This window comes from Erpetoichthys calabaricus, chromosome 5 (assembly GCF_900747795.2).
Source record: "Erpetoichthys calabaricus chromosome 5, fErpCal1.3, whole genome shotgun sequence".
NCBI lineage: Eukaryota > Metazoa > Chordata > Cladistia > Polypteriformes > Polypteridae > Erpetoichthys > Erpetoichthys calabaricus.
In genome coordinates, this window is record NC_041398.2 from 34,765,813 (window position 1) to 34,837,901 (window position 72,089).

At 38.3% G+C, this 72,089-nt stretch overlaps 1 protein-coding gene across 1 annotated transcript; it reads left to right on the forward strand.

Annotated features, from left to right (window-relative positions):
• Positions 1-20,484: 20,484 nt before the first annotated feature.
• On the forward strand, positions 20,485-47,543 carry LOC127527992 (semaphorin-4G-like). Its single transcript, XM_051928527.1, has 3 exons — positions 20,485-20,593; positions 29,838-30,048; positions 47,326-47,543. The coding sequence occupies exons 1-3, from the start codon at positions 20,507-20,509 to the stop codon at positions 47,541-47,543; spliced, it is 516 nt and encodes a 171-aa protein (XP_051784487.1). The 5' UTR covers positions 20,485-20,506.
• The last annotated feature ends 24,546 nt before the right edge of the window (positions 47,544-72,089 follow it).

The following is a 72,089-nucleotide window of genomic DNA, read 5'->3' on the forward strand; positions in this document are numbered from 1 at the left end:
ATTATTTAGGGAAAAAAAAAAATCCAAACCTACATGGCCCTGTGTGAAAAAGTAATTGCCCCCTGAACCTAATAACTGGTTGGGCCACCCTTAGCAGCAATAACTGCAATCAAGTGTTTGCGATAACTTGCAATGAGTCTTTTACAGTGCTCTGGAGGAATTTTGGCCCACTCATCTTTGCAAAATTGTTGTAATTCAGCTTTATTTGAGGGTTTTCTAGCATGAACCGCCTTTTTAAGGTCATGCCATAGCATCTCAATTGGATTCAGGTCAGGACTTTGACTAGGCCACTCCAAAGTCTTCATTTTGTTTTTCTTCAGCCATTCAGAGGTGGATTTGCTGGTGTATTTTGGGTCATTGTCCTGTTGCAGCACCCAAGATCGCTTCAGCTTGAGTTGACGAACAGATGGCCGGACATTCTCCTTCAGGATTTTTTGGTAGACAGTAGAATTCATGGTTCCATATATCACAGCAAGCCTTCCAGGTCCTGAAGCAGCAAAACAACCCCAGACCATCACACTACCACCACCATATTTTACTGTTGGTATGATGTTCTTTTTCTGAAATGCTGTGTTCCTTTTACGCCAGATGTAACGGGACATTTGCCTTCCAAAAAGTTCAACTTTTGACTCATCAGTCCACAAGGTATTTTCCCAAAAGTCTTGGCAATCATTGAGATGTTTCTTAGCAAAATTGAGACGAGCCCTAATGTTCTTTTTGCTTAACAGTGGTTTGCGTCTTGGAAATCTGCCATGCAGGCCGTTTTTGCCCAGTCTCTTTCTTATGGTGGAGTCGTGAACACTGACCTTAATTGAGGCAAGTGAGGCCTGCAGTTCTTTAGACGTTGTCCTGGGATCTTTTGTGACCTCTCGGATGAGTCGTCTCTGCGCTCTTGGGGTAATTTTGGTTGGCCGGCCACTCCTGGGAAGGTTCACCACTGTTCCATGTTTTTGCCATTTGTGGATAATGGCTCTCACTGTGGTTCGCTGGAGTCCCAAAGCTTTAGAAATGGCTTTATAACCTTTACCAGACTGATAGATCTCAATTACTTCTGTTCTCATTTGTTCCTGAATTTCTTTGGATCTTGGCATGATGTCTAGCTTTTGAGGTGCTTTTGGTCTACTTCTCTGTGTCAGGCAGCTCCTATTTAAGTGATTTCTTGATTGAAACAGGTGTGGCAGTAATCAGGCCTGGGGGTGGCTACGGAAATTGAACTCAGGTGTGATACACCACAGTTAGGTTATTTTTTAACAAGGGGGCAATTACTTTTTCACACAGGGCCATGTAGGTTTGGATTTTTTTTCTCCCTAAATAATAAAAACCATCATTTAAAAACTGCATTTTGTGTTTAATTGTGTTATATTTGACTAATGGTTAAATGTGTTTGATGATCAGAAACATTTTGTGTAACAAACATGCAAAAGAATAAGAAATCAGGAAGGGGGCAAATAGTTTTTCACACCACTGTAAATGTATTGCATGATATGCTCCCATACTTGACATCATTCAAGACTTCTATAGACTAAATGACATATAAACAAACAATAAATTGCAACATCAAAAAATAAAAAATATAATTTTTCTTCAAAGTGTGCCACAGTGTTGCAATTGTATGTTGGTAATCTATAGTCCTGGTCATTATCTAAGTGCAGTTTGCAGGTTTTCCAGGTTTCCTCTCACATCACCAAAGATAATGAGTAATTTGAGACTCTAAATTGTCCCAGTGGTAATGTGAGTATGGGTGTGAGGATGAGCTGGCATTGAAATGGATTGGAGCCCCTTTTAAGGGTTGGTTCCTTACCTTGACATTAGTCCTGAACTGGATTAAATGGGTCTGAGAATAGTTAGAGTTATGTTAAACAATCTTACCTGCTTCTCTCCTGTGAGCACATTCACTGGAAAATATGCAGTATGTGTGTCAAAAAACAAATAACACATATATAAATATTTCTTATTAGAATTGAACTACAAGTTGCAAATTTTTGTTTGCAGAAATAAATAACACATTAATGTAATCGTCTTCATAAATATGGAAAACAATTTCCCCTTGGGGATTAATATAGTGAACCAAATTTTAAAGACATTTAACAAATAACTAGAAAAGAAATACACACAGAATTTGTACAGAAGAGTATGTTGACATCAAGCATACTGAAGAAAATGTTGACGTGTTCAGATTCTGAATGATAAAATAAACATATTGTAAGAACACTAACAGAAATGAAAGGAAACCTTACAGATATTAGTGAAAATGTAAGGATGTTTTGTGCTAAGATAGATCAAACTTAGGATGAGATACCAGCCCATCAAAGGACACATACTGTACATCTATTTTCACAGGCCCCAAGATAGCAACCCAATATAAAAGATTGTGGAAGGTTAAATAATTTTGTCAGTTGAAAAAGCAAACAAAAAAAAACTGTAAATGATTCTTTTTCAATTTCCTTACACTTCCAAAAACTTCTGATAGCTTCATGTAAAACCTCAATATGATAACTTGTATGGTATATTGTAAAGAATCTTAGCATTATTACTTTTAAGAAATTGATTTTTTTACCCTGTGCTACAGAGGCTTATTACTGTCTCTGTAACAATTTTAATTGCTTTTTCACACTTATGGTAAAAGGATAAGTACATCTTCACAATCATTCTATATATTAATTTGCAACATTACATTGCCTTCTAAAGTGAAGCGTTTTTTATAAATTTTAAAAATACTTTCTCTGTTCTTCCAGCTTAAAATGGCTCTCAAAAAAAAGGTCTTATAAAAAATCCATTGTTTAAGGCCAGAATTTTATTGGATATTAATCTGCATCTTCATATGTATCCATGTTGCTCTCAAAAAGGAATAAAAAATAAACAATTTGTGAGATTCGGCCATTTTAAAAGAAGACCAGCTCTGCACCTCTTCTTGCTGATTTTCTCACCCTCCTTGCAGCCTTTCAACCCTGTGGGCTATGGTTTCCTCTAGCACATTTTGTGAATGCTGGGAAAGCCATTTTCATTTTGAGAATCTTGCATTTTCTTTCAGAATTTAAAATAAGCTATTATTTTATATCAGTAATATGTCCGACTATGAAGGCAAGCATACTGCACAATTAGCATAATCACTGAACCATATTTGTATAAGCCAGAATGTACTGATGGGAAGCTCAAAAATGATTGAAGAAGAAAGAACAGAGGATTGTAGAATTGGAGATACAAAGAGTAAAATCTGCAGCTGGAAGGTACAACGTTGCAACAAACAGGCGATGATTGGTGGTGTTCATGTGGAATATGTGACGTGATGGTCACTGAGGAAGAGTACTTCTGTTTCAGGGAATGGAACACGCTGTTTCTGCCAGTGGAAAACTTAGACATATCGGGGGGTGAGCCCACTTTGTTATACAAGGCTAAGATGAATTTTCAGCAATTATCAGTCATGAAGTTCTGGAGACATTTTTCCACTTTCTAAAATTAAACTGAAAAAAAAACATTAAACCTGAACGACCAGTGTAAAATGCTTACGTAGCATTGATGCGTGAGTGATCTGAGTGACCATTTGGAGATTATCATTACTTACACAGACAATGACCAGGCAACAATTCAACCCCATAACGCTTAATCCATGTAGCAGCACCACTAATGATTGTTCTACCATGCCAACCTACATAAGAGCTACTCCTCTATACAAGATTTTGTTTGTTAGTAAACATTTCCATTGGTAATATTTTACTCCTCTGCATTTCAGCCTGGTTCATTTGTAGCTGCAGTGAAATAACCTGAATAATGTTTATAACATCATTGGCTTTAACACTAGAATCCCTGAAGCCTATGAAAAAACTCATAATCCTGGGCCACCTTAAATTCCTTCTCACCTCTTCATCAGCATCTTTTGTTTTGTAAATGCGTCGATCAGCACAACCAGCAAGCAGCCTGCTGTCTCATCCCCCAACCATTGTAACTCAATTCGGGAGGAAAAAGTTTTCCTAGCTCAAGCCTCTTTTATATCTGCATGTGAGGTACCTGGAGTTGTATAGGGTAAATAATATATCGTTATTTGGGACACATGCATTTCATGTGTGTTCCATGTCTACACTGATCTGTGTAAGTGTAACACATCATTATGCTGCTGCTGGAGAATGTGAATTTCCCATTGGGATTAATAAAGTATCTATCTATCTATCTATCTATCTATCTATCTATCTATCTATCTATCTATCTATCTATCTATCTATCTATCTATCACATACCTAAATCACAAACTTTTTTCATGTTATAGTACTAATGACAAAATTTTGACATTAAATGTCAAAGTGTGAAGACTGAAGTCCAGATATCAAATAAACACTTTCACAAAAGGTACAGGTATAACAAAACAGTGCGCTATTATTCAAGAATATAACCGAAGAAAAAGAAATCAGGTTAGGGTACAATGCTGACACGACCGCTTGGGTACAACTCCTGACTTACAATCAAGAGGTGGAGGGTTTGATGCTGGCCGCTTCCCAGATTTAATTTTTTGAGTAGTGAGCTGCTATTATTGTTACTATTACACAATGAAAACATTGATTTGAGTCTGTAACAGCCGGTGTAAATTTATGGTTAGTGTTTTTTTTTTTAATTCAGTTTTATTCTCTCAGTCACATTCACGCTCCCCCTGATCTGACATTTCTTTTGTCAAATAAAGACATGCTATAACAGAGGTGAACTTAGATGAGGATGAGAGTTCTACATCGGAGAAAGAGAACAGAAGCCCTCCCCGCAAAAAATGTCCACTCACACAAAAGAACAGTGCAGTTGCACCAGGCATAAAGGTGAAAGATGGCACTGTTTGGATGCAGCAAGAGGTCAGTGTCATCCTGCCAGTCAGTCTGTCCCACACGTGTCCTTCAATAAAACAGCAGGGCTTATAGAGCTCGCCAAGGTATCGTGCAAAGTTCAGTTTGAAATTATGATTCTTGATGGTCTTTATGTGAAAAACATTTAGCTGTTACTTATATAAACGCCACATCTTCCTACAGCATAAAATTACAAGTAGACTGCAGAGCTTCCTGTGTTTGATCGACACAGGAGAGGTGAGAAGGAATTTAAGGTGGCCTGGGATTACAAGTTTTTTCGTAGGCTTCGGGGATTCTAGTGTTAATAATGGATGATCAGGAACACATTTTCTTTTTCTCTTCAGCTGTAAGTAGTGCTGTAAGTAGTTGTCCACACAGAAATGAACACTATAAACTCACAGGTCTGCAACTGAAACCTTTGCTGCTTCAAACTGGACACTCTTGGTAGGTTTTAAGGCCATTTCTATCACCTATGGTACTCTTCAGGCCCATTGTAAATGGCAAGAATAGACATTAAAGTATTTCTAAATTTATAAAAAAAATCTTCACTTCAGAACACAGTTTATGTGGCAGATTACTATATACCGTGACTATAAAGAAACAGCTTTAACTTGCAAAATAACAAACTTATCATTTATGATTGCAAATGTGTTGCTTTAGTCCATGATTATATTATTATTTTCCAGCTTGTGCTTTATAGGGATAACCGGAAAAAGATGCAGCAAAGATGCTGTAACCAGTATTCAAACAGAAATGCATATATAAAAAATCAAATTTAGTTTCTAACTTGGTGGGGTTTTTTTTTTTACATGGGTTGTTTACTATAATTTATTGTGCATAATTGTGAATAGTTATATACTATAAATCTTCCAGGTCTGAGTCCTGCCCTGTACCTGAACTTGTAGACATAGGGCCTCATTTCTAACACCGTGCGTAGAATTTACACTAAAATATGGTGTTCGGACAAAACTGGAAATGTGCATACACACAAAAAAATCCAGATGCATAAAACTGTGCATATGCCAAGCTCCATGCACTTCCCTATTCATAAATCCCAATAAACATGAAATTTAATGCATGTACAGTGCATCCGGAAAGTATTCACAGTGTATCACTTTTCCCACATTTTGTTATGTTACAGCCTTATTCCAAAATGGATTAAATTCATTTTTTTCCTCAGAATTCTGCACACAACACCCCATAATGACAACGTGAAAAAAGTTTACTTGAGGTTTTTGGAAATTTATTAAAAATAAAAAAACTGAGAAATCACATGTACATAAGTATTCACAGCCTTTGCCATGAAGCTTGAAATTGAGCTCAGGTGCATCCTGTTTCCCCTGATCATCCTTGAGATGTTTCTACAGCTTAATTGGAGTAAAAATTGCCTATTTTTACATTGTACTAATTACATTCACACTTGTAATGCTGTCTGAATTGGCTAATTATTTGATGGGTCAGGGTCAAGTTCATCATACCGCATCTCTTCAGGTACAGGCAAGCCACAATTGTGTGCAACATTATACAGCTTGCAAAATGCAACACACTTTCTGTGCACTATAGAGCACCATATAAAGAGAGTGGAAATGCTTTCTACTTACATAGGCAAATTAATTCTCTGACAGCGCCTTTATCGTGAATCTTCGGCATCACAACGGATCAATTCTCTGATCTTTAAAGACTACTTGTATTTTGCCATACTAGTTAGATAAAGCGCCTCCGACTGCACAGAGCTGTCCATTTTTATAGGCTCTCTTGCTATAGATGATGTAATGCCAGCTTATTCTTTTGGTGAGTCATCCCTGGCTGATGAAACTTGTCCAGCATTGTAGTAATAGCAATGTGCATACAGCTGACCGCTTCCATTACATTTGGAAAACTGAACGTTGCTGTGAATTGTTCTTTAATGTTTGCCAGTTCAACCACAGTGTCAGGAAATTTTATATATCTGGATGACAAGCAGATAATATCATCCCATGCAGCTGGTATGACTGGACTCAGTGATGTTTGTGAAATATCTGATCGGTCAGCAAGTTGACGTTGAAAAGCTCCTGTGGCTAAAAACCAGAGAGTAGACGGTACTTGCAAAGGGACAGGTAGAACACAATTCCTCAAAGTCTACCTTTCTGAAGCTGGTGCCAGTTCAGCACATAGCTCTAGGAGGAAAGCTCTTGGAAATTGTAATCGACTTAGAAGCCAGACATCATCATCTATAATTCTTCCATTTGCAATGTCTTCTAACAATGCTAAAGCAGCCAAGGTAGTTGGTATAGTTTGACCATTCCTTGCACCATTATATTGTTACGGAATGAGTACAATCAAGTTTATTAAATTTGTAAATGATATGCAGTTAATTTCAATATACAGTACAGTATATTTGAAAAATCCAGCATAATTGATGTAAATCTGAAAAAAGGGAGACCACACAGAAATAGTAGCACTGCATTGATGCTGTGTGCCACCAGTTTGCAAAACCAAGCAGAAAACTGAATTTACAAGATGGGAGGCTGCTGTTAAAATGTTTGTGGCTTTACACCAGGTTTACTTCTTACACACCTCGAAGTGAGCTTGGAAACGGGTATACGCAACAATTTTGTGCATACACACTGTTTTGTTAAACAGTAGGCCCGTAGGACTTTTGCTCTATTGGATTAGGAATAGAGATGAGTAGAGGCATGCATGTAGCAGTAAAACACATGTAATCCAGAGTTAAAATGTTGATAAAACCTAAACTACATCAAAGGTTAGGGGAATGCTTTCGCCATCAAATATTGGTAACACAATTACGTTTTTAGTAAATTTCTTACAGTATTAACTTTTATATTGATATTTACTTGATATTCTAATTTATTGAGATACACCCTGTAGTCCTTTGTGCCAATGGCTTAGTGTTTCGGTTAGGCTCTTTGCAGTGCCTTGTCTAACATCTTTAGGAAAACCATGACTCGTCATGGCACAAGTGCAAAATTTACCTTCTTGAAGTAAGACTTCTCAGTCTTCGCCAACTGGACTTGACAGATAGTATAGAAGAGTGGATCTCATAGCTAGTGAACTCCACCAGACTGTTCAAAGCTATTTTAGAGTCCAGAAATCCAATGGGACTTTAGAGAGTATGTTTTAGGTCTAGAGAGAGAGTATGAACTTTCTTGAACCAAAGACAAGTCAATAGATCTGCTTACTTCAAAAAGTGGACGCAGCTTCCCGATGCAGAGAATGGACAGATGTATGCACCTAGTTTTCAGGGAAAGTATAGCTTATGCTACCTCTCCTGGTTGCAGATTCAAATTTGCTTAAAAGTACAATATTTTGTCTATCAATCTGAGTCAGAATTGTAACGTTAAAGACTGAAATTATTATCATTTTAAGCAACTTATTGTCTACTAAAGTCATTCAAAACATGTCCACTTATCTTTGATTATTACCTCTGATCACTAGAAATTATTGTGAATCAGTTCTTTATCCCAGGTGGTCAAGACCTGTGGTCGCAAGACTAGAAAAACCAGATACACTACCAAGAACCAGTCATTAACACATCTATCTTGGCAGCACATGGTGTAAGTCTACAGACAACCTGACAGAGCACCAAGAACCACTTATTTTCTTGGTTTTTGAAGACTTTTGCCTGATACAGTACTTGGAGGAATTGTCTTTCGCTGAATGTGGTGCAGCTACTGCCATGATTAGCCCACTCAAACACAATACAGTGAATCATAATATGCTGGAGCACAATGTGGGAGAGGGGCAGAAACAACCAGTTGGTTAAGAAAATCCAGTTTGATTAAAATTTTGAATCTGATTAGTTGATTATATCAATTAATTGTGGCAGCCCTAGTCTCAATATAGTTTATGTGTGGCATTTTCTTGCACTGTGGTGAAGGCATTAACTTGTACTGTAATATGGTTTATATATGTGTACTAGTTTGTGTTTTAGTGTCAGTTCTTGATGCCTAAAGTTTGCCATTTGATTGTATCCATGTCCATCTGTCTGTGTCAGTAGTTTACAACCTGATGTGATGTGCTACATTGTTTCTTGTTCTTCATGGCAGTCTGTGATGTTAACATCCTTAAGAAACTATTTTCCTATAGTTTCTCTTTGTTTCTAGCTTGATCATGTATGGCTTCCATAAACTCTTCTGTTTTGCCAAACAAATTGCCATGGTTTAGCTATCTGTTCGACACAATCTTAACCACTCAAGGTTGATCAAGTTCATGAGAGAGTGTTTTCTGTATTCATACTTGTGGTTTAGGTTGTGTGGTTATGTCCTTTGTGATGTTGCCTGTATGTAGGTTAAGTGGTTTGTAGTTTGTCTCTGCATTAAATATTGGTTTGTGTAGATTTGATGTGTGCTATTTTGTGTGGAAAAATGTTCAGGAGTTATTAATCTGTATGTTGTGTAAATTAATTATAAATATGAGACCCATTTGTCTTCTTGTGTTGTTTAATCTGTTTGGGTTGTGGATTGAGAATGAGACAGAACCAGAGACAGCTTAGTGAGTTTCACTGGAAGATCCCTTGTCTTATTTGTATTGAGTCAGTGTGTATTGATGTTTTGTAGAAATGTATGTGTAGTGTTGTTCTTCATTGTCACCATAGTGTTTGGCAGTGTAGGAGAACAGAGTGTATCTTGTATAAGTGTAACAAGTATAATGGCCATGTGTGTGACACACTGTCAAATGTTTTCTTGTACTCAATGAATCCTTTATGTAGGTTTCTGTGTTTTTGAATGACTGCTGGAGAGCCACATAGTACATTAAGAGCTCCTTAAAACCCATGTGCTGCCTTCAGCAATCTTTTTGTTTTTTTGCAAGTATATCTTTAGCTATAATGTGTGTACATTTTTTTTTATGCATGCATGTGAAAAATAATTTGTTTAAAAAGTGTAAAAGACCCCTGGAGGTTTCTTAACCCAAACTCAAGAACATATTCGTTCTACTCACCAGTGCACTATAGCTACTCAAGAATTGATTATTTTTTTATAGATAATAATTTCCTGCCTACAATTAAATCATGCAAATATGACACAATTGTTATCTCTGACCATGCCCCTCTATTCTTGGAGCTAAAATCAATAAGCCCCTCACACTCACCTCGCAGATGGCGTCTTAACCCTCTTTTATTGGCAGACGAGAACTGCACAGAATTTATATCCAAACAAATCAGCTTCTTCCTAGAGACAAACACGTCCACAGAGGTTTCTGCAGGAACACTCTGGGAAACTCTAAAGGCCTTCTTAAGAGGACAGATTATTTCATATCTTTCCCACAGAAATAAATTAGAAACCAAGAAAGTGTCAGAGCTAAGAAATTAAATTACTAGAATAGATGAAGAACAAGCCAGGCATCCAAATGAAGTTCTCCACAGGAAAAGGCAGGCCCTGCATACAGAACTTAACATCTTAACAACTAAAGAAACTGAACAACTTATTTATAAGTCTAGACAGCATTACTATGAACACGGAGAAAAAGCTAATAAGCTTTTAGCTCAACAAATTCACAAACAAGAAGTTCACAATGCAATACCAGTAATCACCAACAAGAATGGAGAAGAAATCATCGACCATAATAAAATAATGCACACATTTAGAGATTACTATAAGTCTTTATATTCCACTGAGCCCAAAGAAGACAACACACAATCTAATGCATTTCTGGATACTTCACAGATACCACAAATAGATGCTTTAAGTGCTGAGGAACTGGATAAACCTCTAACGCTAACAGAATTACTAGACGCTATAAAGTCACTACAAAGCGGGAAATCATCAGGCCCTGATGGTTACCCCGTAGAATTTTATAAGAAATTCTCCACTCAGCTAGCTCCCCTCTTATTGGCAACATTTACAGAAGCTAGAGACAACCAAATACTACCTCAAACATTTCGACAAGCATTAATCACCGTCTTTCCTAAACAAAATAAGGACTTGTTACAATGTGCATCATACAGACCAATTTCACTCCTGAATAATGATGTTAAGATACTCTCAAAAATCCAAGCTAGAAGGATGGAGAAAGTGCTGCCCTCGGTAATATCACAAGATCAAACTGGATTTATTAAAGGCCGACACCTATCTTCAAATCTCCGACGCTTGTTTAATGTTATATATTCACCAGCAAAATCAAACACCCCAGAGATATTACTATCATTAGACGCAGAAAAAGCATTTGATATGATTGAATGGAATTACCTTTTCACTGCATTGGAGAAATTTGGGTTTGGCCCGAATATTTGTGCTTGGATCAAACTACTGTATACCAATCCAGAAGCTTCAGTTTGTATTAATAACATTTGCTCAGACTACTTTAAACTAGAACGTGGTACCAGACAAGGATGTCCCTTGTCGCCACTGTTGTTTGCAATCGCTATTGAACCACTGGCGGTTCACTGCCGAAATTCTTATCAGATAAAGGGGATTGTCAGAGAAGGACTGGAACAGAAAATTTCTCTATATGCAGATGATATGGTCTTATATATATCAGACCCAGAAAACACTGTCCCCGCTGTTTTAACAGCACTAACAGAATTTCAAAAGATATCTGGTCTTAGAATTAATCTGAATAAAAGTATACTCTTTCCAGTGAATTCACAAGCATATAATATTAGATTAGACACCCTACCTTTTACCATAGCAGATCAGTTTAAATACCTAGGGGTAAATATCACAAGTAAACATAAAACTCTTTATCAACAAAATTTTGGCGTCTGTATGGAAAAAATTAAGCAAGACTTGCATAGATGGTCAACCCTTCATCTCACTCTAGCCGGAAGAATTAACATTGTTAAGATGAATATCCTTCCTAAACTTCTCTTTTTATTTCAAAACATTCCAATATACAGTATATCAATAAATCGTTTTTTAAACAGTTAGATTCAATAATAACCTCATTCATTTGGAACTCAAAACACCCACGTATCCGAAGAGCGACCCTACAAAGACCTCAGGCAGAAGGTGGCATGGCTTTACCTAATTTTCAGTTTTATTACTGGGCAGCAAAGATACAAGCCATAAAAACCTGGACACAAATAAATGAACATACACAGGCTTGGTCCGCAATAGAAGTAAAATCTTGTAGTACTTCTTTATATTCCCTGCTCTGCTCTCCAATAAATGAAAGTTATCGCAAATATACTAATAACCCAATTGTGCTTTACTCACTCAGAATATGGAACCAAATTAGAAAGCATTTTAAGATGGAAAATCTTTTATCAGTGGCACCTCTGCAAGAGAACCACCTCTTTCAACCTTCGCAAGTATATCCAGTTTTTAATACCTGGAAAAGTTTTGGGATTAAAATGCTCAGAGATCTTTATATAGACAACATATATACATCTTTTGAACAATTATGTTCCAAATTCAACCTCCCAGCTACACATTTCTTTTACTATCTTCAAATTAGAAATTTTGTTAAACAGAAATTGTCCGATTTCCCCCACCTTGCACCCTCCACAATGCTGGAAAAAATACTGCTCAATTTCGAGGAAACAAACACTATTTCCGCAATATATAAAATCTTATTAGAGTCCCTACCTTTCAAAGATCCAAGAGGTCATTGGGAAGAAGATCTCTTAATCAATATATCAGAAAAGGAGTGGAAGGTAGCAAAGCAGAGAATTCACTCGAGTTCTATATGCGCAAAGCATAGAATTATTCAACTAAAAATTATATATCAAGCCCATCTGTCTCGCTTAAAACTGTCCAAAATGTTTCCAGGGCAGGATCCAACCTGCGAGCGCTGCAACCAAGCTCCTGCCTCACTGGGTCACATGTTCTGGGCCTGCACCAAACTAACATCATTTTGGACAAAAATTTTTAAGTGCCTCTCAGACAGCCTTGGTATCACAATCCCTCCTAACCCATTAACAGCTGTGTTTGGTGTTCTTCCAGATGGACTTGAATTGGAGAAGGACAAGCAAACGGTGATTGCATTCACTACACTTTTGGCACACAGACTTATTTTGTTAAATTGGAAGAATCCTAATTCTCCTCTTATAAGTCAGTGGGAAACCAATGTTTTATATTATTTGAAATTGGAAAAAATCTAATTTTCAGTTAGAGGATCTGTACAAAATTTTTTCAAAACATGGCAGGATTTAATCAATATTATTTTAGAATAAGAGAAATAACTATTATTGCATTTAACTCCCTTCTCCATCTCTTATTTACATAGATATTTACTTCTCCCTTTCTTTTGTTTAATGTTGCCTTATTAAAAAGCCTTAAGCAATTTACCTTTAGCTAAGCTCTCCTTCTCAGGGGTGGGGTTTGATTTGTCTTCAAATTTGTTGGGTTATAAATTGATCTGTTTGTATGGAATGATTACAATGAAAATTAATAAAATAAAAATATTAAAAAAAAAAAAAAAAAAAAGTGTAAAAGATGAGATTTGTTTAAAATGCTACAGATTTGGTGATTAGTACAAATGTGATAGGATTCATTTAAAAATGTGAAATAATCGATGTTTTTAAAATCTTACATAACAGATAATTTGTACAAACATAGGACAGAGTTCATGATTTGTTCAAAAATGCTACAAAGGTAGCGGTTAGTACAAATGGGACATGATATATGAATATTCATTATTATTGTTGTTATTATTATTATCTTTAAAGGTGAACTGTGCAACTTTTATGTTATTCAGAAAGTTTGTATCAAACAACTAGCCCTTCATATTACTCTGTACCCTTGAAGTAGCTCTCAGTTTCAAAAAGGTTGGTGACCCCTGGCCTAGTTGCTCTTCTCTAGACCTTTTCTAGTGCTGCTATTTCATTTTTGTAGCCTGGAGATCAAAACTGCACATAATATTCCAGATGAGGCAACACTAGTGTGTTATAAAGCTTCAGCTTAACCTCCTTGGACTTGTAGTCCACACATCGTGCTATATAACCTAACATTCGGTTTGTCTTCTTAATGGCTTCTGAACGCTTTTGGGAAGTTGATATGTTAGAGTCCACAATGACTCCTAAATCCTTCTCATAAGGTGTACTCTATTTCGGACTGCCCATTGTGTATTCGAACCTAACATTTTTCGCTTCCTGTGTGTAATACTTTACATTTACTGACATTAAATTTCATCTGCCACAAATCTGCCCAAGCCTGTCTGCTGTCCAAGTTCTTCTGTAATGATTAAGTTCTTCCGTAATGATTTAACAGATTCCAAATTATCTGCTAATCCACCTATCTTGGTATCATCTGCAAACTTAACCAGCTTGTTTCTTACTGTATATTCCTATCTAAATCATTTATATATATTAAAAATACCAGCGGCCCTAGCACTGACCCCTGTGGAACACCACTCTTAACATCAGTCAGTTCTGATAAGGTTCCTTGCATCATTACCCTCTGCTTCCTGTGTCTGAGCCAATTCTGCACCCATCTACACACATCACCCTGAACTCACACATCTTTTAGCTTGATGCCCAACCTTTTATGTGGCACCTCATGCTTTCTGAAAGTCAAATTAAATAATATCACATGCTCCACTTTCATCATGTCTTTTTGTTGCCTCCACGTAAAATTCCAGCATATTAGTAAAACACGACCTTCTTCTTCTAAACCCATGCTGAATTTTCTGAAAAACTCCTGTTCTTGCCAGATGTTGCTCAATCTTATCCTTAATAATTCCTTCCATTAAGTTTCCTGTGATGAATGTCAAGCTTACTGGCCTATGGTTGTTTAGATTTGCCCTGTCACCCTTTTTATGTAATGGGATGATATTTGCCATTTTCCAGTACTTCAGAATCTCTCCAGTGTGTAGTAGTGTAGATGCAAGTAGTCAACCCCAGACTCTGCATCTTACCTCCACCTAAGTCCTTAGACTGCCTTCCATGCACGCGTGTGTGACAGAGGTTTATGGTGTAATTCAAGCCATTAGTGACTAACACTATACCAATGAGAAATGACATGAAAACTACAGTTACGTCCATAAATATTTGGACAGAGACAACTTTTTTCTAATTTTTTTTTTCTAATTTTGGTTCTGTACATTACCACAATGAATTTTAAATGAAAATGAAACAACTCAGATGCAGTTGAAGTGCAGACTTTCAGCTTTAATTTAGTGGGGTGAACAAAACGATTGCATAAAAATTTGAGGCAACTAAAGCATTTTTTTAACACAATCCCTTCATTTCAGGGGCTCAAAAGTAATTGGACAAATTAAATAACTGGAAATAAAATGTTCATTTCTAATACTCTGAAAACCCTTTGCTGGCAATGACAGCCCGAAGTCTTGAACTCATGGACATCACCAGATGCTGGGTTTCCTCCTTTTTAATGCTCTGCCAGGCCTTTACTGCAGCGGCTTTCAGTTGCTGTTTGTTTGTGGGCCTTTCTGTCTGAAGTTTAGTCTTCAACAAGTGAAATGCATGCTCAGTTGGGTTAAGATCAGGTGACTGACTTGGCCATTCAAGAATTTTCCACTTTTTTGCTTTAATAAACTCCTGGGTTACTTTGGCTGTATGTTTTGGGTCAATGTCCATCTGTATCATGAAGCACCGGCCAATCAATTTTACTGCATTTAGCTGGATTTGAGCAGACAGTATGTCTCTGAACACCTCAGAATTCATTCGGCTGCTTCTGTCCTGTGTCACATCATCAATAAACACTAGTGTCCCAGTGCCACTGGCAGCCATGCACGCCCAAGCCATCACACTGCCTCCACCGTGTTTTACAGATGATGTGGTATGCTTTGGATAATGAGCTGTTCCACGCCTTCTCCATACCTTTTTCTTTCATTCTGGTAGAGGTTGATCTTGGTTTCATCAGTACAAAGAATGTTTTTCCAGAACTGTGCTGGCTTTTTTAGATGTTCTTTAGCAAAGTCCAATCTAGCCTTTCTATTCTTGAGGCTTATGAGTGGCTTGCACCTTGCAGTGCACCCTCTGTTTTTACTTTCATGCAGTCTTCTCTTTATGGTAGACTTGGATATCGATATGCCTACCCCCTGGAGAGTGTTGTTCACTTGGTTGGCTGTTGTGAAGGAGTTTCTCTTCACCATGGAAATGATTCTGTGATCATCCACCACTGTTGTCTTCCGTGGACGTCCAGGTCTTTTTGCGTTGCTGAGTTCACCAGTGCTTGCTTTCTTTCTCAGGATGTACCAAACTGTAGATTTTGACACTCGTAATATTGGAGCAATTTCTCGGATGGGTTTTTTCTGTTTTCGCAGCTTAAGGATGGCTTCTTTTACCTGCATGGAGAGCTCCTTTGACCGCATGTTGTCTGTTCACAGCAAAATCTTCCACATGCAAGCACCACACCTCAAATCAACTCCAGGCCTTTTATCTGTTTAATTGATAATAACATAACAACAGACTTGCACACACCTGCCCATGAAATAGCCTTTGAGTCAATTGTCCAATTACTTTTGAGCCCCTGAAATGAAGGGATTGTGTTAAAAAAATGCTTTAGTTGCCTCACGTTTTTATGCAATCGTTTTGTTCACCCCACTGAATTAAAGCTGAAAGTCTGCACTTCAACTGCATCTGAGTTGTTTCATTTAAAATTCATTGTGTTAATGTACAGAACCAAAATTAGAAAAAGTTGTCTCTGTCCAAATATTTATGGACCTAACTGTATTCTTGGGAAAAAATCTTGCGCTACTTGTCTCACATAATTCACATATCAGTTATCCAGCTGTATGCTCAAAATGTCGGCACGGTGGTGCAGTGGTAGCGCTGCTGCCTCGCAGTAAGGAGACCTGGGTTTGCTTCCCGAGTCCTCCCTGTGTGGAGTTTGCATGTTCTCCCCGTGTCTGCGTGGGTTTCCTCCGGGTGCTCCGGTTTCCTCCCACAGTCCAAAGACATGCAGGTTAGGTGCATTGGCGATTCTAAATTGTCCCAAGTGTGTGCTTGGTGTGTGGGTGTGTGGGTGTGTGTGTGTGTGCCCTGTGGTGGGCTGGCGCCCTGCCCGGGGTTTGTTTCCTGCCTTGCGCCTTGTGTTGACTGGGATTGGCTCCAGAAGACCCCCGTGACCCTGTAGTTAGGATATAGCAGGTTGGATGCTGGATGGTTGGATGCTCAAAATGTGCAAAAGAAGCATTAGGTTTTTTTTTTTTTTCAAAAATATTGTTAAATAGATAGTGGACATGTGGATTATACGAAAGGAGTAACAGGAGATTTTTTTTTTTTTTATATTGTTTGCCATTGTACACAATTGACCACTATTTGCTTATATTATCAACTGGTCTAGACAGGCACTCACTGATGGAGCCTCTTAGGTTCTTTATGCAGGGGATCCTCGGGTTACAACGTCTCAACATACGACGTTTCGAGTTTACAACGCTCACTCCCATAAAAACTTAAAAAAATTGAGATGTGAGAAGGAATAAAGGTAAGGATATTTTTTTACACTAATTTTTTGTGTTACTATAGTACAGTGTACAGTACAGTATATTTATGTCCTTTTCCTTTTTCTGTGGCTTAGTTGTGTTTTTATGTTCTTGATTATGATTTTGCCAATGTGTTAGGAATAGGTAACTGACTTAGACTAGGGTGAGTTTCGACTTACATTAAAATTCGGGTTACAATCATTGTTGTAGGAACAGAACAGTGTCATAACCCAAGGACCCCCTGTAATTTTAATTTTCTAGGTCTGACTAGGATGTATATGGTTTGGTTGTCACCCTATGCTGCTTTCTTTATTTTTCTACATACTGTTGTTAAAAACCTGAGAAAACAGTGGCATATTTAGTTACATTTAAATAGTGATTTCACTAAGTGGTCACAGCATAATCCTGCATTTCATGTTAAATTGGCTATCTAGAATAAATAAGACTTTTCACGATTCTCCAAATCTAAATTCCTAAGCCTTAGATATTAATAAGCAAAACACAATAAATGCAACAATGTTTTCCCTTTTTTGTGTATGCATTGGTTAATATTTTATCTTTTCAATAATTGTATTGATTTAATAAATTATGTAGAAAACAATTAATTGCAAGTGTGTCAGACTTTTGTCTTATAGCCAATATTGTGTTATTATCTACTTTATGTTAGTTTTCTTTAATTAACACTTCATATATTTTGTTACTAAATGTGTTTAGCTGTTTCTTAAATATTTTGTTTACTAATTACTTTATATTACTTTATATCTGTTTTACATGTCTGTGATGGTGCCTTGCTCTTTTTATGTTTAACCTAGGGGATATGTTGTCCTGACTCAGTGGAGGAACTGCCCCAGGACTATTTAAGTGAAAGTGCTGCGCCTGAAAGTGCTGCTTGTTCATTGTTATTGTTGAAGTTTCTTTGTATTTGTTCTGTTTTTTAGATTTGTATTATTTTGGGTAGATTATTTTGTTTATGAATTTTCTGGCTCTGATTAACGCATTGTTTTTTGGAAATCTGGACTTAGTTTTGTTAGCCTTGTGGGTTTGCTTTTTGTCAACACACCTTTTGAAACCAAGTACTTAGTTTGTTTTTTTCTTTTAAAAGTTTAATTTTTTGTAATAAATCCTTGCTTATGTAAAGATCCATTATTCTAGTTTTGTAGACCTATGGTCTTAATTATACTATTTCTCGCTCTCTTTTTGGGTAATGGGTCTGTTCAATGCCATAAGCTTGCATCTTTGGGTAGGGGCTAGACTAACTTGATAATTAAGGCCTACATTGGTTCAGTCCTGTGTGGGAAAACATATCTCACTTGCCTTTTTGTGGCCTCACATCATTTTGAGTTTTGTGAGTAGGCAGCAATCACAACACAGATAATGCTACATCTTACTCATGTAGGAAAGGTGCTGTATGATCACTCAGTTAATAGTTCTCAGTTTTGCCTTTGGCAATGCTAGTAATTAGTTAAAATAATTAACAAGATGGCCAACCAAGAGACGCTAAATTAATATAGTTTGAGTGAGAGATCTGTGTTTCACTTTCCACCCAGGACACCAGAAATATGAAGCGATCTGTGCAATTTATGATTAAGGTTCATAAATTGGAAAAAGTCTACGCTAAACAACTTTTTATTTTGTGATTCAGCATGGCAAAATATTTGTTTTCAACAAATAATCCAAACACACTTGGTGCAATAAACCAAATAATAGTATTTATTAATAACATAAGGATAGTATATGGATATATACAAGAATATATATAGTTTTATATATGTATAGATGGGACAATAGCAAACAACACAAAACATAAAATTACAACAGCTTAGTTTCCTTTAGAAAAAGGTGCATGACTTCTGATCTTTCGATTCTTGTGGACTAATCTGCATTGGCTTATTCCCCCACAAGCAGTCTGTGTGTGTGAGATGCTGCTCTGCAGTTTCATACTGGAACAGGTAGAACTTGTCTTTCACAAGGTTATTTATTACCTTTCAGTTACAGTTACTCCAATATCATAGTACATAAGCCCACTTTATTCTAACTATTAAGTTATGCATAATAGCTCTCAGAATCAGAGTAGGTGTACTCTTGATTCTGGTATATGCAATGCCTTGTTCCTTTTCCTGGTCAGCGTTCTCTGGCACATGGAGGAAGTTTAAGCTCCTTCTGGTTGCAAGTGATACTGCAGTTTCTTTCTGAGGCTGAAACACTTTGTGTTGAGTCTATTGTTGCTAGCAAAATCACATTTCCTGGGAAACTGGTAATTAGTCAGCTACAATAACTTAGAATTTTAAGCAAGACAAATGAATGTCTTTACTTTTTGGTGTTTGTCTGCTCGGGTAATCACTATTGTAGCAACGTTTGGACTACTGACACCCCTCGTCCAACTTCTTTTGCAGATGGTCTTCCATTTCTCCAGTCCAGCCCCTGTTACCCTTAGGAGTAGAAGGGATTGCTTCAACGTTTGTCACTACTACACCCTGTAAACAATGGGTTCTGCTTTATGGAGCAGAATTACGGCCAGTTTGAGAGCAGTGAGCTGATAGAGAAAGCAAAGAGTAGGGGTGTGAAAGGGCTGTTTAAAGCCAGGAGTGGACGTTTTGCCATTGGTTTGTTAGGTGCACGTAAGCTCATCCATTTTGGTTGACTACTGAAGTGAAGTTACTCATCAGTGAGATAAGGTTCTTTGTCTCTAATTTAAATATTTTGATGGTGTCACATGACAATATTTTTTTCAGATTAGGCAGAGATGCTGCATTCCAAAGACACTAGTGTGTTATAAAGCTTCAGCATAACCTCCTTGGACTTGTACTCCACACATCGTGCTATATAACCTAACATTTGGTTTACCTTCTTAATGGCTTCTGAACACTTTTGGGAAGTTGATATGTTAGAGTCCACTATGACTGCTAAATCCTTCTCATAAGGTGTACTCTATTTTTTTGGACTGCCCACTGTGTATTCGAACCTAACATTTTCACTCCCTGTGTGTAATACTTTACATTTACTGACATTAAAGAAAAACTGATGTTAAAATTGTCTGGTAGCAGCTTGCTAAGCCAAGGACTTGTGTTCTAGCCATAACATAAAGGATAATGTCAATCTGTAATACATTCAAATCAAATCAATCATCTTTCAAAGTTTAATTTTTAGTTTAGTTTTAGACTTTTTAGACATCAGTTAAGTTTTAGACATCATTTTCCCACTAGTATGTGATTTAGGATTTTTTCATTTAAAATGTTTTTTTTTTTTTACTTACACCAGTACTGTGATTACTTTCTTCAACCCTACGTGTGACTAATATTGATTTTGTGATTATTTTATATCTTCAATACAGGAAAGAAGAGAACATATCTGCTGTTTGCATGTACAATATTCTAGATATTAAACAGGTCTTTAATGGTGATTACAAGTTAGCAACCGAACCAACACCAAGTCCACGGCCTGGATCAGTAAGTTAGAACCTGAGTTTTAAATTGACTGGTTTGTGGAAAAGAAATTGTTGCTGCATGGAGTTAATTGATTAATTGTAGACATTTTGGTAAGGATACACTTTGTTTTCCTCTCCATGCTCTTTAGGTAGGAGTCATCAGACTTCTTTCAAAGTAACTGAATTACACTTTTTTAAAAAGCAGAGTAGTAGAATTTATTGATAAACGTGAGGATTATTGAAGGATAATAATCTGTAATATAGACATAACACTAACACTTAAGATAGAAAAATTTAACTCAAAAGACCTTGTTCATAGCTCATATGGATGTTTTTCTGGAATTTCTTGATTTTACTTTTTTTTACTTAATGTTTCTATTTTGAAATTTTAATGTCTGTAGCTGGCACTTTATTAGCTTCTTAGAATTCTAATTAAACATGATATAAATAAAACCATGTCTTTAAAGAGCTGTCTGATGGTCTTAACTGACATTATTGTTGCTCTGGTTTCAAGTGCACACACTTTTTTTTATATTTGCATGGACGTTTGGTGTGATCTCTCGACTCAGCCTTTCTATGATAACACCCAAATTGAATTTGAAGAGTCTCTAACAACATGTTTTCTCACTTTTCAATGCCACAGCTTCAACTTTAAGCAGTAGCACTCCTTGTTCAGTGCAAGACATGTAAGTAGAAAAGTCTAGACAAGAACAGGCCATTCAGCCCAACAAAGCACAATTAATTCCTCTTAAAAAACATCAAGTCTAATTTTGAAATTCCCTAAATTCTTACTGTCTACCACATTACTTGGTAGCTTCTTCCAAGTGTCTATGGTTCTCTGTGAAAAGAAAAATTTCCTAATCTTTGTGTGAAATTTATCCTTAACAGGTTTCCAATGGGGTACCCGTGTTCTTGATGAATTCATTTTAAAATAACAGTCTCAGTCCACTGTAGTAATTCCCTTTATAATTTTAAACATTTCATTCATGTCACCTCTTAATCTGGCTCAACTCTTTTAATGTTTCTTCATAATTCATCCCTTGGAGCCCTGGAATCGGCCTAGTTGCTTTTCACTGGACATTTTACAGCACTGCTAGGTTGTTTTTGTAGCCCATTGACCAAAACTACACACAGTACTCATGCATTATAAAGTTTGAGCATATCCTCCTTGACTTGTACTGTACTTATCGTGCTACGTGAATAACCTAAGATTCTTTTAGCCTTCTTAATGGCTTCTGAACACTTGTCTGGAAGTTGATAGTGTAGAGTTCACTACTCCTGCTAAATCCTTCTCATAAGTTGTACTTTTGATTTTCAGACCTGTCATTGTGTATTCAAAAAAGGTAAGTCTAGAGGCATTGGTGGTTCTGCATGTTCTAATCCCATCCATCTCAATTACACTTTAAAGCAGGCATACTAAACTGCTGCACACAGCATTAGAAACAAAGTTCACACAAGCAAGCCATTTGGGTAGAAAGAGGTGATCACTCCTAAACTAACAGGGCAACTTCAATTTAGAGATGTGCGGTGATCAGACTAAATTTACCTAACATGTAGCCACTCTTGCTTTTGCTGTTTATATTCAGTTACTCATCTAATTTTTCGCTTGTGAGAAACAAGATGATGCATTGATCTTTTATGTCACATAAAAATGACAGTAATAGAAATTAAAATAGGGCAGCATGGTTTAATGGGTTGCTGTCACACTGCTTCACAGTTCCATGTTTTTTGCCGGGCATACTGGTGCCGTGTGCTGCCATTCAAAAATTTGTTCAATTTGAGTGATTGTGAATGTGTGATAAACATATTCTTAGATTGCCTGATTTGGTAACTGGTAAGTGATAAGTGCAAAAGCAGAATATCATTTCCTTAACCATTTCACAAAATTGCATTTAAAATCATTTTTGCATATGATTTCACAATTTGCAAAATGTGAAACTCATCAAAATATGAGTTTTTGAGTGGTTTTAAATATGTTTTGGAAGTATAAGGTTATTGCATGGTTAAAACTATTATGTTCCTTCTCAACTACATTTGATGCAGTTCTACATTCCCTTATCTGCCTTATTCTTTATTTGTCTTCTTCTTCAGACCACTCATTTTGGATGAGAGGTAGAAAATTCTGTCGTCAGTTTTCCTAATTCTGTCAGTCTGAGGCAAGCCAACATTCTTTCAGGTACACAGCAGGCACACAGCCAGGGCACTGGAGTTTAGTATTGGAATCTACTCACAGATAAATAGTCTCTCTGTTTCTGTACATGGAGAAAAAGATTGCAGATGAGATGAAAATATATGAGCTAATAAATTGCCTATCATACATTCCCACACTCTCAAAATTATGTGATGTCTTGTTTTGTTTGTATCATTTACTTCATAATCTTAAAATGTAGAGCAAAGACGGTATTAAAGATATTTCTCCAAATCCCAAACACCTGCACGTTAGATTTATTATCAGCTGTAAATCAGTGTGGGTGCATTCATGAGTGTGTCCTGCCTGGCAGTCTAGAGATCATTCATATTTTCTGCTAAATTATGTCAAAACTGGCATTACCCTTATGGATGCTGAAATCGAAATCAACGGGAAACAAACACCAATTTAAAATAAAAAGCAATTTCTTTATTCTTGGTGAGTTAAAGAGACTGCAGCCCCCCCATGCCTCAGAAGAGACTAGAGCCCCCCCTGACCCCCCCCCCCCCCCCCCAGCTCAGTGCCACTGGCTGGTCAGAACAGAATGTCTGCTCTTAGAAGAAAAAATTCCTCTCTTTATATTATCTAGCTTATTCATTTGCCAAAGAGAAAAAATATTAACAGTTCATTTTGAGGTTATACATAGATTGCTGTAAGTTACGGTTACATCCTGATTTATTATTTATGTTGATTATTATTTATCCTGATTTATTATTTATTTATGCAGGAGTATACCAAAACAAAGAGCCACCAGGCACTTGCATTCCTAAGGAATATGCCCTTCTCAGTATACACACAAGACCAGTTTAAAGCAGCTTCTTATAGTTTGGTACATTAGTTACAAAGAGATTACATTCTTATAGCTTTAATATCTTCATTAGATTTTGTCTGGTTAGATTAATAAATCCTTATTTATTAATCCATAAGGGACATGTTTCTTATAGTTTTAAGCAAGAATTCAGAAACTATCACATTGATTTATAATATCACGGTGTTCTGTTAGTATCAAGAGGTCACCATTTTCACATAAAAGAATGCAAGTTAGTCCCTTAAACTGTGCACAAGCTTAATTCTTTTTCTACATATATGAAAAACAAATCATATAGAAGTAATAAATCATATAGCTTTCTGCAGCATGATTAATACAAAATACAGTCCTTGGTATTTGTGAGTTAAATACTTATAATCATTATAGTTAATGTTTTTTCTTCCTCACCCTCCACATGGACAATTACAACATTGTGAGAATTGTGAGTCGTATGTAGTATATCATTATAGACTCAAGATAGACACTAAATTATAGCAACATGAATACTTTGTCTAGCTTTATGATAAACAATTTAGACACATTATTATTTAGCATTTCATAAAGTGATTATTCTTATGAAATAATATTATTTGCTTTTACTTATAATCAGTCATCTTTTTATATACTGTGGTGGGCTGGCGCCCTGCCCGGGGTTTGTTTCCTGCCTTGTGCCCTGTGTTGGCTGGGATTGTCTGCAGCAGACCCCAGTGACCCTATAGTTAGAATATTGCGGGTTGAATAATAGATTGATGGATCTTTTTATATAAAAAGGTTCATAGTCCTCATAATTAAAGGTGAGTAATAAAATTATTTCTAATATCATAATTGCATTTGAAAAGATAGCAGGTAGTGTAGTTTGGAAATGACTGATGATAAGAGTACAATATTTGGCGAGTAAACTTGTTTAAATTTATTTAGGCAACATCGTGCCAAACCTGGACTGATTTATCTACTGCATTGTGAAGCACAGTGTAACATCTCCAAGTGGAGTTTGAAACTCGGCCAGTCTAATTATTTCTGTGGAGCTTGCATATTTAACTCTTGTCTATGTTCTGTTTTTCTTTCTAATATTCAGTTTTTTTTTCTGCTAAGTGCATACAGCTTGTATTCATTAGAAACTCTAAGTTGGTAAAGCCCAGGTATTGATTCTAAAACATGCAGGAATTGTGCCTGATTTTACCTGGGTAAACCTTAATCCAAGATGTGACCCCAGACCTCAAACACATTTAGTGACTTACTGATGTTCATACAGTGAAGCAATTGTAGAAATGGAGCTGACATCCTTGTAATTTAAAGTCCTGTGCTTTAGCCAGTACCTCATAACATTCATCCATTTTCAAGTCCGCTTATACAGTTTGAGGTTGAAGGGAGCCTATGGCCACCAGTCTATCAAAGAGTTCAAACAAACTCACATTCACTCATACTGAGCAAGGTATTAAGTAACAATATACACCCCGATGTACCCAGAGCACTGGAGGAAAATCTGTGCACACAGACAGAGCCTGCTGGATACGAACACAGAACTGTGGAACTATGAGAAAGTGGCATTTAATTTTCTGCCAACCAAATTTAATTTGTATCACTGCCATTTGTCACTCCAGTCACCATAAAACACCTCACATTGGTTCCATTCCATCTGAACTAGTTTGGTGCTGAGGTGTCACCCATTGCATGGCTGCACCTAATCTGGGATCCTGAGTTGGTTTGTCATGTGGTGGGTGCAGCAATGCACTGTATCAGCGCGTGCTCCTAACCTCTCTCTCTCTCTCTCTCTGCCATTTGTGGAGTGTGACTATTTAATTTTGTTAATCATACGTAAAAAAATCATGTGAGAAACTGAATATAAACAGCAAAGCCACGAGTAGCGGTATGTAAATTAAATGTTCTCTGATTCCCGTCCATGTACATTGAAGTCACCCTGTCAATTTGGAGCACATTGTGGATGAGTAGGCTCTCCAATGGAAGTAGACCCTGTCTCCCTTACCTGGACTGGAGTCTGAAATAGGGGATGGTCTTGGTGAACAGAATTCAAGATGCAGCCAAACTGGTGCCCCAGCAGATATAGATGTGAAATCCTTACACAGGATGCCAGTATAATGGTTTGACAATCAGGGGGCACCTTGGCCAGGATAGTCAATGTTCCCTTTCCAGTTTAGAAGGCCAGAGTGAGTGAAGGACACTGGGAGGCTGCCTCCTTATAACGAGTTCACATTAGGATACCTTCAGGGTAGCATAGCAGTTGTGGTTCTGTAGAGCTGCCAGGTGGAACTATTAGAAGGTGAGTCCTCTCTTTTGGGGTGGCTCTGCCTGACCCGGAAGTGTTTCTGGAGATAATGATTGGGTATCACAAGTACTCCCTGGTTAGGTTCAAAAGGAACACTCCACGCAGTCAGGTGAAAGAGGAGGTGGACAAAGCTCTCCTGGCAGGGTGAAGGATGGAAAAAGTCAGAAGAAAAGCGATTGTATTGTGGAAAAAGAAACCTGGTTGGGGATATTTTATTAAATACAAATGGTTATTTGAACTCGGAACTGTAATTGGAGTAATTGTGTTTGGGGTGTGGGGCTCTGTGATACCCGGTGGTGACTTGAAACCAATTACACATTTCTATGGAAAATGGCTTGCTTGTGTGATACTCTGTTAGATGCTACATGACAAACTCCTGAACAACAGTAACTTTTTGCTGCTGAAAAGTAACAAAAGCCTGGGGGTGACATTAGCAATGTGTCACCAACAAAATGAAGTGATAATCCCTCACTCAAATGGGCATTTTTACTGCCGTCTGCGGTGGAGCCTATAAAATGGACAATCCTACCATATTCATATAGATTTCCAGTGAGGGCATCAATCTAAGCAGTCCTTCAGAAGAGCAAGACTCTACTAGGTTGACATGGGCAAGCTATGCACAGCACTGTATGTGTTATTAAGGGGACACATACAGACCGCAGTGGCAGCTTGACCTTTTCATGGTGGAGCTGTTCCTCTTTCACTGGCAGACATTGTCGTAAGCCTGGGTGCAGCAGATCAGCATATCTGCTTTGAATCATTCCGTTGAGGGAAAGGAATGAAATGTGCAGCACCAACGCTGCTCTCAGACAAAAAAAAATATCTGTCCTGAACGGCATTTTCACTTTTTTCTTTGATTTTTCCTTTTTGTTCAATTTTTGTATTTTGTTTTTATTTTGCATTTTTATAATTTTTATTGGTGTTTATTTTTGATTACATTATTCATTTTTTGTTTGTGTTTTCATGATTTTGTTTGCACTTTCACATTTTGGTTGTGTTTTCATTTTTGATCCATTTTCATTTTTATTTGTTTTCATCTTTATGTTTTTCTCTTCGGGGCCACTGTAGTTTGCTGCTTTTTTTGGAAATTATTAGGAAATCTTTGTCTTATGGTATTAGGAAATCTGTCTTAAGGACATGATGATGAGACATTTTCTGAATGGTGAAGGCAATAAAATTGCCTTCAGGAAGGAAGACTTCTTCCCCAATATTAATTTTGTTCATTGGCATAGAGGTAGAGCTTGAAAAGGGATGATTCGTAATGTGCTCAAAGAGGGAGATTTCAGAGTGTCCTCCTCCAATGCTTCTAAGGATTGAGTGCTTCCAACTTCAAAAGTCGAAACTTGATTTCAGAACACAAACAATAAATCTAATTTTTAAATGAAACACTATAGCTTCTGCTAATCGAGTCCTTTTCAAGGTACAGGTCAATACCTGCTCTCAGCAGTCTTACTATTAACATCAGAGTAGCCAAGATGTCAGCTTCTATTTGCTAGTTTAAGATGATTTTCCTTGTAGACATGCTTCTTGGTCTTGGAAATTCTTTGATTAACACTGCTGGCTAATTGAAGCTCATAAACCAGTATCACAAAAATGAGACATACACAGATAAATGTTTGGGGCAGCCACCCGTATAATTTGGTATCCTGGCTGCAAAGTCGTTTTTTTATCAATAAAGACCACTGATGTGCATACAACTGAGTCCAGAACAAGACTGACAAATAGGGAAAAGGTGTAGGCTTTTAAAGGGGAAGACAGGAAGTGAGGTCATAGGGATCTGGCTCATGTTCTTCAGCCATTGGTTCGAGCCCGGAGGTGACATCACAGGGGCCGGAGCCGGTAAGGTCTTCTTCCATTGGCTCAGTCCCGGAAGTGACGTTAAGAGAGCCAGGTGAAATCTCCCGGGACTGGTCTACAGGTAAGGGAATAAAAGAGTCAGTGCACTCTGCCACATCCTGGCATGCCTCAGAACTGCCTTCACTCAAGCCCTTTAGCTGCCTCCCATGCGCACGTGTGTGACACCAGGCAAAACAGAAACTGCTCAATGCATCAGTAGGATGTTATGTTAGGTTTGCCATGCAATTGAGGTTCCTTCTGAAATGCTTGGGTGGTGAAGGGTCAATAGCTGGCTTTCCAGTGTTCTTTTAGTGGAGAAGGCCTATTGTGCAAAGAAAGTGTAGGAAAGGCACATTGCCTTATCTTTTGGTTTATTATGTAATGAGTGATATAATTGAGGTGTAATTTCTCAGTGCTGCAGAGACCTGTGCTTAGATTTTTTCAGTCATACTCTGTAAGTAGGTGACATATCATTTTCCCCTCAGAATATTCTGGTGTCCTCCCATTTTATGCACAGACTTGGCACCTGTATTATGACATCCCTACTGCTGTTAGGCAGGATTCTGGCTCATAATGTCACTATAATGGGAAACAATGGTTTGGAAAATACACAAATATAATGGGTGGTAAATATGCTTACTGATAGACTTGTGTCTAATTGGTTTCTGCCTACAATCTAGCTCCTTACCAATCACGCAGTGGAGAAAATTTGTAAAGAAATTGAGTGAACGGATAATGTATTTTACTGCCAATACTTCGGGGTTTACCTATGCTTCAAACAAGTACTTTCCTTAGTGAAAAAATAATCAACCTGTTTTTACTGTTATATGGAAATGGCCCTTCTCTTAAACACCCAGTTGTGTTTTTATATGGTACTGTATATCCATCACTTTCACACAAATTCTATATTCCAATAAGTCTTATGTCATATGATAGTAGTGGTATAAATAAGGCAGGCTGGTCATTCTAGCATTAGTTAGTGTTAATTTGAGGTGTTGAAATCGGTAAAACAAGTGACCTTAGTGAGTTTGAATATGAAATGACAGTTGGCACTAGATTTGTTAACTCTTTCAGGGCTGATGTCGACTTTTGTCAAAAGGAGGAGTTGACGATGGTAATCCTACTGTAAACTGTAATAAAACCAACCGTTATGTTTTAGTTGGACTCTTGTTGCTAGAAGGAAATGAGATTTCCAGCGCTCATGTGAGTAGCAAGGCGCAAACAACAGCAAAAATGGCACTGAAATAATGGTGAGAGATCAAAGCGAATGGGTAAAGCAAAATACTCCGTGCATTAAGTTTTGCCTATTATCTCTGAACTGGACTATGACTTGTCGGACTCCGATTTTGATACGAGTGATCGAAAACGAATGTGAGGTTCCAGCTTCAGCTGACTGGTCCCCAGCTAATCGTGGGGCTGAATAGGTTCATGTAGCTGACATGCATATGGCAATGTTCACCAGGAGGACTGCCACTTAATTATAAGAGGTAGAAACCAGATTGCAATGCACTGCAACCGTGACCACTGTTGCTGCTGCCACGCGAAAACAGCAAGCCTGCTGAACATTCTTGGCAAACTGGCAGCCGCAGCATGCAGCAACAGACGTTTTACGTTGATTTCTGTGTGAAACCATTGCTTTTCAGAAACTATGTTTTTTGGAAAAATATATTCAGCCCTCAAAGAGTTAATTCTAGTAATTTACTACCAAAGGTTTATTGATAATGATTTGAAAACCCCAATAAATAAATAAATAAATAAATAATAGAATACCAGTGTCAGGCAACTCTCCTGACAAAAACAGCATGTAGATCAGTATGTTCAAAGGAGAAAGACAAGAATTGTACAGGCAAATGGATGGTCCACAACCACATCTGAATTCAACATCAGTATGCAGAGGTGCACCTCAGAATGTTTTGAGATATTACTGAGATATTCAGTTTAATGCTATTATCTGCATTATGTTCTGAACATGCAAAAGTTTTCTTGCTTTAGGGTGGACGACAACTTATTTTCTATGGTTTTTAATTTCTTCCAAGATAAGTGTTTTGACTGACAGAGGTCAACTGCCTTTCATTTGTATATTTTGAAATATACTTTAGATTGCTTTAGATTGTGACCATTTCACTGTAATTTCTATTCTCATTCCTCAGTGTATCACATCTGCAATCAGAGCACAAGGCTACAAATCCACAAATGACCTCCCATACAATGTCGTCATGTTTGAGATGAAATACCCAGCTATGAAAGAGCCTGTGGTGTCTGAAGCCATTATAGTCAAGAGAGGCATCAAGTACACCAAGATTGCTGTTAGCCATATTCATGCAGCTCAAGATGTTTTTTCCATCATGCTTCTCACAACGGGTAAGAACTTTTTCCAAGTCGATGAAGTTTTAAATCATGATTGAAATTTGCTTGCTTTTCTCTTGAGTTGAGGTGAATACATCATTTTTTCTGCATCATTTCTCCATCTTACAAGTTTCACTTACTGTCTGTCAGAGAAGCTGATAGAGGCACGGAACATGACACTTGCATCCTTTAAGTTTTCTTAAATTTTTGTCATTTCAGTATGCTTCATTCTGTTCTTGTTGCTTACTTTACATCTCTCTCTTTTTCCATTCTTTCTTCCATTGATCTAAAGCACAGGTGTCGGACCCTGGTCCTCGAGGGCCGCAGTGGCTGCATGTTTTCATTCTGACCATCTTCTTCATTAGTGAGCCATTTTTACTGCTAATTAACTTCTTTTGCTTTAGTTTTAATTAACTTGACTCAGGCCCCTTAGTTGTCTATTTTTCCTTAATTAGTAGCCAAACAATAATGAGACAAACAAGCCACCATATGACCAGCTCACCTGTGCCCATCACACAATATCTGAAAATAAAGAAAGGTGAAGGTCTCAGTAAGGTTGGTCTCTCAGGTCACCAAAACATTTTGACGGTGTTCTTAGAAAAAACAGAAAAATCAACAAATTTGGAAATATCTGCTGTGGCAGAATGAGAGCAGCAACAAACCATTGTATTAAATAACGGGCTTAATTAACAGCAAGAATCCGCTTCTCATTAAGAGACTGTTTGGAGTGAAATTGGTTGGAGTTTGAAATCCCAGTTTAGCTGGTCATCTGTTGGCTCGTTTCACGTCTCATTTCTGTTTGGCTGCCATTTAATGAAGAAACAAATCAATTCAGAGGACTGAATCCTTAAAAACAGGGCCTATTGAAATGAAGGGAAAAGGAGTTAATTAGCAGTGAAAACTGCTCACTGATTTGGAAAAGGGTTAGAATGAAAACCTGTAGCCACTGCGGCCCTCCAGGCCTGGAGTTCGACACCTATGATCTAAAGGAATAACATAGCTTATTTTTCTAACAACTATTGACTCTTGAGTCCTTAACAGTACTTCTGTTTAGGTTGGGCCCTGTGTGTTTTGCTTTGGAGCCTGTCAATGATAGACTCAAGGTGGATAAGTAGCCCACTTGCCTGGCTGTTAAAACGTTTTATTACAGACTGGTAACAACAGTCAAGGAGGAAGAGGGGTCCAGAGAGTGGTAAAATTCTACCATTACTAGACTACTAGACGACTAATTTCATCTGCCCCATTATGCTTTATGGTGCTGGGTGCTTCAAATAATTGTGATAAAACAGTACCCATGACACACTTTTTTACCATTATTGTTGCATATTACATGTATATTAAGAGCTCCATTTTCTCTTTGGAATTGTTACAAACTTGTCATTTTCTTCCTGCTAGTAAGCCTGTTCCCCAAACCCTTCACCCGACTCCAGATTCAATCTGCATTCTGCTTCAAAGCAGCATTAAACGTCTTGCCAAGGAATCAATTTCATAATCAGGGCTGCCCGGTATATGCTAGGATATGTTACAGACATGCCAGGGTAGAATTCTCTCTAACAGACACTGATGCTCCTTTACCCAAAAAACTTCACTAGCCTTTTAAAAAACTAGATTTTTAAGGCAACAGCTCATGTGTTACACTTTTGAAAGAACAGAACCAAGACTTCTGTTCCTTTGAGAATTGAAGGTCTTTTGCAATGCGACCAAATTTTAAAAATAGCCTTTTCTGAATCAAGGAGGCAAAGTGTTCCCAAATTGTATCAGGAGGGACTCCTTATGAACAAAGGGTAGAGGGAGTCAAATACCCTTGAATCCAGCTGTGTGATGTCCCGTCTAGTGGTTTCTTTTGTTCCCAGATTGACAAATCTTCTCTTCCTGCCATAACTAGTCTGTTTCACAGGAGTTTTCTAAGGGGCTTTGCATTGACTTGTTTCTTCTTAGTGATGTTTTTCCCAGGTCATCTCTTACCAATGGGACACTCTTTTACAGTGCTAACCTTTAAAAAGTAATCCAATTCAACCAATGAATCCTCACATGCACAATCCAGGAAGAGCAATTAATACAATCTGTAGTACAGCAACTTTACAATTAGTCCTTTGCAGACCTCAGTGAACTATTTCTCATTCTTACTTCAAAAATTCAAGCACACATGCCCTTAAACTGAGGGGTGTGTTTGAATTCTACAAGCCATTAATCCATGGATCCTGACAAACAAAAGTAGAAACACAAACCTAACTGGCATATTTGGCATTCCACAACATCCCTAGTATACTGTAGACTGAAATTGGTGTTGTTATGCAACATTTTTTTTTCATCAAATTTCCTTTCAGTGGTAAAAGTAATGTAAATAATAAGGTAATTTAAGGTAAGGTAAAACTTTTGAGTATTTCTTTTTCAGTTAAATAGCTACAGAAAATGTTTTATTTTTACTTTGGAAATGTATTGTTATAGCATAAGAGTTCACATTAAAATACAGTAGGTGAAACTCACATCTAGCTATCATAGAATCAACGTGGGCATCCCCAGGGATGTATGTTGTCCCCACTGCACTTCTTCCTCTACAGTAATGACTGCACCTCTAAGGACCCCTCTGTCAAACTTCTCAAATATGTGGATGGCACAACCATCATTCGTCTTATTAGGAATGCTGATGACTCTGCATACAGATGGGAGGTTGAGCAGCTGGCCCTTTGGTGTAGTCAGGACAATCTAGAGCTAAACACTCTCAGTATTCTGTAGATTACAGTGAACTTGTGGAGAAGTCCCACAATATTATCTCTTCTCTCCATACTTAATACTGCTGTGACAGTTGTGGAAACCATGTGCGTTTGGAGATGGCCAGACAGTCATTGACTGTGAAGGATTTCAGCCTGTGTTAGTTTGTCCAAATACATCTGAGCCCATGGAAATGAGATTGAGGTATATTTGGTATATTTTTGGTAAAACCCTTAAATTTAAAGCTGAAAGTCTACATTTCAATAATGATTGTTTTAGTTTCAAATCTATTGTGGTGGTGTACAGAGCCAAAATAATGAAAATTTGTGACACTTTTTTTAACATTACAAAACAATAATACTGTACTGATCAGGCTGGAGAATTTTTTCTGTGGTGGCACACTTTTCATAACCCAAAAAAGCCCAAGGCACACAACAATTCTAGCGACCATAAAAGCAGTAAATCTATACACATGCTAAACTGTCTTAAGGGACAAGACAAGGGGCAGCAAAAAAAAGCAGCTTGGAGATTGCAGTTCACAGTCACAGCACTTGGGGCCTCATGTATAAATAGTGCGTATGCATAGAAATGTTGTGTAAGCCTGTTTCCACACTCACTTCGAGGTGTATAAAAACTAAACTTGGCATAAAGGCACAGACATTTTCACGGCAGCCTCCCACCTTACATACACACTTTTCTGCTCTGTTTTGCAAACTGCTGGCACCCAGTGTCAATGCAGTGCTACTGTTTCTATGTTGTTTACTTTTCTTTTTAATTTTTGCATTCATGACACAGGCGTTATCAAATACACAATAATGACGACTGGTGTCTAAGTTGATTTCAATCTAGCACAGACTTTAAAAAGGCAGACTTTGAGGAATTATGCCCTACCTGCTCCTTTGCAAGTTCTTTCCACCCTCTGGATTTAGCTATAGGAGCTTTTCAACATGAACTTTTTGACTGATTGTGTATTTCACAAACATCACTGAGTCTCGCCATGGCAACTAAATAGGATGATATTATCTGCTTGTCATACAAATATAAGATTTTCTTACACTGTGGTTGAACTGGCAAACATAAAAGCGCAATTCACAGCAACGCCCGGTTTTCCAAATGTAATCTGAGAGTCCAATGGCACGCACATTGCTGTTGTGGTGCCAGACAAATTACATCAGCCAGGAAAGAATCACCAAAAGAATGAGCTGTCATTGCATCATTTATAGCAGGAGAGCCTGTAAAAATGGCACTTCCGCACAGTTACAGGTACTTTTTCCCATAATCCAAACATCCCTTCTAAGGATGGTGAGTCACCTCAAAGAGCCATGTAAAGAGCACAGAATCAATCCAATATGGCGCTTGGTGCCGACGCTGCACTATAAAGGGCACCTTCAGAGAATGAATTTGCTTTTGTAAATAGAAACCATTACCATTCTATTAATGTGTCGCACTTTAGTGTACAGAAAGTGTTTCTCATTGAGCAAACATGTAGCATGCTGCATAATGTGGCACACAATTGTGGCTTGTGTACCTGAAGAGGTGCCATATGATGAACCTCATCCTGACCCACCAAATGATCAGCGAAATCGCACAGCGTTAAAAATTAGTTTGATTGTAAGTAGCAGAATGTAAAAACAGGTAATCAGATGCAGCATTAATTTTTTAACCAAATCGTTTCATTTGTTGTCAGTATCAAATAGTACAGCCCTTATATTCCTTAATTCATTGGCCAAATCTATTACAGCAATCCACTATGGCATTACCTTGGCATGGGGGTCAGTTTTGTAACATTGTCTGAAGCAGAATAAACAGATGGTGGGCTGCGACTCGCTTTTCATGTCGACATTGGTATCTGACAACTTCTTTTTTATTTGGGTACTGTGTGACTTTCTGAACTTGAACTTTAAAGTGTCTCTGCCACGCTGTATCACTCCATCAACTTTCTTTTGTTGCTTATACCACTGCTTAAGCCAGCAAATAGTACGCTTTTCTTTGCCTCCACTTTGCATTCCCTGCAGTTCATTTTTTTCATGTACTTTTGCCATTGTCTTTTAACAAAACACTGAAAGGAAGGGGCTGTTTATATTGATCTGATGTTCAAATATGCAAAATTCTGGGAGGAGTCAGGCTGGGGCTGCAGGTGCATGCACATGCATTAAATTTCACATTCATTGGGATTTATAAAGGGGAAGTGCGTGGAACTTGGTGTACGCTTAGTTTTATGTATCTGGATTTTTTTGAATGTACAGATATTTACACTTTTGTTCATATGCCATGTTTTAGTGTGAATTCTACCCACAGTGTTATACATGAGGCCCTTAGTGATCACTTTGGATGCATTTTCCAGCTGCTTCGTCCCTTTGCCCGCTCATATAGATAGTCCTCTCTCTGCCTAACTCCATTGACCTATGTTCAGAGGCAAATCGTATACTCAGTGGCCGCTGGTGAACATGCACAAAGGCAGATGGACCCCTGATACATCAACTATCTACTAAAGTGCTCTCTAAGTGCCGTGTCTGCAAAATGGCGATCACAGAGCTGTTTTTATGTCAACTTCTCCAGGTAGTCCCATCTTCCTCAGACAGGTCTCGACCACCCGAGGAGCATGTTTCTCTCAGGTCAGGACCCAGGTGCTACACCATTATTTCCTCAGTGCACAAGTTGAAAAACAATTGTGTAGAGTATAATTAGCAGGTCATTAATGATGATGAACAACTGTAGGTATTATTTACAATGTTTTAACACAAGTTCTAATGTATGCCCTTTGAAGAGATGTTTATTCTTTCAATAACAGCAGTCTTCAGCGGTTTATTCAATCATTTAGATCATTCAATTTTTACTTTGGTACATCTGTGTCTCATATGCTATGCCAATTTGATAATTAATACATTGGCATCAAGTTATTTTTGTCTTCTGTTCAACTTTATGAAGGCATTCAAATTCAGGTTGTTCTTGCTCAAGTAGTGTTTTGTTTAAGTTCTTTGTAAATTTAAACTATGCCATTATTTTTTTTCAATTCCTTTGTGTTGATTCTACATTAAATTTGTGATTCAGTGTGTGTTTACTTCATGATTTATGTGTTAAGTTTATAATTACATGCTTTAATGTTAGATTAGATTAATCACTTTTAATTACATACATTTATGTGATTAATTAATTTTTTTAATAGATTCCAAGCCCTAGTAAATATGTTAATAATCAATGAATTACATGCAGGTGATAATGTGGTTGCACTGCTGCCTAGTAGCAAGGAGTCTGGAGACATGTCTCAGGTGCTCCCTGCATGGAGTTTGTCTGTAGATCCACATGTGTTTGCTGCGGTTTCCTCCTGCTGTTCAAAGACATGCGGGTTTGGTGAACTGGCACTTGGCTAAATCATTCCTTGATGTGCATGAGTGTGTGTGTTGTGCGTATGTGTTCACTTTCAATAGAATGGCACTCTGTCCAGTGGTTGTTCCTGCCTGCCTTGCTTCTATAGGTTGAAGGAGCTCTAGCTGTCACCTCCCCTGAATGAGTGGGTTTAGAGGATGGATGGATTAGTGAATACTATAATCTGTCCTGCCCAAAGCAACTCTCACTTCCACATCCTTAAAACAGACAGAGAAATGTTCAGTACAATTTCAATTACAGGTTAATTCATTGTTTTTGATTTAGCTTGAGAGAAGTTAAAATATATGTAGAAAAAAAAAAACTTAAAAACAACATTTTCTGTCATTTAAATATTGTTAACAGCATTCGATGATGACTGACTTATAAACTGATTTAGAATTCCTAGAGCCATCCTATTGGAGTTGTTTAATGATTTGGAGCCTACATTACACAGACCATCACACAGAAATCACACGATCCCTAATCTGCTGCAGGTTTAGAACAACCAGCTTTAGAAAATGGATGGATGTCATCAGAATGTGACTGATACATCATTGAAATGTGCAATTAAATGAGATGTTCTGTTCATTTCATTGTTCTGACACTTGGATTTACTGAAAGACCAACACCAAAAAAGTTTTTATAACTATAAGCCAATTTCCATGGCAAGTTTGTGTTTTACAAATCTCAACTTTTGCGTAATAAATAGCTTAAGCAAGTTTTATACATGAGGCCCCGGGTCTCATATTTTTTAAACCTGCAACATTTTTCTGAATTGGCACAATATTTCCAAGTGAGATGATTTAATTTATATGAGATGCATAAAAATGATAGTAATAAACTTATTGATAGTGAGGAGAATTACTTACGGTTAAAATAATTTCTGTCACAGATAGTTAATCAGTGTTTGCTGGTGCCAGGATCTTCTGGATTCTAGTTGTGCTTTTGCTTCATTCAACAAATGTATGATGAATTTTTGGTTGTGGTTGGCAAGGTAGCACAGTGGTCAATACTTCACAATTGTACCCTGAAAACATATCATTATAGATTTGTTTTTGCAAATTTGGTCAATAAAATGTGTGTTTACTGTTTTCTTTAAAATATATTAAAAAATAAATAGAAAAAAAAATACCTTCTGCTCTTTAAGGGACAAAAGACCCATCTGTTTTGTGTTTTGCTATTTCCAAGTTGTTACTGAAAAAAAAAAAACAAGTTGTTTAAACTCTGTCGTGTTTGCTTGTCATTTTACACTAGCTATATTTCTTAGCTGCCACCTATTGTTGTTTTGTGGAAGTCATTCTGTTTCACTGAATAGTAATTTGGGCTGTCCTTGTTTCTTGAATAATAGCTGTCTAGTCCTTGAAGAGCACCTTTTTTGTCCAATCACTTGCCAGTGAGGTAATAACAAGATTAGAATTTATGACATGCTGTACTAATTTTGGTTCTGTCTACACAAATTTACAGAAAGTAAACAACCAGCAGTTAGTCAATTAATTGTGTGAGTGCAGATAGCCAGTCACTATCCTAATGTGCTGCTTTTCATTTGCTCGGACGACAAATTTTCACCACTGATGGCTGTTCAATTTCAGTTTAAAAGCATTGGTAGAAGAGATTTTCTTCCCCAAGGCTCGAATCTATTGATGCTGTGGACACTGAAGTCGGAAACAATGGGAGACAAACACCAATTTAAAGTAAAAAGCAATTTCTTTATTCTTGGCGAGTCAAAGAGACTGCAGTCCCCCAGCTCAGTGCCACTGACTGGTCAGATCAGACAATCTGCAGCCTAATGTGGGGCCTCCCTCTATATACCTTCTTCATGTATTAAACAAAAAAAATACATTGCAGTTCATTTTGAGGTTATACATAAATTATAATAGCATACGACTCCCTGAATTGGAATGTATACATTGCTTCTTTCGGATAACGAGGTTATCAGGGCACTCACAGTTTTAAGAAATATGCTCAAACAGTTTTAAGCAAGAATTCAGAAACTGTCATGACTGATTTATAATATCACAGGGTGTTCTGTTAGTATCAAGAGGTCAGCATTTTCTCATAAAAGAATGCAAGTTAATCCCTTATTCTGTGCACAAGCTTAATTCTTTTTCTACCTAAATGAAGAACAAATCATATAGAAATAATAAATGATATAGCTCTCTGTAGCATGATTAATACAAAATACAGTCCTTGGTATTATGAGGTATTGACTTATAATCATTACAGTTAACAATGTTTTTTTTCTTTCTCAATTCCAAAACACCAGAACTGCTACTATGTCATACTACGTCAACTACAACTACGTGAACTGACTGAAAAAATAAAACATTTTTCTTCTTTGTTCAATTGATTTATTATTTTAATTTATTTACTGGCTGAGCTACAATAACCTTGATGTTAGAAAAACACATCATTCAAATTCCATGCAAACTCATTAGAAAGAAAAACCATCACACAAAGAGTATATAAATGCTTAAACGGGGATATGCCATGGTCAGATTCAACAAACCCATTCTTCATGAGCCAGTCCGATAAAACAAAGAAGAAAAATATTTGAACAATGCAACATTTTGCATTCAGAAGAATTACTTACAAAAGCGTTGAAATCATTTCAGGTGTTTTTGTCAGGCACCTTCCAACTCACTGGCTGGCGGTGTGGTGTAGTGGGTAGTGGTTAATGCTTTGGACTTCAGACTTTGAGCTCTGCCTTTTTGACTATTAAGGCCTACCACCACCTTTAAATCAGAGTTCAGGGTCTTCAGGGCCAGAGGCAAACAGACATCCGGTCATGTTCCCACCAGGCCAGTCACGTATACAAAGTCCCCAGGCCGTCTTCTGGGCATATTGGTGGCATAGGTGAGGAAGGGGAAGGGGACAAAAGACTGGGTTTAGGGCAAAATTTCAATAGATCGCAGCATGGGAGCTGCTCTGCTAAATACGACACCATTATCTAGAATCAGGTCATCTACGAATGATTTAGCACTGGGTTCTCCATGAACGTGCAGTGCAGAAGAGGAAGAGGGAGTGGCTGCTCATCCGGGCTGCTCCCCGGCCCCATCTTGAACAGCTCTCTGCGCTGGTCTGCCTCCCGTGGCAGAGAGCAGCCTCTGGCTATCTCTAGACCACCAGGGCTCCACGGTACTAGTGTATCATCACGTTTAGGAGGGATTCTGACTTATATGCTTTCAGTCATAATCCCTCAGATGGTACTTTGCACCATTGTTCTCCTCAGCCAAGCACATGCACCAAATGTCTGAACCTGCAGTTCCTCTTATACTGAGTAAGATTGCTATTGCATCAGCACCATCATCAGTAGGTTAAAACTAACCTGTCTCATGACAGTCTAAACCCAGCTCACGTTCCCTATTAGTGGGTGAACAATCCAACACTTGGTGAATTCTGCTTCACAATGATAGGAAGAGCCGACATCGAAGGATCAAAAAGCGACATCGCTATGAACATTTGGCCACCACAAGCCAGTTATCCCTGTGGTGTCTTTTCTGATACCTCCTGCTTGAAACCCAAAAAGCCAGAAGGATCTTGAGGCCCTACTTTCACAGTCTGTACTCATACAGAAAATCAAGATCAAGAGAGCTTTTGCCGTTCTGCTCTATGGGAGGTTTTTGGCCTCCCTGACTCGCCTTAGGACACCCCACCTGCCACCCGGAGCAGGTTGTGGCTGATGGTAGCTTGGGTGCTTGACGCCAGAAGGGAACGCTCCCCTTTCTGCCTCACAGGGTGAGTGAAAAAATGGTAAGAGTAGTGGAATTTCACAGGTGGCGCCCCGGGTGAGTCTGGAGCCTCTTACTTATTCTACGCCTCTCATGTCTCTTCACAGTGCCAGACTAGAGTCGAGCTCAAAAGGGTCTTCTTTCCCTGCTGATTCTGCCAAGCCCATTCCCTTGGCTGTGGTTTTGCTAGATATTAGGTACGGACAGTAGGAATCTCATTCATCCATTCATGCCTGTCACTAATTAGAGGAAGAGGCATATTCCGAGTTTTAACGTTGCCTGTCAACCATGACCTTCAAATTGTCTGTCACGCCCATCCACCTTGTCCGAGTTGTCATCTAAGTGGATGGATGTGGTAGCTATTTCTCAGGCTCCCTTTCTGGAATCGATCCCTGATTCCCCATTACCCGTGGTCACCATAGTGGACACAGAGACTACCATCGACAGTTGATAGGGTAGAATTTTGAATGAGTCGCTGCCGCTGGTTATCTAGTGTCATCAATGCTGGCCAGGCACAGGGACCCAGGTGGGTTTTTGGTCTGATAAATGTACGCATCCTCCCCAGGGCGGTTGCCAGTGCTCGTTTACATGTATTAGCTCTAGAATTACCACAGTTATCCAAGTAACATGGAGCGATCAAAGGGACCATGGATGATGTAATGAGCCATTTGCAGTTTCACTATCTCTTCCATTAGCATTTAGACATGCATGGCTTAATCTCTGAGACAATCATATGTTACGGGCAGGATCAACCAGGTAAACCTGTCGGAATGCACCTACAATTGACAGCGGCTAGTCTGTTGCATGTCCGACCGGGTTTCCTCGAGGCCGTCGTCATCCGTCGTTGTTGGACCTCCCAGATGGGAGGTTCCAAAACCAGGCCTGTTGCTAGGAAAGGCAGCACTCTCATCTAGCAGGAACTACACACCGATGACAGGGCAAAGCCCGGCCACTGGGGGTCGGTTTTAGCCCCTCAGGTTGGGGCTAGGCTCAGGGTTAGGAGAACGGAGCTGACAAGGTAGGGTCAAATGTGCACGTGCCCACTTGAGGTATTTTCAGCTTAAACAGTTAAACGTGTTAGACACCATGTACGCAGGAAACAGTGAAGTTTCGAGAAACCTGTAGGGGGAATGAACTTTAAACAATTAGAATAAAGGAGAGAAAGAGTACAGCATGTAATTTTGTGGTTTAACCAATCAGCGAAGTCTTATTCTGTGTGGGTAAGGTGCCTTGAATGCAAATCAGTTATTAGAGCGAACTGTATAAATAAGGGCTGCACATTTTTCTGCAGTGAGTATGCCTTCTGATAATCCAGTAGCTGTGGGCATCTCCATTTTTGCAAACAGAAATAAAAAGAGATGACAAGCCTGGTTCTGTGAGGTGAGTATTTCTTCTTCTTATTCTTCTTCTTCTGTTTGTTGTTATTATTTCATATCCTTACTGATGATTTTTCTATTAGGTGATGATGGCTGGTAATTTAACCAGTGACCGACGAAAGTGGATAATTAAACAATACTGGAAGACAGAGAATACCGAAAATGTTCGGCAGAAATGGGCTGAACAATTTCATACACCTCCACCAATTAGACAAACAATTTACAGAATATGTGGTAAATTCAATAAAACTGGGTCCATTATGCTCCAAAAAGTGGTGTTAACAACCAGAAAAATGACTTGTTAGAGATTCTGGTATTTACAGAATGCCCCAGAAAATCAAAAAAAGAGCTTCATTTGAGCTGGGCATTTCCTGTAGATCTTTGAGTCGTTTAAGATTGATTCATGGTCTATTAGAGGATGATCCGGATCACCATTTAATTTTGTGTGAAGTGGTTAGGAACGAAGAAGCACAAGGCAATGGCATCATTGATAAAATGACATGATCTGATGAAACTCAATTTAAACTTTCAGGTGCTGTAAATCACCACAACTGTGTCTGCTATTGCACAGAAAATCACCATGTAATAACAGAAGAACAGTTGAATCAGCCGGGGTTACAGTTTGGGCAGGTCTTTCGTGTAAAGGGGTACTTGGACTTGTTTTTTTCCATACAACTCTTACACATGACCTATCTTAACATGGTGAGGGGCACTGTTTTACCACAACTACAGAGATAGCATGATAATGAAGACTTCTTCTTTCAACAAGACAGCTACTCCAAACTATGCAGATGAAATTACTGGCTACATAAGAGAAGCATGTCATTGATGACAATATTAGAACTCTGTGTTAAAGTGTGCTTGAGTGTAGCAAGTAGACTACAAGAATGTATAAATAATGAAGGCCAACAATTTGAGCACTTACGAGACTGTACCTAAGGGCACTGTGACATTGTGACATACTTTTGAGTTAACAAAGTTAATAAATCTATTGTGTTAATAAAGCAATTGGAATAATCATAACCTGCATGTCTTTTTCCATATGAACAACTGTAAACCTACTTTTGCCCATCCCTGTTTATATACATATATATACCAGTATATCTATATATTTAAAAGCCAAATACCACTGACTGACTCATCACGAAATCTCCTGAAACATGAGGACTTTGGACTTGAAATTTGGAATGTAGGTTACTCTTGGCCCATAGGTGCTTGCTAAGAAATGGTTTTAAAAATTTTGTGGTCCAAGCGCATTCTGTCTGTATGTCTGTTCACTTTTCACAAGAGAATTACTTAACCGTTTTAGACTTGGTTGTTTTCTATAATTTGTTTGAACTTTTCGGTTGATTTTGCGACTTCTCTCATTGCGTTACGTATAGTTCGCTTGCGGTACCAGTCTATTTATGCAAATCCAAGAGAGTGGCTGTGGGCCGAGAAGAGGGGAGGCGAGGCCTTCCTCATTCACTCACCAGCCTCTGTTCAAGTTGGTCTACGTCTCACCACGTGTTGGAGTGCACCTTGCCTCCGCTTAGCTAGTGATACCTGTTTGTTCAACAGACATTATCATCTACAGATTGTTAAGTAGTAACGTTAGACGTTTTTGAAAGAGAGATCAGAGCTCTGTGTGTTTTACAGGGTAGCTGCTGATTGCCAGAGGTACCACGGCTGTGTGCTTTTCTCCCCACATGGAGAATGCTCTCCCGTCAGAGCTGAATATGATCAGATATAGTGCCAACGTCTATTGGTTTTTAAAGTTTGTCCTGTTTCATTACTATGTGGGCGCAGCCACAGGGTACAGCTATCTATATATATATAAAAGTCAATGTACGTGTGTGTATGTATGTACATTCCTGCATCACTTCCCAATGGCTGGAGTGATTTTCATGAAACTTGGTACACATGTTTCTCATTGGTTGACTAAAAATACTGCAGGGTAAAATCAACCCTAACCCACCCCCTTCTGGGTAGGGTGAGGGGTGATCTTGTGCTCTTGTATGCATGTTATCATCCAGTTGACACTTGGAACGACCACCAGAGGGCGAACTGGAGGTGACTGCCATCATTCTTTATGTTTGAGCACCACCGTGCCCCTGTTGCTTTTGAATTTAAATAGAGTTGGCCAGTTCCGAGCGTCAACTGGATGATAACATACATACAAGACCGCAAGACAGGCACTTTAGTGAGTCTTCATTATTTGTTAATTTATTTTTATTTTTAAAGTTGTGTTTTTTTTAATTATATTTTTCTCAAACAATTAAAAAAAATACTTTATTTTCCTCCCAGGCAACGCTGGGTATTTCAGCTAGTATATATACTGTATATATTATGGGCTGGGCAAGTTAATGCATTATTATTGCATTAATGCATTAATTAACTCCGACACTTATTTTATCATGTGTTAATGCAGTTTTTGGTATTATTATTATTTTGAAAGCCTCAGTCTCGCTAGCGATCGATAGAGATCAGTAATCTTCTTGTTACAGCACTTTTCAAGACGCTTTTGCTGGAAGAAAAGTTAGTTTTGTTGATTTGACCTCGATTCCCTGTGCGTGTTTGAGTAGCGAAGAGCAAACAGCTTCTAAAATGGCATGTGAACAGATACCAAAGTGAATGCTCAAAGCAAAATAATCCTTTTTTCGCATTATCGCTGAATCGGCCTCTGATTTGTCGGACTCGAATTTTGATGCAAGTGATCTGGAGATATAGATTGAAAAGGAAAGTGAGGTACTGGCATCAGTTGATCAGTCACCAGCTGATCGTGGTGCTGAACACGTTCGTGTAGCTAAAGCACCTATGGCAATGTTCGCCTGAGAGTACAGACACTTATGATAAAAGGAAGCACAAACCATATTGCGTTTCACTGCAATTGCCCCCCGCACACATGTCTTACAAAGACAGCCAGGCAGCCAGCCCACCATGTATTCCTTCTGGCCGTTGAGCCACCCTCCACGTAGCTGCTGCTGCCGCAAACTGCAAACAGGCGCCAACAGAAGGCACAACAGGCAGCAACAGACGTTTTATGTTGATTTACTGTACGTATGTGTGAAACCATTGCTTTGTGCGCTTTTCAGAAAACTTAGTTTTTGGAAAAATTATTAGCCCTCAAAGAGTTGCTACTGAACATAGACTGTTTATGCTGCTCCCTGATAAAAGAAAATGTTTCTGCTGGTATCTGTTCAGATAAAAATGAAAACAGATTTAGAACTGTTAACTTGCTGTAGCTTGGAAGGTGCCTGTTATATAATGTTATGATCATGGCTCTGGACTCTGAGGGTAGGAAAGGAAGAGACCCTATGCTGTCTGCGTCCCTGCAGAGCGGCGTGAGACCGTCACTGGCTCGAGGCATAGGGCCCTTGGACCCAGGCACACATCAGCTGGTGTCCTGACTGCCCTCTCACTCTCTCCGCCCTCACCATGCAATCGGCCATCACCGCTGCATCCACTATCAGAGCCCCCACTACTTGAATCTGATCAGCAACATCACGGCTCTTTTCGCTGGGGTCTCCCTTTTTTGTACGGTGCCGGTTCCACCCACCAGCACCGCCGCGTCACTCCGGCGGAAGAATCCAGCGTCACGCCGCTTCGTCCACTCACATAGATTCCTCAGAAACGCGACTGCCTTCCCCTCCAGCTTCTTCAATACATCACGGAGGCCGTGTATTACCTGAAATAGTGACTCTGCGGGCTGAAGGCAATCCTCCAGCTTGCACAGAGCCGCCAGCAAGCACAGAACGTCAGCCGGCAGTGGACTTACCCTTTGATTGGTCCTACGCGCTGGCTGCATGCTGCGGAGCCTCTTCCTGGGCTCAATCGGGTCCTCCCCTGGCTCAGGACGGACATTTGTTAGGCATGCCTCTGACCAACCATTGGCGGGCACGCAACACACACCATCCAATCCCTCACCAGCCTCGGGGAGGGACTTGCGGTCCTCCGCCATCTTCTCCTTCCGGGTCCTGATGTGGTGGCGAATCTCCTTGCAGCTCTTCTGCTGCTGCGGCTTTCCGACCTGCAGCAGTTCCTCCTCCCCAGAAGCCCCACGGATCGGCATGCGTCGGCCACTGACGCGGATCCGGGTAGTCCCTGCCTGCAACAGACAAACAAAGTCCGGCACCCCAGGGCCGACTGCCGCCAGAGGGGACTTCCTCTGCGTGTCCTTCCCAGTTGCGATGCCCTCCCAGGCATCCTTAGCGGCGGCACGCTCGTGGGAGTCTGTTGCACTCCTGCTACGCCGGGTCTGTTCTTCCCGCATCATGTGGAGATGGCGCATCCGTGAACCGTCGGTGGTCTTCAGGGTGAGTCACTCCCTTGGGGATGAGCGCATACCGCTACTGCAGTGCGTGTGTGGGTTCTCCTGCTGTGCCGGGCTGTCCACAAAATTATTTTTGATGATCGGCCTCTGCCTTGTAACAGGCAGAGAGTCCCATCTGGGATGCCATTGTGGAGACCAGCCTCGACACAGACAGGCAGACACCGATGGTTCAAACACCACAACACATTTATTCATATTTACAATATATACAAGTGTATCGCACACAACGCGGTGCCCCTGCACCACACACCCTCAGTCCGGGCCTCTCAATCTCCCGCCTTCCTTCAATACCTCCACTCCTCTGTCCTCTTCCACCTGACTCCAGCTGACGAATGGAGGGAGGTGGCCCCTTTTAAGTCCACCTGGACGTGCTCCAGGAGCCTCCTGATGAGCTTCCGGCGGCACTTCCCACACGAGCACCTGGAAGCACTCTGGGTGTCCCTGGTTTTCCTTCTGCCAGCACCTCTGGGTGTGACGGAAGTGCTGATGTCCAGGGCTTCTCAGGCATCTGGGCGCCTCCTGGCAGTGACCACGGGCCCCTATAAGGTTGAGCTTCCATGCTCTGTTCCTGTGGCCACCATACAAACCAGGGTGGCTGCCCTCTCGTGGTCCGGAGGAGGTGTAGTCTCTCTTCCGGTTCTTCCAGGCGTCCCGGCTGGGTACTGCCCCCAGCCGCCCGCCACACCTAGCAATTATTCTGTATATGGGATACCCAATTGTTATGTGTCAATCAAAAGGTCCTGGCAAATAGATTTCAACCAATGTGATGAAATGAGAGTAAACGAGAGCTACAGGCTAAAAACCAGAACCAGCGTAACATCATTCTTCCGATTTTTTGTGTGCTCTCCATTAGCTCGGACTCAATAGGTTACACATTTGCAAACCTTATATACCATTGGATGGCAGTGACTGTGATGTCTCCCTACAATACGTAGATACCCATATATGAACATAATAAGACACAGCTGAGGTTGTGTGTAATGAACTACATGAGTGTCTTAAAGACACATGGAGCATTAACACACAGCAGTATAGCACAGAAGAGCACTTTCAGCAAGTTTTTTGGAGGTTATCTCTGAAGACAGCAATACAGACTTGGCTGATTTTGAAACTGACACAAACAGCAGATCAGAAGAGTTTCCTGAGTAAGTAAAATTGCGTAACTATTAGTATTTAGTTTTGTTTTGTTCAGTGTACATCATCGTTGCTTGAAATTGTCACATGTAATGTTATATTGACAAATGCACCATAAGCAGCCATAATATATATTTCATAATGCATAATATGTGTATATTATATATATAACGTGTATGTATGACCCTGATTCCAAAAAATCTGGGATGCTGTGTAAAGTGTAAATAAAAACCGAATGCAATGACAATCATAGCATCAGGGTTTGATGATAATAGTGTATTGTGCAAAAACACTATAATCAGGTATAATCCACACAGAAAAAGGAAACAATCTTAGAGCACACAGCGGAAAGGTAACCAACTAACACACCAGTGCCATCTTGCTACTAAGATTGAGTATATTAGTTTTAAAATATTATGTGACTGAAACATGTAGTGAAAATATAAAAAGCCTTAAGAAGATGTATAATAAGCAATGTAAAAGTTGGTTTGTGATGGTTGTATAATTCATCAGTTAGACTTTCTACAAGCAGAGGAGTAGATTAATAATGAAGTTACTGTTACTATATCCCCTTAAACAATATCCTTGAAAAAGGTATAATACAATCTAACAGAGCAAACCATCCTTTTAATCCTGATTACTATTGTTTTTTGTTTCTCTATAGATCAAGGGGAGGTTCATAAAGTAGTTCACCGCAACCTCAAGGAAAGTAACAAGACAGAGACAGAGCTCATCAGTGACACTGTGCATTTCAAGAATGATGAGCCCTTTCATCAATTAAAAATATATCAGGTATATGTGTTCTGCTGTAGAGATTTTTTCTTACTCTTTGTCACATTTGTCTCCTTCCATGTAAAGTTCTCAGACACTATCAGAATCTAATGGGTGTTTCAAAGAAAAATTAAAACGGTAATCTATACCATTGTGCTTTGAGTTATGCAAATGCATTTTGTGAATTTTCCCTATATTTAAGATTTACTGTTTTTTGAAATTGACAACAGACATTAAAGAATTTGTGTTGGCCTGTGAAGTTTGTAAATGGCATAACTCTCATGCTAGTGCCTTATTACAACCCTTAAAACACCTAGTAAGATATAACTATCCATCCACATTCAAACCAGCTTATCCTGAGCAGATCCCAGCAAGCATCTGGTTCAAAGGAAAAACAATTCCTGGACTGGGCACCAGCCCATTGCAAGATGAACACACACAAACACACAACTAGAGCCAGTTTAGAAATGCCAATTCACATAACCTGCGCGTCTTTGGACTGTGAGTGAAAATCAGAGCACAACTGAGAGATCCTCAATTACAAAACATTTTGTATTTTAATAGCTTACCAAATAAAAAAATATATAGGCTATTATGAAAATCATAAAAAGTCAAATGCAATTAATTATATAGGTGTACAGTTTAATTTATTATGTTATCTTTATTATATATAGTATACATACAAATACTGTCATGACCTGTATTAAACATTTCACAGGGCTTTCTTTCTGTTCAGTATTTGTACTGTTGGTCTAAAAACTCTACGTAGTACACAAGAAAAAAGACCACACCATAGCTGATCCCAGAAGATTTTGCCATGAGGCATTTTTTTCTTATGCATTACTAGGGGGTTTTGCCCCCCTGCTTGCGCTATGTGCTATGCGAGCAACTTCGTGTCTCTGCCACTCGCGTACATGGATTTCACTTTCACCAAACAACAAATCTTTTAATTCTCATGGATATGCCTCTTCATTGGGAAGAAACACTACTTTTTCCTGATAGCAACACGAATTAGACAACCTATAAGTCTCTGACTTAAAGTTTAAATCCCAACAATTTATTCAATCTCTTTTCGCTGTTCCGTTATTTCACCAAGTAATAATTTCCATTTGTTTGTGCTAATGCAATCTTTACTATCAATTTTTTGAGACTTTTGAATTTTCGTACTTCCATTATCTCTAACCTGCTCTGCATGTGTATCACGCTAACGTTTTTGAATTCTTTATGACATTTTACTTTGTCACATGCTGCTTCGAACATTTAAAAGCCTGTACAGCAGCTGTCTTTGTCATCTACTCTTTGTCTTTTATTTCCAGCCCCAGGTGTGGTTAAATCTCTTGACACAAAGTCTCGTCTCTCGGGACGTGAAAGTGTCTCTCTGAGAAAATCATGTCTCGTCTCTGTTCCCAAGATTTTTGTATTATAATAGAGAGACATTACTACTACATTATTACTCTTTAGTATTAGAGGTTTGCTGTTTTAGAAATGATAGTTTTTATAAATGACAATTTAACATCATACAGAACACCTTTTAACCTATTTGTTGATATATCTTTTCCTTCATCTCTCTATAAAAAATAATATAATAATTTAAACATCATATTGTGATTATTTTTTCTGTTTTAATATGCAATATAGCTTTTAATATGCAGTATAGCTTTTAATGTTTTACCATTTTGTAACACATTAATTTAAGCGATAATGAACCTAAGATTCCAGTAACACTAGATATGCCCAAAAATTCTATCACTGACATAAAAAGGTGGTAATTTAAATATTGCTCATTTCCAATGGATAGTTTGGCTTATAATGCTTTGAGTGGTGGCTCGGAGGCTAGGGATCTGCACTGGCAAACAGAAGGTTGCTGGTTCGAATCCCGTAAATGCCAATATGGACTCCGCTCTGTTGGGCCCTTGAGAAAAGCCCTTAACCTGCAATTGCTGAGCGCTTTGAGTAGTGAGAAAAGCACTATATAAATGCAAAGAATTATTATTATTATTAATAAACATGGAACATTAATTTTAAACAAGAATTCAATAACATTGGATATGCTAAAAAAAAACAAAAAGTCCCAGAATCTTTCCCTGAGATTTTGTTTGTCATCAGTCGTGAACTTCATGAACTCTCAGTCTGCACACTACGCTAAGCTTCATCTTTAGCCTGGTATGGAGCAGGCTAGGGCATGATGCTTAGTTGCCTTGGTTACCACTCGCAAATTGCTCTAATCCTTAGGTTGAACCAAAACCAACTGAGATGATAAGTCTGTTGTCTCAATTTAAGGGTGGCTTACTCGCTAAGCATGCTGTACAGAATAACCCCACAGGTTATTGTTTCATAGTTCTGTACTTTATCTTGTGGATGGAAGAAAAATTGCAATATAAGCTAAGAAAAGAGATACCGTCAGCACAGCATGCTCTAGGATGCAACGTCATAGTGCAAGCTCTCATGTAACCAATTAACCAGAAAAGACAACCCGCTAATTACAATGGAAGTGGCTAAAACTAGCCTTAATGCTCCAGAACAAGCAAACAAGAACAACCAATTGTCTTTGTTTTGACTGTGGTGGCTAAGGTCAACTAGCTGCTAATTGTCCAAGGGTCAACAGGGAAACTAAATTGTTCAATTCAATGCAGGGTTTCTTTGGTGAGCTCTTGTAGTCAATGCTGTCAAGTTAATAAGTTTCTTTTATTGGTTGAAATTAACCATTCTGGGTTGTTACCTTCCCTAATAGATTCTGAGGTGTCATAAAATTTGACTAAAACTACTGAACAGGTTAAAAGTAAATATATTTTCTATTTATGGGACACCTATTGCTAAAGGGGTCATAGAAATTACTGAACCAGTTACAACTTAGCATTTTCTAATACAACAAATATCTTTCTTATTGGTGCTATGCTCCATCACCCAATAGGTTTTATGCTATCCCTGGATCAGGTGCCATAATCATATAGTAGACTGGAGCTGTTAAGGAACTAAAACTTAGATGCAAAATGGCCATGTTCACTTTGTAAAACCTATCCTTAGACCAACAATTGTATTTGAGATTTTGTTACATTTCACCTCTTCAATTCCAAGACTTTTGAGTTGTTTTTTTTAGAAACAATGGGCACATGCACAATACCTCCTTGTCATCCCTATGATAGAGACATCAATCTCCTTACTGGACCTTCATTACTTTAAGGGAAGGTTTTCCATTGTCTTACCTACTCTCTATATATACAAAGATTAGCCAAATCGTGCAACGTATTCATGTGATGTTTTCTTGCAACACTAATTTTTCTTCAAAACCATACATCATATAGCATGCATCTATATATAATTTTCTTCTTCTTCATTAGGAGACTGCAACAATGATATTTTCATGTCAGTACAACCAATCTTACACACATATGTCAAACAAAATACCTTACAGTATATACATCTGCTCCACTAAGAACAGTAGTTCAGTTGTGTGTTAGCAATTGACAAATGAAGGTGGTGCTGCTGCCTTGCAGCAAAGAGATTATGGGTTCATGTCCCGGGTCCTACCTGGGTGGAAAGCATGTTAAGTAGTGAGAAAAGTGCTATATAAATGTAAAGAATTATTAGTAAATAAAGCCTATGTAATGGCATACGCTATTGTATGTAATAGATAGATAGATAGATAGATAGATAGATAGATAGATAGATAGATAGATAGATAGATAGATAGATAGATAGATAGATAGATAGATAGATAGATAGATAGATAGATAGATAGATAGATAGATTCGATTCTCCATGATTGACAGGAGCCTGCTCAGCGCCCGTCTCTCTGCCACGGATGTCAAACTGTCCAGCTCCGTGCCTTACAATAGAGCTTGCTTTCCTCACCACTTTGTCCAGGCGTGAGGTGTCCCTCTTCTTTATGCTGCCTCCCCAGCTAAAAAAACAACAAACTGCATTCTCTGTGGGTCCTGACATTTTTCACCAGCACAGCCAGTTTGTCGATCTTATTTGGTAGTGAGTTCACATTTCTCAGGACCACAGAAGGCACTTAATTAATATTAAGTTATATACTAGAGATACTTTATTCAGCAAGTAGAGTACTATTCATATTCCATCAATGACAATTTTCAATAGTTTTAGGATTTGCTATAACTATAAATAAATCTTAGAGCCTGAGTTTTGACTATGTTAGAATATACTGTACCTGTAGACCATTCGCAAGCTATTGAGGAGGGTTGGGCTGCTATATACAGATAAATAAAATATGAATGGCTATTTCTGAAATTAGTTATACCAAGTCCTTATAACTGAATTCAAAATTAGGGAAGGAGATGAGCACAACATCACATTTAATGAAAGCAAAGGATATTATAAAGATTTTGTTATGGCATATGCTTTGGTTAATGCTGCAAAGGTTTTTATGTCATTCGTGAATTTGAAGTGCCTAAAAGAAGTATTCACCCCTTAGAAGTTTTTACGTTTCATTCTTATACTACATTGAATCACAATTGATTTAAAGAGGGGTTTTTTTTGACAGTGATCAACAGAGAATACTATTCTATGTCAAAATGAAAGCAGATCTCTGCAAAGTGTATCTAACTAAATTACAGATATAAAACACAATATAATTGATCCTATACGTATTTGCTTCTTTCAGTCAGTATTTAGTAGCTGAACCTTTGGCAGCAAATACAGCCTTGAGTCTGAGTGCTGCAGATTTAATCAGCTTTGCACATCTGGACATTATCATTTTTCCACATTATTCTTTGTAAAACTGCTCAAGCTCTGTCAGGTTGCATGGAGATCATGATGAATAACCTTTTTCAAGTCCAGCTACAAATTCTCAGTTGGATTAGATCTGGACTCTGACTCAGCCTCTCTGGGACTTTGAAAGAAATACTCCACCCAAAAAATTATTATCATTTGTTTTATATGTAGTGGTTGTGCTGCTGCCTCGCTGTAAGGTGACAAGGATTCACATCCCTGGTCCACCCAGCTTGTTCTCCCTGTGTCTGTGTGGGTTTCCTCCATCTCTCCAATGACATGCAGGTGAATTGGCAATGCTAAATTGGGTTTGGTGGGTGTGTGTATGTTCGCCCTGCGATGGACTGGTGCCCAGTCCTGCCTTGTTCCTTATGCTAGCTGTGATAGGCTCAAGAACGCATAAGCCCCCAACGGGACATTGGTCTGGATTAAGTGGCTTAGAAAATGACATGACATGTTACTTAACCTATGCCCTTTGTAGTCTCTTGTTTCCTTGGTGAAAGCACATAAGAAATTCTCTCATAAATGGGATTGATAAGTGACCAACACAAGACAGTGACACAACATTCATGTAAAATAGAAAAAAGAAACTTGCGTCACTCACTATATTATCTTCTTGCTCGATCACTCAGTATTTTTTGTGGACAGCCAACTGTAGGCAGATTTAGAGCTACAGTATTCTGTTTCCATTTCCTAATGAATTTTTAACTGAATATTAATATTCATGGATATCTTCTTGTCTCCATCCCCAGACTTATGCTTTCTTGATTACTTTTCACAGAGTTGTTTGGAGTGTGTAGGTTAGGCCATGATACTGACTCACCATTAGCTGGACCTTCAAGAAACAGGAACATTTAAAAAAAATCAGTTGAAACTCCAGAGGGGTGGTCATCATTGACCTAATTATGTGACTTGTAAAACAAATTGGCTGTACCAGGAATGATTTAGGTGTGTCATGTTAAAGGGGATAAAAATTAATGTAATCAGTTATTTTCTGTTTTAATTTACACCAGGTCTGTGTACTACGGTGGCCCTGAAGTACATTTCGCAAAAACAAATAAAATCATGCAAAAACAGGAAAAAAAAAATCAGTTATGCAAACGTTTATCATTTCTGCTAAAGTACAAAAATACCTACAAATGAGAAGAAATTTCTTTTACCTTACAGCATACATGCTTCCACCACAGCACTCGTTGAAAAGCTGGGATTAAATCCTGATGAACTTCAGTTTTCACTGATTTTTATGCCTCCATTTGGGTTATGCGCTGCTCTTTTTGTTTCCATGCTTTTCAATTTGCTTGCGCAGTCTTCATTTCGTTTGCGTACTGCTCCATTTGCATTTGTTGTTTCTGACTTGTTTTTTTGTTTTCTCATTTCTTTTTGCGTATTGAGATTTGTTGTTGCGAATTCCATTTGCTTTTGCGCCTTTAATTTCGTTTCTGTGTTTTCTGATTTGTTTTTGCGTTTTCTGATTTTTGTTTGTGTTTCCAATTTGTTTTGTGTTATCTGATTTGTTTTTGCATGACTTAATTTGTTTTTGTGCATTGCACTTCAGAGCCACCATTTTCTTTTTCAAGAAAGCCAAATTAAATCCACCATGATTCAATGTTGTATAACAATAAAATAAACAAAAAATAAAACACCCAAACTGGCATAGGCACTGTATTTGACTTTTTCACTCCCATAGCATTTTATTTAAAGTCATTAATCAAATGGCTAAACTATTATTTTACCTAATTTATAAGCATGAGTTGAATGATATTTGCCCAGTGGTAATAATTTTGTTTGCATTCTTTGTTGCAGAATTTGGCTTTTCTTGGGTCACCCAGTGCAGTGATTGTAATACCAGTGACAAACTGCAGCCAGAACTTCACCTGTCTCCAGTGCATTCTTTCCAAATGGAACTCAAGTTGTGAAGACAACACATCACTGCCTGATGAACAGATTAATAATACTACTTTGTAAGTAGCTATAGAATATTTGTTGAAAAATGCTTTAATTTTGTGTTTTCATTTTAGAAATATCATGAAATCATTTTTGGATTACTGGTGAAAGTCTTGTATTTTGTGTGAAAATATTTGAGCAAGATTATCTAAAAACGTAAATTATTTATGATTAGATGTCACTCACTGGCTGCTATTTTCATTTTTTCCAAGGCTTCCCACTGAAGACATTGTGCAGGGTAATGAACCTAGTAGGCCTCCTCAGGAAGAAGGTATGCTTCTTATGGTTAATATTCACTAAATTTACATTACCTCTTTCTTGTGTAAGGAGTCAATGCCTCTTAAAGCATTATGTCTTTAATAAGAACCCTGACTAAATGGGACATCAAAAGCAAAATTTATAAAGGGACAATTTAGAATCACCAAAGACAAATAAGGGATGGAGAAGAATATTTTACTATAATAGGGAGGACGAGGCTGCATGTCTGTTTCCTATGAGGAGTCAGGACTACTTCATAAACTACATGGCACAACCTCTATAAATGATTAGTTAAGGTTACTTTATATTTACTATTTTCTTAATAATTCCAGTATATTTAGTCTTACCAGGTAGGCACTCTGGTGCACTCTTAAAGACCCTTCACTTTGTAGTTAAACATTCATTCATTTATACATTTTCACCACTTATCCAAAACTGAGTCGCAGGGGCAAGATTCTTAACAGTGAGGCCCATATATCCCTTTCCCCAGCCATACTTGCCAACTCATACTGTAGGATCCCAAAGTGTTCCCAAGGCATCTGGGACATATAATCATCCCAGCAAGCCCTGGGTCTCTTCCTCCACTGAGCGAATTCCAGGAGGCATCCGTATCAGATACCCGAACCACCACAAATGGCTTCTCTTAGTGTGGAGGGTCAGTGGCTGCACTGCTCTCGAAGGAAGAGTCCAGCCACACTGCAGATAAAGATCATTTTGGTTGATTTTACCCACGATCTTATTCTTTTGGTCATTGCTCAAAGCAATTGGAATTAGTACAGTCAATCTATGCTGTTGCTTTAAAATAAATTCTTCGGTCTTAGAACCCAACCTGTAAACACAACAGCCATGTCTGGATTTCCTGTTTGAATTTACAATTGCTGCCTTCAGTATTCTTTAATTTCAATTGAGTGCATTGGTAATGGTTCTTAAGCAATAACAGTCAACACTCTGCAATGTTCTTTATTAATTCAATTGATTGACTTGCTTCTGCACAAATACTAAGCTGCCATTGTGAAATTATCACCCCAGTTCATAAGCTGTGGCATTTTTGGTACGAAAACTTTGGTAAGATGTAGCATCTGCAGACTGAAAGATGGGACAGAGTCATTTTTGTCCTCACAGGTGGCGCAGTGGTAGTGCTGCTGCTTTGCAGTAAGAAGATTGTGGGTTCGCTTCCCAGTTCCTCCCTGTGTGGATAGCGCTTTGAGTACTGAGAAAAGTGCTATATAAATGTAATGAATTATTATTATTATTATTTTAAGAAGCCAGCTGTAATATTTGAAAGGCGCTGATTTGATTCATTGTATTTATAATGATTTGTCCTACAATGGAAGTGGTGTTTATGATAACCTGAAATGAAAACAAAAACTACTATCTACTAGGCAGAAATCTATCTCAGGTTTTCCTAAAATATAAATTCTGTAAATTTTAAGACTCCCCATCAAAGATCTTTTTACACTTGTGATACCGAAAACTCTAATGGATCTTTTCATATGTTTTTTCAGTACTAATTATCAGACAAAGGATGTCACAACAGAGCTGCAGTTAAAATCATAATTTGTTAAGAGATTTTAAGGGCCTGTGTTTCACACTCTTTCCTTGGACGATATCGGTAATACAAATGGCCAGGAAATATTACTAAAGAGATGAGTGTCAAATGTTAGGAAAAACATCACAATCACTTTGAATGTTCATTTGTGTCACAAAGGCTCATTCCACCAATCATTACTCTGTTGAATTTTCGAGGCTCAGGTGTTTGAAACCCTGATTCGTGGTTTGTTTCAACTGTAGGTGCCACCCAGGGTTTGAAATGCAGCTTCACAGTTCCTTTCAAGTCTGCAGGGTTTTGAAAACCTAGGGTGACTCGAGCATTTAAAAATCTGTATTTCAAAAGTTCAACGGGTATTGTGAAATGGTCATCACTATCGGTCTTCTTCTTCATTCACTCTGAATGTGTCAAGACTTATTATGTTCCTTAAATATACGGTATATTAATGCTTTATGTTCACTAAATTTGATTCCTTCTCATTGCTAATCTTCGATATTCCATATAACATTTCCTTTTCATACATGCTCAAAATGAAAGTGTTCTGAATAAACATTAAGTGCTTAATTTTTTTTGTAGTAATTAAATTCTGTTTCAACTGGCAACTTTATTTTTATACTGTATATCTTTAGGTGAGTTTGCAATTTTGTCCTTTTGCGCTTTATGAAATTATACATCCTATTAGGTATATTTGCAATGTTTCCCAAAGTTTCCCCACAAATATATTTAGAGTAGTATTGGTATGCATACAAAATTAATTTATAAGGAAATTAATTAAATGTAGTCCTCATCCCCTAAAATTAGAGGATTTGTGGGTTCATTATTGGATTTAATTACCAATAAAGAGTTGCATTTTTAGAACAACAGAAGAATCGTCTGAGATAACAATTGCATCATATTCACAACACTTCACTGAAAATAATCAATTTATATCACTTGTTTGATTTGCTTGAAGTCTGTTTTAAATATGGAATTCATACAACTGACCTATTTTTTTCTATTCACAAGACAGATATTTAGCTTAAAGGTACTTACCTAAATGCATTAAACCTTCATCAATGTCCAGCCTTGGAAACATTTTTGGGCATCTTTGATGTGTCTGGTCTTAGCCACTTTGTGGGGATGCAAGATGGAGGAGGGTTTAGAGGTATAGGTAAAGATGGTTTGTCCACTGTCTTATTTGTACTTTACAAACTACATTTAATGTAGGAAAATGCTTCTTATAAGGTAGGCACAGCATAAATGATCATTCAGTTACTTTTGTAAACTAGAATGTTAATGGTCGTAAACATAGACTTAAGAGAAAAAAAAAACTATTATCACATTGTGGAGGATTGCCGGCTTCCCAGTCCGGCCCTCACCCCCAGACCGCTAGGAGGAGCACTCCGGACAGCATATTCGTGCCCCGAGTTCCAGCAGGGCATCATGGACTTTGTAGTGTTATTACACAGGCCTTGCTGGATACCTTGGGGGCCGCCAGGAGTCGCTGTAGGGGGGCTAGTGGACCCTTACGTGCCCTATAACCCGGGAGTACGTCATCACCACGTGACAGGAAGAAATGACGTGCTCCCGGGCTGAAGAAAGACTGTTTACCCTGACCCGAAAGGGATAAGGACTTGGGGGTTTGGCCAGGAACCACTTCCGGGTCGGGGGCTATAAAAGGACTCTGGGTGAGCCCAGACATTTGAGCTGAGCTGGGAGGTAGGGTGGCGACGTGTCTGGGCGAGGAGGATTATTGTGTATTGATTTATTAATTATTGATTTATTTATGAGTGTTGTGGAGTATAGGGTGCTTGGTGCACATATGTGTCTGAATAAAAGCAATATTTGGACTTTTATATGGTGTAAGACGTCTGATCCGAGGGTTCAAGGGGTCACGGAGACCTCAATCTTTTACAACATCTTATATTTTTATGGTTAGAGATAGTATTTCTACAGAAGACCCACTTAACTTAAATACAATTTAAATAAGTTATCAGTTTTGGCTGAGAGGAGAATGGGTTTGGTCAAAGTTTTCATTCTAACTATGATAATAAAACAGAGGGGTGGCTATTTTTAATTCGTATAATATTTGTAGTCACAAACATCGCGTCCAACTCTCAACAAAGTCGGAAATCTAGTTGAATCTAAATGAATTCTTACTAATAAATGCACACTGAATGTGGATGACAAAGAGTTCACGCTTAAGGTAGTGCATTACTACCCAGTAGGAGTATTTATAACCTTTTAATGGCTGGAAACTTTAATTACACATAATATGCAAAATTAGATAAGTCTACAGCAACTTCAACTATTAATGTCTAAAATAGCAGCAGCCATTAATTGGTTTATTAAAAATTATAATTTCACTGATCCATGGAGCTTTTCTATTTGCAAATTCATTTTTTTTCTTTATTACATCATTTATCACTTTAGAATTTAGCTATATTTTAAATACAGTACACACTGAATATGGATGATAAACAGTTCATGCTTTAAGGTACTTACTTGAGTTCCCAATAGGGTCACACATGATCTTTTAAGGGCTGGATAATTTAACTGCACATTATATCCAGATTAAGATAAATCCAAAGTAAGTGCAAATATAACATCTAAAACTGCAGCAGTCATTAATCAATTAGTCAACGATTAAAACTTCCCTGGCCATTGGAGTGATGCTATATACAGATTGAACAGATTTTTTTTTCTTTTCATTAGTACATCAAAGTTACTTAAGAATTTCTAAATATGTATTTTTTTTTTTTATAATTATTGCTGTCTACTAACTCTTGCAAATATGAAGCTATTGTTATCTCTGACTATGTTTCTCTTGTTCTTAAGATTATAATCCACCCTCATATAAAGGAAAGTGTCTGTGTGTCCATCCAGTTGCTATGTCTCTGTCTTATAAGAGGTCTATGGCGAAGCATGGTTTTAAAAATATAATCGGGTCCAGGAACGTGCAGGCTCCAAACGGTTGTGCATGTGCTGGCTCTGCTCCAGGATTGATTTGAGTGATTTGAGTTCATTGTGAATTCATGTGCAAATATGAGCGGATCAGACTGATGCCTGATTCACACCTCGGAGTAGGCAAAGGACAACACCTGCACCCAATTGGACTAAGGGGAGAGAGGACAGATCAAAGACAAAGAGAATCAGATTGGATTGGATCAGATAAGATTAAAAATGAGAAGGATCATCAAATCAGATCAATGAGAGAGAGAGAGAATTGAGGTTACAGGAAGAATGAATGGCAGGAGAGTGAGGAGCCCGTGTTGTGAAGAATGGGGGCAGGTGGTTGGGAGTACGGCCCGAGGAAGTGTGCGGCAGGGTTAGAAAATGGGCGCTCCTTAAAACTAAGCAGAGGAATAGGAGCGGCCCAGTTGTGCAACATTTCCCTGTTAATGCCAACGGACTGGCTGAGGGAGACATGAGTGGGGTTAGGCAGGGAATTCTCTAAACCGAGGATTTAGTGGAACACAGCACCTGTCAGCGAGCGTCTCCTCATGCTGCAAGGTCCTGATTGAATAACCTCAGGAGACGCCCAGGTTTTAGGAAGAGGCATTGGGACTAATTACTTTTTTAATAGAGAAACCTGCTGGAAATTTTAACCTCATTTGTATTGTCTTATTTAGATTTTAACCTCCATGTTTCACTTTACTGTTATGGATTATTTATTTATTGAGGATCTGTTTGTATACTTCACTGGTTTTTGAACACTTTGGATTGGTTTAATAAAAGCACTGAATACTTTGCACTGAGCCCTTGCTGACTGTGTGTGTTCTCATTTGTTCGGCTCATCTTGGTTAACGACTACCAAGGGTGCCAGATTTGAGATGCTCCAGGATCCACCAAAAAGCATGAAGCCAACACAGACTGTCACACTCTGTCACTACAACTGTTTCTGATTTGCCATATCTTGGAATGACAAATTGAGTGCATTTTATTACTACATATATTCCAAAATAAATTCCTATAGATGGTGCACTGTAAACTGTAAATGAATTAGTTAGATTACAGCTAGTGCCATATTAACTCAGTTTACACTTAGTGACTTGTTAATCCTACTGGTGTGCAATTAATTTTCTAAAGTCCAATGCTTCCACAGTGATTAACAATGTGTCATAATTTCACCCTCACTTTTAATTTTTTCTAAACGTTTCCTGACATTGTAAAAATAATTTATACATTGTTTTGGAAGTTTGTGAGACCCAGTAATCTAATGGCCATGTTTATTGTTTTGTTTTAATGTGTTAGTAATTTGTTTTTGCATTGTTCTGTGTTGCTATCTTGTATTTTTTATGAGCCCCCTCGTTTTGGGATTTTTGGTTGTTATGCTGTTGCTATGTAGGATAACTGGAAGTGTGCAGCACATGTCATCACCAGGTCATTGATATAAAGGTCAACATTGTGCACCTCCTGGTTGTCTCAAGTTTTTGGATTTAACCTAAAAACTCTAGCGACATTACTTTTTATTTAAAGGCTCTATTGCTAGTTCCTTTTTTGAGTTATGACTATAAATTTTGTCTTTTCTCTATCTCTGGTAACATTAATTTCTGTTTTTGATATTTTTGCTCCACTTCTTTACTCTATTGTTTTACCACCTAGGCCTTGTTTATTACATTCTTTCACTCTGAATTACTAGCTTGGCGTATTTACCCAAAATTCACTCTGTTTTCTAATTTCTATTCCTTAATTTAACTGCTATATGCAGTTCAGTACAAAATGCAGGTAGCAGTAAAAATAGGGAGCACAAAGAAATAACCAACATATTAAAAAATGTATGTCCTTATATTCGTCACAGTGAAAAGAAGGTATACTTCAAACCAAGGACCTATTTGCCATATTTTGATACTCTTTGAAAAAAAGATAGAGATAAGCCTTTGAGGCTCTCTGAAATTCACAACATCATAAGTTCTTTGTAAAATGGCCAAGCTGCAGGCCCAGATAGCTGTTATGCCAGTCACGGAAAAGCACAAAACAATCCGAAAACATGTACCACGAATGCCCACCACCGATCTTCTTTTCCAAACCAGTCATCCACCTTCTTTCCCAAGCCACAGTATTGTTCACTAGTTTTTATGAGTGCTAGTTGCCGATTTGAATCCGTATTCCCGATAAAGCAGCTCACGCCATTACACTGCTGTTTATCAGCTTGTATCGGGGAGCGTGCCCTAGCAACCAAGCAAATTCCCATAGCAACCATAAATGCTCGCCATGATGTGATGCATTTAAACTAATTAAAAAAGAAACACCTTAAGCATGGAAATAAAACTTAAAACTTATAAATGAAAATTAAACTTCAAAATTGAACTTTCAACACAGAAAATTATTGTAAACTAAAAAGCAATATTTAAAGCAAAAAAATATTTTAAACTGACAACATTATTATTAGGAATGCTGACTGAAGCTAAAAAAAACATTATAGCAAGCATCAATTCGTATCTGTCTAGAGAAAATGAAAAGAATTTATGCAATGTTATTTAAGCTGACTAATTTAACTACTTAATAATGATGTTAAAATTTTTGCAAATGTTAAAGCTAATAGAATAGAGAAAGTGCTTCCCTCAGTAATACAACAAAATTAAATCACTAAATTAAAGACTGACACCTAGTATCCAATCTTCATTATATGTTTAATGTAAGATGTGCTCCTACGTAATCCCCAGACATCTAACTATGTCTCAGTAAAGGAAAAACCTTTGACGGGGTGGAATGGGCTGTCTGTTTACCATTTTACATAAATTTGGGGTTTTCCACAATATATTTGTATGAATTAAATGATTCTATATCTCTCCTAAAGCCACTTTCTATATTACAAATATAAACTTGTGTTACTTCAAATTAGAATGTAGAACCAGACAAGGGCCCTTATTATCCCCTTTTGGTATTTGTGGTTCTGTTGTACCAAATGGGATTTAAAGGGAAGGATTTGAAAATAAAATCTCTTTTTATGTGAATGATCTGGTGCTTTATACCTCAGATCAACATCCATCCATATCATTAGTATTAAATTACTAAGAGGATTTCAAAAAATCTTTGGATCCAAAATGAATTTGATTAAAATAATTTTTTTTTAGTTACTTCTCTTGTACACCAGACAAGGCTAGATCTCTTTTTAGGTGCATTCACATATGATGCTTGAATTACCTATTGCGATAGCCATGTCAGTCTGTCTGTCTGCCTGTTCGACTCTCTGTCCACATAAAACAACTTCTCCCTCAGTGGACCAAATTTGTAGAAATGTGGTATGCTTATTCTTCAAAGAAATATGTTGAGATGGTTATATTTTCGTTAAGATATCTTGAACAAATCATGCTATACAAAATTTTAAAATTTCAAAATATCCCATTGACAGCCATTTTGCAAATTTGCTCAAATTAGCTCATAGACAGCAGCACCGTCTTATGTTGCTTCAGGTAAGTTAAAGATAAGTTAACCATTAAGATTACAAACAAAAGTCGCTTCCCTGGAAATAAATGGAAAGAAAAAACATTTATGTAAACATATATATGACTGAATTGATTGAAAAATACTATCTGCAGATTATTATTGTAAAGTACTGACATTACCATCTTGCATCTTAATGGTGTTTGGATTAAGCAATTACATGAGAAATGTGCAGCTGCCTTAACTGATAAATATAAGATGGGTTTTGAAATGTACAGTGGCATCGAGAAGTGGAGGGCTACAGGGGATTATGTTACTGATTTCTGGAGGCCAGCACCTGATCTTTAAGTCCCAGATATACAGTATATGAACAATCGTTATAACCCCTGATATTCTTGTCCAATGTATACAAAATAGCCCCTGATCAATCGAAAACATTTTATTTAAGATACGTGTGCTACTCGCACAAAACCCCAAGAGGGACAGGTCCCTTCATTTTGATTACACACAAACATGTACAAGTCATACCAAACTCGGCTCTTTAGACAATCATATGGGGCAGTGCTGATTACTTATCAGTATAACACACAGCAGACTGTGTGTGTTACAGTTTATCTGGACCCAAGGAGCCGCTTTGGCTTTAATGTATCTAGACCTAGATTAAAATCTCTTAAGATTATTGTCACCTTCCATGTTCCCACCATGGAATAAATCAGTTCCTTTCCAAGTTCTTACTGATTTGTATAATTTTAGTGAATTACTGTATTTAACTAATATTAAAAGCTACACAGGGACTTATTTCAATTTCTTTTCTCCTTTCATAGGGCAGTATTGATACTGATTATATGCTGGTATTGGCCATTTTGTATTAGATATTTTTCAGTTGCTACTTATTGGATACTGCGGTATTTAGTAAACTTTGAAAAAATTATATGTTTAAGAAGATTGAACAATTAGTCATAGACCCTGTAAAACCAACCGGGGGTGTACCAGCCAAACTACCCGACACAGACAGGCGTAGGACACAAGTTCAAAGCACATGTGATTTTATTTTTCTTCTTCGATTGTGGGCAACGTCTTCCCTGTTCCCCACAAGCCACAACACAGTCCCAAAGCACAAGAGCTCCTCTACACAATACTCTTCTTCTTTTCTTTATACTCCTTTCCTATCTCTTCTCCTCCACTCCTCCTCGTCAAGCTTCGTCTCCCGATTCTTGCTCCTTTTATAAGGTACCCGGAAGTGGTCCAGCTGCTTGATGACATATTTCCGGCAGCATTTCCGGGTGTGGCAGAAGAGCTCATTTGTAGGACTCAAAAGCAGCTACAGCACACCCTAGTGGCGCCCACGGATCCCAACAGGGCTGCAACCAACTCCAACTCCCATGAAGCCCTGCGGGAGTCCTGGGCACCGCTGCAACCCAGGGGTTTGCCATCTAATGCTCTGGGGGAGGTAACGCTCTGGATAAGCTGGCTCCCCCAGTCCTCCCAGTGTGGAGGCCCTGCGGCACAACCCTCAACCACTAACACACATCAGTTGATGTCATTTCCACATCACTTGAATTGCAGTCTGCTGTGTTTGAAGGTCATTGAGCCACCACAAGCCTATCTGTGATCTTTTTTAAATAACTTCATTGTAAAGTGCTGTTAAAAAGAACATATTCATCTACTACTAACGCATGTAAGTTCATTTTATTATCCCTATTTTTGAATATGATGCATTATTTTCAAAATATTTAATAAACAAAAATGTAATAATTGACTTTTGGATGAAGTAAATAAAAAATGTTAAATGCTCCAACTTTCATATTAATTAGTTTAGTCACAGAATACACCAGAATGTTATGCCATGTGTACATTTTTTAACTTGTTATTAACTCGTTATTTAACTTGTGTAAATACTTATTTATAACTGAGACAGAATTACATTCTTCCACGTACCATTCGAATATGTGACGTGTGTGATTTTACTTATGGGTTTTACTAATAAACACTAATTTGCACTTTCAAAAGCCAATTAAATGACACAAACTCATGTGTTTTCATATTCATATTTAGCAATGATTTTGCTTGTTCTGCTAAGTGCATGTTTCGGTGATTATGTGTCTCTGTTAACACAGTACATGTCATATTAATAGGGAGATGTGCCTTGTCATTTGAAGCATTAAAACATTAAATACAATTTATTTTGGTATTATCACATGGAGTAACTGATGTCATTGCTGGTGTAGACAAGCCAAACAGCCACTTGGTTTGAGTCTTGCCTCAGTGTTTACTTGCTTTAACTGTTGCTGGCGCTGTCCTCCCACATCCGTGAAGTTATTTTGCCCTCAAAGCATAATGAGGCATCTGTTTGTGTAGTTTTTATCATCTAATACTGTGCTTTCTGAACAAATTACACTGCTTCCAGTCTCACATGAGTGCAGTACTAACTTTCTTGGTACTACTGATACAGTAGAAAAAGCTGGTACCATTATGTTTTTGGAGCTTTCAGTTCTTGTGGCATCCCCTAGTTGGAAGATGGTTGGCAAGAAATTAAAAATGCTGCTGCGGTGTGAAATAAGTATTTTCCACAAATCAGCAGGCACCTTTGCTTGATCTATTGTTAACCCCTTTTGTGTGATTTCATAACCCATAAATAGTACTGATATAAAACATTACTTTCACTAAAAGATGATTAGTTCTAAGACATTTCAGTACTTTTTGAACAGGTTTTATATGGGTTTCTAAATCTTTAGAAATGATTGAAAAACTGCATGTGCTTTGGCAAGCCCTTAGGACATTACACAATATCTGTAAAGGCAGTTTTCCATTCACCCCCTTCCTTTATTCTAATTAAATTATATGTACTTCTTAAATCTAATTTAGAAAAAGCTGTAAAACCTGTTGTCATATTTCAGCCAGGGTTCCTCACCTGGTTAGGGTTCAGAGTTTTATTTTATATCTTTGTTGTTCATTTTTATGCCATTTATTTTTGTTAATGCCACTTTTGTTGATTATGTAGATATTTCTTTATTTTTAATCTTGTCTATAAGCTGCATTTGTTATGTTTTAAGGGTTTTGTGTGGCGGTCCCCTAAGAGGCGGGTCCACCTGCTAATCACTGCCAGGAACTACCCTCTCCCCTACAAACCTGGAGGGTCTTCCATAGTCCCTGGCGGTTCATTTTGATTGGGCTTAGGAGTTGCTTTGTTTTAAATTGATATTGTGTACCTGTGCCTGTGCTGTTTTTTTGTCTTTCCATTGGATATCCTTGTTGTTTCAGGCAATTCCTTTGCCTTTTGTGCTCTGCGAGGCTTGCTTTTGTTTCAGAGCATTTTTGATAAACTTAAATCTTTTATTTTATAAATACTCTTTGAAGCCCTTTATGTGTCTATACAGGTTTTTTTTTTATGGTAAATCTCCCCTAGTGGGCATTGTAGAAAGTGCTTTTTTGGGACTCGTGTGCTTTGGGGCTCCCAGACATGACACCTGTTACTTAACTAAGAAGGGATGTTATAACTGGAAGGGGCAATTGTTATAAACGGTAATTTGGTTTATTTCCCTGTAGTCTATGTACACATTCTCAACCCTGGTTCCTTTTTCTCAACAAGGAAAAAATCCGCCCCCATTGGACTACAGGATGGAACAATAAAGTAATTCTTTTAGTTCTCCTTAGTATACTTGTCCATTGCAAGATCCCCTGATTGCCTGGGAAGATTTACTACTACCTCTGACATGCACAAATGTGGACACACATGACAACATGCTGTCTAACATATTTAGGACCTGACAAAATAGGGACTGAGACTTCCTAACAGGCCATTAAGGTAGCAAGAACCTTCACTGGCCATCCCAGATGAGGTTCACCCAGTCCAGCTGAGTCCCAAATATCAACAGGAGGCTTTTGCGTTACTTTGGCTAAAAATGGAGAATCTAGATTAAACTTAAATGTTCCAAAATGCCTTAGAAGAAGTAGAAATTGTGGAAAACGCCAACCTGTGACTCAAAAAGTAACTTAAATTCTGTATAAATTAAAAATATTTATTTCACAGAAAGGAAAAACAAAAGGCTCAAAAAGAGCAAAACAGAGTTGCCCACAAAGCAATCCAAAGGCAAAAAAAGTCCCCAAATTCAATTCAAATAATTGAGAATCAAAACAAGAGTAGAACATAAATAAAAAACAGAAAATAAAAAAATAAATAAATAAAAGCAATCACAATACTTACAAGCTCCAAATGACTTCAATAAAAAGTCTTCAAAGACCATTTCCAAGGCAGAATATATTTACAGGGAGGAGGTCTTAACAGCGACAATGTTAGAGTGAAACCCTCTCCTGAGGTTCCATCCACTAATCCATCAAAATCAAAGCTCATTTAAAAAGGATAGTACTTAATTCTAAATGTTACAGAAAAAAATAACAATATGAAAAATAATCATTCAAAAATAGCAATGAAACAACAAATAAATCCAAGCCAAACACTGCCGACTTAGACTGCCACTGATGTCACAAAGCAACAGCGGTGATTTGTTGTCCAAATGGCCAGGATCATAAAACAAAAATGCCAATATGAAAAGAAAATAATGATATCCTTTAATCCTTCAAAAATGATAAACAAGACAAAAAAATGTAGCACCAGCTAAAACTCAGAATGAAAAGTATAAACTAAGCCCAGAAATTAATTCAGAATGTATTCTAAACTCTATAATTCATACCAGTACAATTTCACTAGATTAATTGCATTCTTTATTCTTTTTTGTATGGCTGCTGCATACAATTGTGTTGCTGTTCCACTTGCCGCAGTAAAGCTCAACTTCCAAAGTGGAGCATGCTGGCAAAGGCTAGACACCATTTTGTAGTGTAGTTCAGTGATTTGTTGGTGAAATTTTATCTGCCATTTTCTAAATCTTTCCTCCACAATGACAAGAAACCACCTCACATTGTCAATTTGAACATGGTCACCATGTAGCAGTCAAGTTTTAAGTTGGTGGAGCCCCTTCTCTCTATTCCCCTGACTTGGCACCCTGAGATTTTTTGTTGTTTCCAACAATCAAAGAACTGCTTAGGAAAATATTTGAAACTCACAATGAACTCACTGAAACTGTGAATGGGGAGTTTAACAAATTGACTGAGGAGAATTTTGTGTTATGCTTTGACCAGTGGATGAAGTGCCTGCAAATATGCATTGATCTTGATGGTGACTACGTTGAAAAGTTGTGAATAAATGAGCTTTCTGGTGGTTAAGAAAATTCTGTTCTCATAGTATTTTTCCTGGAAAGGCTCGGGATTTTCTGAATACCCTCTCATACCTTTTCAAAGTGTAAAATTTGTTGATGCTGTCCAATTTTTATCTGTCTTAACGTGTTCACTGTTGACACAGCCTGCTACTATATCACTAGATGAATATGTGGACCTGTATTGTTATACCTTAATGAGCTACCTTAAAAGGTTTGGCCTTTAAAAGGCATGTCGTGTGTTTTTCTTCATCACTGTACAGTGATCAGTTTAGATCTCTACAAAGACTAGGCAGCAGGCATGAGTGTAGCTGGAGAAAAGATGATCAAACCTTCAGGAGAAAAATCAGCAATCATGCTTTAGAACATCCAGAAACGCCAGCTCTAAAGATTATACTATGCTTCTAAATGCTAATAATAAACAGGAAGCACCTATTTTCCATAACTGAACACTTGATTAAGCCAATTCACTTAAGATTCAATGACATCTGTAAATGCTTTCTCCAGAAATTTCGATTAAAAATTTAAGTGGACACTTTTCCTTTGAGTTGTTTTTCTGAGGTCCCTGGGACTGACTTTGCATATGTTGTTCGTGTGATAGCTTCTTGGATCTTCTACCCACCTACCTGTCACAACATTAAGTTGAAGAAACCTAGCCAAGCCTTACTCATCATAGTTTTTTCCAACTGAAAGTCATATGAAGTTTCTGGAATAGGGTTACACTGCACAACAATTTTTTTTGAAAAGTCTTGCTTCCTGAAAAGATTTTGCTGATTGTGACAGGTACCTACTGGGTATGCACAAATATAGTTTTGGTTTTACTGCATCACATAGGAACTGTGAGAAATAGACATTTATATGATTACTGACAATAACATATTTAGTCACGTTTATGTTTCGCATAAGCTATTAAATTCAACAGAATTAAAAGTGATTTGCTCCTGATTTTCTTTTGCATTCAATGTCTGGTGCATCACGTTGCAGTGTCCAACAGTAGTCAGCAAGCATTGACAGATTCCAGTTGCCCTGGTATCGTTTCTCCATCGTAGCAATGTCCTGGTGAAACCTTTCACCGTGTTCGTCACTGACAGCACTGAGATTTGCGGGGAAGAAGTTCAAGTGTGAGTGGAGGAAATGAATCTTGAGTGACACGTTGCACCTTATTGTCTTGTATGCTTTGAGAAGTTTGTCTACCAGCTGAATGTAGTTTGGGGCTCTGTAATTGCTCAGAAAATTGTCAACAAAGTCTTTGAAGGCTTTCCAGGCAAATTTTTTCTGGCCCAACTAACAAATCTTCAGACCACTTGTCACTCATAACATGTCTGATCTGGGGGCCAACAAAAATGCCCTCTTTGATCTTGGCATCAGTTATTCTTGGGAACATCTGTCTTAAATAACGAAAACCTTCACCTTCCATGTTCAGTGCTTTCACAAAACTCTTCATGAGTCCCAGTTTTATGTGAAGAGGAGGCAAAAATATCTTTGCCAGGTCGATAAGCGATACATTTTTCTGTCCTGGAACTAACTTTTTACAGAGTGGCCAGTTCTGTCAAGAATAAGTGCGACTCTTTGGCACGGCTATCCCATTCACAGATGAAACAACAGTACTTTGCATAGCCGAGCTGCAGTCCTAGTAACAGAGCGACGACTTTAAGATCTCCACAGATATTCCAGTTGTACCTGCTATACTGGACGTGCTTCAGCAACAGTTCCATATTCTCATACGTTTCTTTTACATGTGCTGCATAGCCAACAGGTACTGAAGAATAAACGTTGCCATTGTGTAGCAGAACAGCTTTCAGGCTTAACATTGACGAATCATTAAAGAGGCACCACTCTTCCGGGTTGTGATCACAACTCAAGGCCGAGAACAATCCTTCAATGTTACAACAGAAACAGAGACTGTCGACTTGTGCAAAAAGTTTGGTTATATCATGATGTCGGCCTCAAAAGACAGAAATTTTCGTACCTGGTGACAGCAAACACCATTCCTGCAGTCTCAAACCCAGCAACTCAGCTTTTGCTTTTGACAGACCCAAATCTCTGACCAAATCGTTCAATTCAGACTGTGTTATCAGATGTGGATCGCCTGATGAGCACATTTCAAAATCTGGGTCAATGTCACTGTCAGTACCCTGCATTGCAGTTTCTTCATCTGGTTCATCTAAGGTCCAATCCTCTGGTGGTTTCGGAATTGAAAGACTGTCGTCATGCGGCACGGGTCTCATTGCTGAAGGCAGATTAGGATATTCAATTGACTTCTTGTTTTTGGCAGAGAAACCAGACACATTAGTCAAATAGAAGTAACGGTCCATCACATGGTCTTTCTGTTCTCGCCATATCATCGGAAACAGCAAACGGCATCATCTTCCGAGTGCCTCTGAGCCAGGCTCTCAGACTGACAGCACATGTCGCACAGAAAATGTGAGGTGCCCATTCCTTTTCTTGATCACCAATTTTGCAGCTAAAATACAGATGATAAGCTTTCTTCACAAGAGCAGTCATCCAACGTCTCTGAGGCGCAAGTGTATATTCGCCACAGATATAGCAGAATGTATCACGGCTGTTACGACATTGACGAGACATATAGCCCAACACCAAAACATCTATAGCATCAAGCTTACTTACTGTTATATTGCTACAGATACTATACTTTACTATACTGATACTATACATACACACTGACTATTGTGGTGCCCGGATGGGGGTGGTACCCACCTGGGACGCCCAGGAAGACAGGAGGAGGGCTTATTCCTCCTCCAAACCTCAAGGGGGCGACCGCCCTGGGGACCGCGGGTACAGAGCTGGGAAGCTCGACCCTGTAGGGGCCCGTGGTCACCGCCAGGGGGACCCCAATACCTGGAGCACCCTGGACCGCAGCACTTCCGCCACACCAGGAAGTGCTGGGGGGAAGAGGAACAGGGACACCCGGAGTGCTTCCGGGGAGACAGCTGGCACTTCCGCCACACTGGGGCATGTCGGTGGGAGATTGCTGGGAACACACCTGGAGCACATCCGGGTGCTTATTTAAAGGGGCCACCTCCCTTCAGAGATGGACTTGAGTCGGGTGGAAGAGAGGACAAGGTTGCTGAAAGAGAGAAGGAGGCGGTCTGAAGAGACAGAGAAAGAAGGCATTGTGATAAGGCCTGGACTGTGGGGTATTGGGGCTTGTGAATGATGGATTGTATAATGGAGACCATAAATAAATGTGTGTGGGGTAATTTAAACGTATCTGCCTGTCTGTGTCCGGGTCATATATTCCACACTATCTATATTAACCAAATGAGCAGGATCGGTGTATGCAAGTCACCTTTATAGCATGCTGAGACAGCATCAAGCTCGTTCAGACCTGCCCAGGATGTCAACTTCCACAGAACATCTTCCAACCTGGCCTGATGCCATACCTGGACATGCCCAGGCTGCACAAACCGTTTTTGATAAGTCACTTACGGGAGCGAGAATGTTTAGATACAAATATAGGAAATGGGTACGTAATGGTACGTAATGGATAAATTGTGATGTGATACTCGTGATCAGCACCCAAAAATCGAATAAGAAACACCCAACAGTGTTCAAGAAGCAAAGACTTTGTTGTACAGTGTTATGCTTTTAAAGCCAGGTCCGGCACTTTTGCCTCCTGCTTCTTGTTTAAACAAACCAGTGCATGTAGACCCACACATTTTTCTGAATATCCTATGAGTTAAGTTTTAATCGCAACAAAACAACAAAAAAATAAATGCACCCTAAATATACTTTATATAGTTTTATCCCAGTTTTTCCTCTGTTTCCATGTTTATAAACTTGGGGATATGATTACATTACCTTGTTTTAATTATTTTATGCCTTTCACTGCAGCGTACATTTGTCTTCGTGAAATGACATCTTCAACTGGCAATTCTTCCCCCAACAACAACAATATTTATTTCTATCACACATTTCCATACAAAGGATGTAGCTCAAAGTGCTTTACAAGAGTTATTACGCATGAAGAAAACTAAATTAATATTAACTAAGAAAAATAATGCATAAACGGTATGCAAAAATACAAATGCACACTTACATAAGACAGATGTATAATTAATAGAAATAGAGTCCTTAAAATAGATATGTAAAATTCTTTTTTTTAGGTCTCTAAATGATGGTCTGATGATAAGCTTAATTTGCTAAGGTGGACAAAAAAAAAAAGTAAAAACTCCAATTGAACTGGAGGAAAGAAAAATCTGTAGGGGTTCCAGGCAATAAGACTACTCAGCCCCCACTGGGAATTTTACATAACAAATGTTTTTAAGTAGTTGTGCATTGTTTTTAAGGCTTTGTCTTAGAGGATTTGAGGTGATAGGTCTCATGGTAGGCTGGCATATCAGCCTTCATTCAGTCATTTAAAACATCACAGGCAGCTGCACAGGTCTTGTTGGGGCAGATGGCCACCACAGAAGAACAAGAAAAAAAAAACAGAGAAAAGTAAAGATTAATAAATATCTAAGATTAATTAAAGTGTGTGATAAATATTGTATATGCATATCTAATTTGTTAAGGGTAGAACTAGACTGAAGTTGTGAACTTTTTTTAAATGATACACAGTGTTATTCTGGTGAATAT

Excerpts from the sequence above, each read along its gene's own strand:
- LOC127527992 (XM_051928527.1), top strand. The coding sequence starts at position 20,507 with ATGTACAATATTCTAGATATTAAACAGGTCTTTAATGGTGATTACAAG. Across the intron at positions 20,594-29,837 it reads CAAGTCCACGGCCTGGATCA|TGTATCACATCTGCAATCAG; the intron begins GTAAGTTAGAAC and ends CTCATTCCTCAG. Across the intron at positions 30,049-47,325 it reads CATCATGCTTCTCACAACGG|ATCAAGGGGAGGTTCATAAA; the intron begins GTAAGAACTTTT and ends GTTTCTCTATAG.